Consider the following 72,089-nt stretch of genomic DNA (forward strand, 5'->3'; position numbering starts at 1 on the left):
CGAACTGAACGTGAGAGCGCTGACTCAAATATACTGAATTCCACACAAACCATTCAGAAGGCTTTTAAAATTGATTCCGAAAGAATAAACTTGCGGTGACACCTTATGTTCTATGAAATGTTATTTGGTAGAAAAAATAGGAACCATGTTTTCTAACGTTTGGTGCAGAACAAGAAAAAAAACGTGGTTGACTTCTGACGTCACCGACAGCGAAATTTTCCCCGACTTGCTTAACTTTAATTTTTTGTAGCGAAAGCTACACTACGCTACCTCGGGCGCTCATCGCGGGGTGACCAGTTTTGATCTTGAGGGCTTGAGATCAAACCACACCCCCTTCCTCAGGCCCCGGCTTAGAGCACCGGCCCGATGGCGGGGAGTGGTAGGCGTATTCTGGGATGAAACCAGCGCGACCTTAAACAAAGACAAAGGACGTGGAACACAAGGACAGCCGCTGATCGAAAAACTAATGTTAAATATCAAGAAGAGTGAATATAAACACTAAACACTAACGAAACAAAAGCACTGCACATGTGCAAAACAAGTTTCCAGAAGCGACGGCAATAGGACAACTAGATAGACACTGGCTACGGTCAAGGCCCACGCAGATATGCCATCTCTTTGGGATGAAGAGTCACGCTTGCTTGGCTCACACAATTGTCTCCTCTTTCTCCTATGTTGAAGGCTTCCATAAGTTGGCGGGGCATTGGTTCACGCCGCCTAAATGAAATGTCAGTGGCAGGAAAACTAGGTTTACACCCGCTGTACTTATTACAATGTGAAGAAAGATGGGAGTGGGGGGCCATTTAAGGAAAGTTCATGCTATCTTAAACGCGCACTTATACAACTTCCGTTCCACTCCCTTTGACTTTGTTTAAGTTCGCGCTGGTTTTATCTACGGATATGTCTTTTCAACTAGCCCAGCTTGCAACTCTTCTGCCGAGAGATAGGCGAGGAGGCAACGGACACATGGGCGAAACTCGTGTCGCCACCTGGCGGAGGAATGTGAGCAGGGCGCCGCCGCAGCGATAAGCGCTTGCTACAAAAGAAAGCCAGGAGGCCACTTGCGGGGCAGAGCCGTGTGCGGTGCAGGAAGGCGAACATCCAGTGGTGGTCGCTCGTACAGCGGCGAGGTTTAAACGCTATCAGGCGAAAAAAGATAATGAATAAGCAGTGTAATTATTGAAACATGTCTGTAAATTACTGCGAAACCACACCTCGACAATGGGCCTAGCCAGGGCAGTGAACCTTTTGCCATCGACTACGGTTAACCAAACCTAAACGCCAGCAAATTTTTATGTCACAGCCCATTGCTTGGTTTGTCCTCTATCGATAATGCTTACTATTGCGAACAAAGTCCCGACGAAGATGTGAATTCCTGCTTGGAATTGGTACAATCCGTCGTAGCTGCCGTGTCTATCACGGAAGAAGCCTGAAAAATGAAAAGGACAGTGAAAATTCTACCTTAGTCATATTAAGGTGCTTTTGGAACATTAACATCCTACATAAATTGCGAGCCCTTTACCTAATTTATACAAATGTGTTCGTCGAGTTGTCCGACGAAATGTTAGGGTTTCTACCCTTTTCCATTCCCAGCTTTTTGCTGGAATGGCCGATGGTTCAGGAACTTAGTAAAACCATTTCAGATATTTCCCATGTAGGAAGGAGACAACTTCATAATGAATAACTTGAAACACTTTCTAGAACTCCAAATAGTTTCTTCTGTAACTTGTTCTTAAAATTTACAGCTGATTTATCGCTCATTGTTTCCTTGTTTCTATAACCTTGTAGAACAATGTGTGGAACATGACAGTGCCACACGTTAGACGTTCTCCGTAATGCTAGCTTAGCGAAACTAACTTTCATTACCAAAGGACGGATTTGACTATTAGCCCCAAAAATATTGAAACAGCTACGCGCACATTATCACAGGACAACCAAAGTAGTGTAAACTCCTGCACACAGAGGATTCCGGGGCAACAAACCGGCCAACAATGTTGCTTGCGCGATCATCACTCGAACAGCAATAAACGCCCTTTAGAGGCAGCAGATCGGCAGCAGATCGGTCACACCCTCAACGTATACAAAGAGATAACAAGCATTTGTTACAAACTTAGAAGGTGGGTACTTCCGGCAGACCAGGGCGCGCTCAACGCTGCACAGGCCTAGCTATGGAGACAACTGAAAACCAATAGCCACACGAACCCCGTCGCCTCTAGTCACCTACATCCAGAAATCTCACCAGATAATGCAAACACTGCTGCGACGACGACGCTTACTTAACGCACATAATTTGGACAGGCCAGAAAAAAACCACAAAACAAGACATTCTACCCTCCCCCAGACATCAAACACATAGGACCCGGCGAGGCCCTTCTGCACAGCTCGATCCCCTACTGCAGCTGCGCACTGTTGAGGTGGCTAAAAAAGCTGCCAGAAATCAGCCTCCTGGCTCAATAACGCGGCAGTGGGATCTCAACCTCTCCACTTCTAGGCGAATAAAGTTATATATTTCGTCGGTCTCTCTCTCTCTCCCGAGTAATCACTTCCGGAAAACTGTGAGGAGTCGAATAGCTGCATTTGTTTTTTTCCGTCATACTTTCAGCATACAGATGCTTTAAACTAACATTGAAATCTTATATTTCAAGAAAACATAAAACAACGTTGCTAGTTGCTCACCCAACATCGGCAGCGAATATCACTCACCTGTAATAGCCGGATTACAAAGGAGAAGCGGCAGCAGTGATACTCCAGCAAGTCCCCAACAGGCCCCGATACTCTCCACTCCGAAGTAGTCCGCGATGATGACAGGCTTCATGCTCATCAGGCACCCTATCATCATCGTGATAAACGCGCACACAACGATGTATGATGCGAAAGACGTAGTGACCGGCAGGATCAGCATGCCGATGGCGACGAGTACAAAGCTGGCTGCTGCAAGCGTCGGTCTGCGGATGCAGCCGCAGTCACCAATCATGGGCAACACAATGCGTCCAACTAACTCCGCTGGCGCGCAGTAGGTTACGGACAGGTCAGCGCTGCTTCTCGGAGAACCTTTGTCGAGTGCGTAGTCCACAATAGTTGCGGGGAACACAGCTATGGTGTAGTCAAGCGCCACAATTCCAAGAATGAGAACATAGAGTCTGGGGTTACGTAGCAGCCGTCTTATAATCTGAAGCGTTGAACAACCAACCTGCTCTTCTAGAGAACCACATTTCTTATGTACAGAAATAGAAGCGGTGCCATTGTGGGGGGTATGATTCCAAGGCGCTCCTGGCACTTGATTAGGTTTGGTATCTGCCAAAGCCTTCTCGTGCACAACAGCACTTTCAAGACGTGATGTAGGATGGTAACGATGTATTAAATTTTCTGGTTGATTATATCCCAAACAGCTTGCATCGAGAACTTGGCCGATGGCATTCCCTTTCTCGGCGCTCTTGCTGCAAGCGGGAATGTTTTGGAGAGCTCCCTTCTTGCTCGGCGTATCGTGATTCGTCGTGTGACTGTCCCCTTGAGAAATCATTAGTACATGGTCACGCCCAAATTTGTTAGGGGTCTGTGGCAAATTCAAAGCACTACCATTGGTGCACATTGCATCACAAATGCCTAAAATAGACGCAGCAGCACTTTTAGCCACGTCTGTTTTTGCAGAACCCACGTCGTTCTTCGTCTTGGTCTTCAATTTTAGCCACGGCGGTTCTTTAAGACGCAGTGTCAGGGCTGTTACGTTCATGGTGAGACCTGCGTAGACGAGAAGTGCACCTCTGAAGCCAAATGCATCTTTGAGCATGGTCAGTACCTTCGGATAAACTAAAGAGCAGATGGTGTAGCCGGAGAACTTGATACCACTCGCAATCCCGCGGTATTTGTCAAAGTACATCATAACCACGATGGTGAGAGTCACGCAAACGATGCCGACGCCAACACCTGCAAACAAAAGCAAAATAAAGTGACCACTGTTTAGTTCTCTTTCTTTTGTGATGAACACATCTATTAAATTGAACCAAAAATATTTCCATCCTTGTTCTTGGGGGAAACAATTCTCGGGGGAAACAATACAATTCTCTTTTCATACTAGAGAGTTTTTGCATATGAAATATTCTAGCACGAAAGCCGTCGTGTTATACTGAAAAATGCATTCCAGTTATTTTAGTTATGTTTGGTTATGTTCCGCTTTTGTTGATAACGCAAATATTCATCATGGTACGATAAATAGAGACATCTTGTCAGCCGGTGACACTACCATTTCGCTGCTAGGAAAGTCCTAGGGACTCATATTATCCCATCGACATTTAGAATGACTTACGAAAATTGTGACTCACGAGATTTGTAAGTCATGAAGAGATGAGTAGTTACACAGAAATAACAGTTCGCTGACAACGGTGGACATCTGTGCGGGCATTATTAAAACCAGATAGACGTTGACCAGATTACTGCAGTAATGGGTACTTCTCTTCTGCAAACACCTATTTCCAAGCATTGCCAGTTGAATACTTGGGATGTTTTTTTTTTCCTTTTCAACAAATAGTACTCTTATTAACAATATTGGCCTGTCTTCACCAGCAGCACAGTGACACGTTAACGTTTGAAATGCGAATTTGGGAGTTGATGAAACGGCACTTTTTCGAAAAGGACCAGTGTTCGGTACATATTTAGAATACTCTCCTTCTCAAAGGTGTTGTACATCCAAAATTACAGTACAAGAAAAGTTTACGGACATGTACAGTCGCTGCCGCTACAGTTAGAGCGAAAATAAAGTTCACATTCGATGCTCATTAGACGTGAAATGAAAATGCACATTTAGTAAAACTAAAATGGACAAGCTGGCCTCACCGACTGACGGATGAACCATCTTGGTATCGCCACGGCCGCACCAACAGTACTAGGAAATTCAAAATTTGAGAGCTCCTAATGTTCGATGCGTCGAGAATAAATATCGCAGGATTTCTCGATATTTGACGCGAATGAGGTGCGAAAGCGCAATTTCATGCCTTAAGAGAGACTCTGATGGAAGAGTGAATTGTATAGGTTGAGGAACTACCGTATTTACTCCATTCTAAGCACCGTCTCCTAATTTCGGGGGGAAAATTTGAAAAAAAGGGCCCATCTCCCACCGAGGGGGACTTGAGTAAATGCGTCGCATAGGGGGTGGGTGTATTGCGTTAACGTTTAGTGTTTGGGGAGTTGGTGGTAGTGAATGCGTTGTATCAGCAGCTTCTTAACGTAGTTTGAATGAGTCAAGGATATAAGGCGCGTTCGTAGCCTTTCATTCTATGTCGGTTTTCTGGCGCAGTGGGAAGAGCACCATGTACCTCGCGTTCCGCCCACAGGTAGTGAATGCGTTGTATCAGCAGCTTCTTGACGTAGTTTGAATGAGTCAAGGATATAAGGCGCGTTCGTAGCCTTAGATTCTGTGTCGGCTTTGTGGCGCAGTTGGAAGAGCACCATGTACCTTGCGTTCCGCCCGCAGGGTCGTGGGATCGAAACCAGGCGCCGGTAAGTATTATTTTTTTATATAGTGTAGGGGGAGGGGTGCGGACCTGTTGTTGAGAGCGAGGAGGGTAGCGTGATGCGGGAGAGGAGTGGGGGAGAGGACGCACTTGGAACGACTGTTGCGGACGCCGAGGCACGCCAACGCCGGGTGACATCGTGAGTTAAAGAAATGCTCTGCATTTAAAAAATATTTTCCATGCGAGTGTAGGCAACCCTTTTTGCTGAGCAACCATCGCAATGGGGATTTCAGACGTTTGGAGGCTGGCCCGAGTTGAAGTTGCGGCCAAGTCATTTATGAAGTTTTCAATTACAAACCACTTTCGCGCCACAGAACACAACTTGCTGGGTGATAGTGAGAGAGAGAGAGAGAGAAAAACTTTAATGAAATCAAGGAAATGCTTCAGAGTGGCGACATCATTCCAAGATGCCTTCAGCTCGGGCCGCGTCGACAGCCGTTTCGATCAAGCGTAGCTGATCTTCGAGGCCGCAGCTGGACAAGGTTCTCCCCCCAAAGCTCCGTGGAAAGGTGTATCTTAGGGGGGTCTAAGGTAGACTTGTCGTTGCCACCGACTACGTGTCTGAGAGTCCCAGGCTCTCCACATTAGCGACAAAGTGGAGAAAAGTGTGTTCGGTCAAAGAGGTGAAGTCTGGTTGGATGTGGGAAGGTGTTGACCTGCGGGGCACGCAATAATCTTTCCCGAACCCTCGGTCGCGAGCGGTGGCCCAAGCGGCGCAACGGACTCGAATGGTAGTGAAGGTGACTGAGTATCATATGCAAGTGGTAGCTTCACTGTCTGTAGCTATTTTTCTGTGGAATATTCGGCAAATAAAACATTATTCCTCTCGCGCGTCGTCGAGATCTTGCCGCGACAAAAAGTAGCGGGAGGAGGGGAGGGTAACTCAGGTTTTAACACAGAAGTGTTTTATGCCGGGGTACACAAACCTTATGACGTCATATCCATCACAAAAATGACATCACCAGAAAATGTTTCATTGGTGCGGCGCTAGGTTTCGAGCCCACGATCAGTCTGGCCTCAACGGGAGGTGTGAAACTCTCTGCCAAATAAGCCATGAAGTCTTTTTTTTTATTACCGTTCTTCAAAAACACACGTCAAGTCAAGGATAGATTGAAAACCGTCTGCCATGCTTTGGCTGACAGAAAAACTGAAAAACATCAAAAGTACACAAATATTCCAAAACTGGTAGCCTTTCGTTGCTTTGGCCGACAGAAAAACTGAAAAACATCAAAAGTACACAACTATTCCAAAACTAGTAGCCTTTCATGGTCAGAATATTGTAACTTGCGGATCTTACACAGCATGGTTATACTTTGTGCACAGTACTTACCCACAATAGAGCGCTTCAGGATCAGCATGGCGTACTGCCATCGTCGACCTCCAAATGGCATGCATGAAGGCGTAGGGCCATGTTAAGATTCTACGGCAGACTCGCCATCCTGCGTACACACGGCGCAGAATCCGCACTGAGCCATAAAGTAATGCCTGGGTAGCTCGTACGAACGCGCATTAAGTCCTTTCCTCTAACTCCTCAATTCAGGTGGTGCTGCCGTCTAGGAGAGGTGAAGCGAAGTAGAGCGTCATGACGCTACTGAGCGCCGATAGTTGGCGCCTCAATAAGGCAGCGTATAGCAGCGGAAGCTGCTATATTCGTCTGCTGCCTATGTTTATCCGTCATCCGCCTATGTGGAACGCCGCTCAGCTTGTGGAACGCCGCCGCCGCATTCCACAAGCTGTGGTCGTCGCAATGCAAACGTCTGGCGTACGCGCCACGGAGCAGGACCAATGCGGTCGGACCTTTGCCGAAGCGACCTGCCATCAGGACGTCCCTCGCCAAGCCCACCCCCAAGACTGCTGCCGACCCGCGAATAATGCTCCTTTCGCTGTAGCGCACCGTGACTTCCCCAAACTATTCGCTGACAACCCGTTCGGTTTTGTTCGCACGGTTTGCGAGCGCCTGGGGTTTCAATCAAATTTACGCAATTATCCGGCGCGTGTAATCCAGTGTGTAATGTTGATGCGTCTAACGGTACGCTACCGACGAAATATATGTAGCGGTGTGAAAGTTCATGCACGTGAAACATTCAAATGCTCCTGTGAAGGCACATTTCACTTTGGTGTTTTAAGGATTCCTATGTAAGAAGGATCAACCATAATTTATTCGAATCTAAGCATCACCTGACTTTGGGCATCGCGATCGTGAAAAAAGGGGGTGCTTAGAATCGAGAAAATACAATAGTTCGATGCAGTAGATGAGCGGCCCCTTGGGTACCATGTATTTGAAAATGAGACAGGAAAAGCGCCCAACCGTTCAAAAAAATTTGGAGCTTTAGCTGTTGCTGTTCGGATGAAGTCAATAACGATATATTTAGTTCTGAGCGGTACAGAACTGCAATTTGCTGCAAGCAATGACCGCCACCTACGTAGTAATACACGGTTTACGAACTGCTGAAGAGGGCACGATTTTTGACTTCCGTGGAATTAAGGTAAAAAATTTGATTCAACCCGCAACGGTATTGGTTCGAGTCACATTATTATGCATGATTTGAAGTCGGGTTATTTTAATCAAGATGTTCTAAATCAACTTTGCATACTGCTGTATCATGCCCAAAGAAAACAGGGATGAAAACAAACAGACATGGCGGAGAGCCTCTGCAATAACGGGGGACACCAAAAATGCGCCTTTATTAGATGTCATGGGGTGTCATACCAGTGGAAATAGGGTTGGTTGTACATATAGTTGCATATTAATAAATACTAGAGGGAGAGCTGGCGCCGCAGCCGCGGGCCTTCGTTGGTGCCGCCTTAGCAGCAATCGACGTTCCTCGTCTACTTTGCTTGGCTTTGCACACAGCTTCTTTTTGTTCTTGACGTCAAAAGGGACAAAGTATGATGGCATTTTTTTCTTGTTCATCTTACATTAAGCTTCTAAATAATCTCTTGAGAAATAAATCTTTTTAAACCCAATTTTTATGGTAATTAACCACGGTTAAATAATCTTTTAAAATAATTTTGTTGCTTTTTTGCAGCTACAGACAACTTTTCATCCTCTTCATGTGCCATGCCAAGGACAACTGGAACGTGCCTCCCCGATACATGACGGAACGCTCGCTGAAGAGCGGCTCAGCTAGACGCTGGCGCCAGATTTGCCTGTAGTAAATTAGTATGAAACTTTATGGGTTGCACAAAATTTGGAAGGTAAGGTTGTCAGTCTCCATTCGGACAATCACTATGAAGAAATACACCGCGTCATACCCTTCTCACAAATGTAAGGCAGTCACAAGTGAAAGTCTCTAATCCAAGACGTAATTCTTAGGTCCCTTTCCGAGAGTTCTCTTTGTTTCACTTTAAGGAACTGCCATGGGAAGGTGGTTGGAACAAAACAGTTTTCGCGGATCTCATAGGCGACTCTGTCGCTTAGCTGGGTAGTTGTGAGTAGAAGAACTAAACACGCTACGCTTAAGAGTAACGAAACTGACGCCCGGCGGCAGCCATTTTGGTGCATGACGCGAAGATGCCCAGCTTGATGCGCCCTATTCCGGCTGCCGTTGACGGGTGGAATTGGTCTATGACAGCGCGCCAGTGCGATGGGGCAAGGCTCGGTTACGCTAGCGTAGCCTAATTAATGGGTCTAGGTTGCACTGGAGCCACTAATTAAGCTACAATTTGTAAGGTTACGCTCGGCCACGATAGTTCTTTCTCAGCGGGAAGCGATGCAGGCGTTTTCCACCTTCGCGCCGGTTGAAACAGCCCAGTAGAGAGCAGCACGGCATCGCTACTCTGTCAGGGAGCTTAAAAACTCACTCTGAACGTGTCATACAGCCGCACTGCGCTCTGAAAATTACGATTTATCGAAGAGCGCGCGTGCGGAAACACCAGGCACCACAATGTCAGCGCCCATGGCTCTTCCTGGGTAAACAGATGTCACGTGACGCGGTTCTACCAATGGTCGCTTTCGGCGGCATACAACAATGAAAGAAAGGAGTGCAGGTACGCTTAAACCTGATCTAGTGCTTCTAGTTGTTACTACTTCGCTCCACTACAGTGTCGGTTCTATGTTGGCAAGGACACATAGCGACTGCGGAGTCCTCTTTCGTTCACATTTGTAGGGAACTGGCACCAGCTTCGACGCGTTCTATGTCCGCCCGTCCTCCAAGCTGAGCGAGCTTGGACATAGTTGCTTGAGGATTCACAGAGGCTTTGACGAGGGTAGCCCTGTATTTCCCGTACCCGGTGGGTTAGGAATTCGCACGTATTCTCCCTCACGGAACTTGGCATGCTTCACAGCTCGTCTCTCGTCAGTATGCGGGTTCATGGATACCTCTTTTTGCCGAACTCTCTCGCGGAGTTGCCGCATAGCCAAGGTAGACTGTTTGGGGAACTCCTTCAACGGTATCCCCACGATCTCGAGGCGTGTCCTCGGGCGTGTCCTAGGGAAAGTACATTGTCTGCAACAGCAACATCTTCAGAGTTGGGGAACTTGGTCCTGTAACATACGGGGGCACCATCCAATGATGCTGGAGGTTGTGCTCAATTTCGGAAGGGCTACCAGGCCAAAGAGCGCCATGACAAGCGCAGTTATTTGGGCTAGTGGTTATTGTTTAAAAGTTGGTGTATACGGTCACAGATTAGATTTAAAACTGCACATAAAATAGTTTCGATGCATGAATACGTGAGGCTTTAAAATAGAGTGCCGCCAGGAGGACATTTTTACCGAGCAAAAAAGGCGAGGCTCCTGAGCACCACAGAAAGAGCTCTCAGCACTGCCCGTATCACGTGAGTGTAGGCTGCGGTTACATACGGTATGAGGCTTTCATTTAAAAAAAATCAACTTCAGCAAGATAATTTTGAAAACTCAACGTCAGCAAGATAACGTTACACTCTTTTGAAACTGACTATTGCGACATTTCACAAAAATATTGCTGGGTGTTGTAGCATGTGTTGTGTGTATAGGTAGGCGAGATATCGGCGTCTTTCTGTTTCGAATTATGTGCGTTCAATTTGCACATAGAGTACAGAAATAAATCGCCCATATCTCGCAGAAGTTGGTCGCGGCGCGCCATTTAAGAGATATAATGTGTGCCATGAGTGTACCCTTTTCTTAATCGACAAAGTGCAACTTCCATGAACTGAGTGAGTTAAACACTGTATTAAGGATGAGAGGCTATGAGGCCCTGTGGGCAAGTGAGGATGTGGGAGCAGGAGGAGAAAGGGAAACGTCACAATTAATTCAGTGTACACAGTTGTAGTTTTGGGGTCCTATTCACAAGATGCACCGTTCATTCAGTTAGTGGTACCGAAATTCAGAGTTCGCACTGTTGACATTGGTCGTGGATGGGTATGGCCAATCCGGGACAGTCTGTCAGACCGCTACACCAACGTGTAGAGACCGTTTTCAAGGCCGTACTGGGTTATTATTTCTAGAGTAGCGGAGTTGTTATGTATACGACTAACGTGCTCCAGTTGAGTCACGGGTGCAGGACCTACAGGTAGAAGCTGACCGCGGTTACGGGCGAGTATAGGACAGATCCAAATTAAGTAAAAGAGATTTGGTATGGCATCATCACTATTACAGTGCCCCGCACGGGGCAACTTAATTTATCTTGGTGAAGGTATTGGCGACACAGCGGACCCCGAGCCCCCAAACATAAGCTGGAACCAACCGTGGCGATGTGTTGCAAGGTGAAGGGTAGGAATAAAAAACGCTAGCCGTCGGAACCCAGGTCAAGCTCCGGCCGATGGGATCTCTGCCTGTCTACCAGGCAGGAAGCTCCGGGACCTCTCTCGGTATCAGGGCAACCCGAGCGAAGGAAGTACCCCTCTCCCCTGCTTATATACTACGCTATATGGTGTTTTCCAAACCCCCCAACCAAATGATCGGGCCCTGAAAAGGGCTCGCACCGAAGTAACTTTCAAATCTCTTCCGAACATTGACCTCCGAAGCAATGACAACTTCTCTCGCTTCCTCATTATGCAATCTCCTCACAAAGGAACCCCTGTAAGTGGAAAATCAGTCTTCCTTGTTGCAACGTTCATTGAAAGTGTTGCTGGAAAAAACTACAAGGCGAAAAAAGTTACTTTGCAGATGTACTCATTGAAGTCAGTCACAACGAGCAGGCAAATAAGCTTCTTCAGCAAACTAACATCCATGGTCTACAAATTGCAATCACACCTTAGAGAACCCTAAACTCTTCTCAAGGCGTCATCTCTGTTTTCGATCTCATCCATGACACAGAAACCGGCATCCCGGAAGGACTGAGTGACGAAAAATCACTGCAGTCCGGCGCATCACAGTAGGATGAGAGAATAAGAAAATCAAAACAAAACACATAATCCTGACTTCTGACAGAACCCCACTACCAGAATCCGTAACGGCAGGTTTCCTCCGATGTCCCACACGCCCATACGGGCCAAACCCACGTGGCTGCTTCAAATTCCAGTGGTATGGGCACGGTACGAACTCTTGTCGGGGTAGACCAAAATGTGCAAATTGTGCTCAATTTGACTATCTTACAGACAACTGTAACGCTAACATCACTTGCCCTAACTGCTATAGACCTGACGTGCCATATTCCCGATCCAGTGAACCATTGAATCAAGAAAAACAAATCATCACTTCGAAAGTCAATGAGAACCTCAAAATTCTAGAGGCCTGGAAGAGGTTTGCACTCTTCAGCTCCGGAAGGTACGCTGACGCTACTCGCCGGGGGGGGGGGGGGGGGTGGAGCGGCGCCTGGTTTCGGCGGTAACGCATTACAGCTCAGGTGACTTGCTCCCGTCCCCGCCCCCCGCTAGGCTGCCGTTCGCAGCCGCACCTGTCACTGCGGCAGTTGCCGGACCGGCAGTGGTTGAGGCGGCCACCCACACGGATTGGAGCGGAGTCACTCTTGTTCCTGGCTCACAGGCCTCGAACACGTTCGAGAGCCTTAAGGAAAGGGACACGAAGGGAACCGCGCCCTCTCCAATCCTCGCTCCACCACCTGTCCGACCCGTGGCGCCCACGACGCCCTCGGCAGTGGTGGCTGAAAAGAAGAGCGCCCGAAAGGGTGCTACATCCAGGGCGAGGGAGCCCAGTCTGTCGGGCACACCCAGGACATCTGTAGATGAGATGGACGTCGGGCCGTACCGGCCTGCATCGCAGCGCAAGGAACGGCTTCCGATGTCCAAGCCAACAGACAGGCCCAAAAAGCCCTTTCCAAGACTACAAGCCCCGAGAGAAAAAACATGAATACACATTCACACAGAAATTCCAGTAGCTCTTAAATGGTTATAATGGGAAGACAAAATATCATCTAATGGAACTGCAGAAGCCACATTCACTTCACTGCATTGTAATCATCCCCATCTGGCGTAGCAAGCACTGCCGCTAGCAGAGCTGACCTCTCCAGCCCACATTAAAGAGCTCTCTCTCTCTCTCTCTCTCTCTCTCTCTCTCCTTTAAAGTCTTGATGATGTGTACGAGTTAGTGCACGCGAGCCAAACAAGTGTCATGTGCTTACAAGAAACAAATTTAAACAGAAAACATAGCAACTTGCTCAACAATTATCTGGTTTTCAGAAAGGACAGGGATGGGTACCCAACTTCTTCTGGTGGCGTGGCCATAATCGCCCAAGAATCCTCAGCATGCCATCCAGTCACTCTTAGCACTTTCCGTGAGGCTGTTGCTATCCGAGCGATAATATTTAACAGGCTGGTAACAATATTCTCCATAGACATCCCTCCTGATTATCAGCTAACAAGGTCTGATTTTGAAACACCGGTAAATGAGTTACCTGAATCATACATATTGTTAGCTGACCTAAATGCACACAACTCACTCTGGGGCTCTTCTCGCACAGATACGCGAGGTCGCCTCATTGAAAGGCTCTTAACATCATCAGGAGCATCCCTATTTTACAAGAAACAGCCAAAATACCATAACAGCAAACAAAGCTTACTCACACCTAGACTTAGCTATTGGCTCAGCAGTTATCTTCCCGTCCCTGAAATGGGACGTGGACACCAACCCGTACGGTAGTGACCACTTCCCTACCTGACTATTTTATATAGGCCGAAACAGTTCCCCTTCCCACAAAAAGTTCAATAAAGCAAGAGCTAATTTGAACGCGTTCACAGAAACATCTAAACTACACCACACACCCGTAACACACTTACACGAGGAGGAGGCATCCCAACTGGTCGCGGTACACAGTCTTGACGCCGCCGAAAAGTCTATTCCGCAGGTTTCCGGTGCCCTGCGCAACCAAAGGGGGCCCTGGTGGAACCAGGACTGTAGGCACGTGCGAGAGGCACAGAACAAGGCGTGGGGTGTCCTTCGTTGATACTCTACTTCAGATAACCTTATATCTTTCAAACGAGCGAAGGCCCGGGGGAAGCGCGCGCGCCGTGACGCGAAGAGGGAAAATTGGCGTGCCTTCCTCACATCCATAAACTCGTACGCTGACACACACAAAGTCTGGACACGAATACGTAAAACCAAAGAGCAACAGACACACAGCCTGCCCCTGGTTAGCACAACAGGGGACACACTCGAAGACCAGGCTAACACACTGGCACAATGCTTCCGACACGTGTCCAGTTGCGCACATTACACAAACACTTTCCTGAAACATAAAACCGCCGCCAAAAAGAAGCCATTACGTGATAGCAACAGGTCAGCCACTTCTTATAACTCTGAGTTGTCGCTTCATGAGCTGAGGCTGCTCTGAGCTCATGTAAGCCTTCAGCTCCAGGCGCAGACTAGATACGTTAATTTCCCCGGCAAAGCCGGAGTGTGTGGGCCACAGGGGTCTAAAAACCTGACGCGTGTCACTAGCACAACACGATGGGCCGTAGCCCAGCCGGTGTTTGGCTGTACGACGTGTTGTTCCCATGCCAGCGTGCCATAAATTAGCTAAGCTGGGTGGAACGAAAGAAGAATAGAACGAACTACTTAGAAAACATGGAATCCCAGTGGCCGGCCTCGTACAAACAAGTGTGGCTTCTCCACAACCGAATAACACACAAAAAAAAGACTTAAAAAAGAGAGAAAAACACCAAAAACAAAGGAACATCATAAGACAAAAGTCAACTCAGGTGCCCCCCCCCCCCCCAGGACTCGTCGTGAAAAACGTTGCATGGTGATCAAGCTCCCACGCACGACACATGCCGACAACCAACTGATATCTCTCGGGGAAGAACCAGCTCCTAACCAGCCTGCATTGTCTCCCGACACAACATGGACCGCGCTCCGAAGGCCATCCCATGAAATGAGACGACACGACCAGGAAACAGGACATGAGCAGGACATGAACAGGACATGAACAGGACATGACCAGGACATGAGCTGAGGCTGCTCTGAGCTCATGTAAGCCTTCCGCTCCTTGCGCAGACTACATAACATATACAATGATACAACACCTGCACACAGACGCTCTTGTAACAATCCTTCACCTTTACAACAAGATATGGCTCTCGTGGCACATTCCGAGGTCCTGGAGGGAGGCTAATTGATTGCTTTTCTGAAAGAGGGGAAGGATCCATCCTCTCCCGCCAATTATCGCCCTATCGCCCAGACAAGCTGCCTGTGCAAGCTCCTGGAGAAGATGATTAACAGAAGAATTGTGTGCTTTCTGGTGTACAATAAACTTCTCGAGAGCTGCCAGGCAGGCTTCAGGGCGGAGCGATCTACAAATGATCAACTCGTTGCCTTAGAATTCTACATCAGAGATGCCTTTATTCATAAACAGCATTGTATGACAGTACTTTTCGATATTGAAAAAGCGTATGATACTGCATAGCGCTATGGAATTCTTAGCGACCTTTAGTCTTTTGGTTTGTCATGCAACATGTTAATGATGCTTCCAGGCTACATGCCAGAAAGAACTTTCCGCGAGAGAGTTGGCAATACACACTCCTGAGTTCACGTCCAGGAAGACAGTGTGCCTCAAGGGGGTGTTTTGAACTGCACGCTGTTCATCATAAAAATGACCTCAATTTAGAAAGGATTACCACGAACCATTTCTTACTCTTTATGTAAACGACGTTCAAATATCCTTCAAATTCTGTAATCTGTCCGTTTGCGAGAGGCAAGCCCAGCTTAGAGTCAACAAACTCGCTCACTGGGCAGACTGGAATGGATTTAGGCTTAATGCAAACAAGTGTACTTCTGTTGTATTTCCAAGGAGGCGCGGAATCCATGCTGATCCTGACATTAAGCTTAAAGGTGTCTAGTCCCTCCCAAAACAGAACACAAATATTTAGGAGTAGTACTTCATGAAAAACTGACATTATTACCCCATATAAAACACCTGAAACAAAAATGCCAGAAAACCATGAATATCCTGAAGGTCCTCTCAAATTTGTTCTACGGAGCTGACAAACAAATGTTCCTCCGCGTTTTTACCAGCCTTGTTAGCTCACGGTTGGATTACGGGAGTGTCGTATATGGGTCCGCCAGTAAAACTGCTCTGAAAATGTTGGAACCAGTCCTGCACTTGGTGCTCCGTCTTGCATGTGGAGCGTTACGGACGAGTCCCATTGAAAGCCTATGTGCGGAGTGTGATAGGTAGCGCCTTGAACACCAGCGTTCTTACACTTCATTGCTGTATGCTATTCAGGCGACTTCTATAAAATATCACCCATGCAGTTTGATCATAACGTCTCATCCGATCCGTTGTTCGCAGCACGGCCATCGATACCCGCTCCTTTTTCTATCCGAGTGAGAGCCCTCGCTGAGGAACTACTGATTTCATGTGAGGAGAGAATGAAGTCTTCTATTGCTGACCTCGTTTCGCCGGAGAGGTCACCAATTTTGTGTGATATTTCTGTTAAACATATCGACAAACTAAATGCGCCCAGAGAACTTATACCACAGCACTTCCTACAGTTACAACACAAATACCAGCACACCGCCTTCTACACCGATGCTTCGAAGGTTTGTTCAACCGTCACATGTGCTGCTCATGGCCCCAACTTTTTCAGTACAAAGACATTACACAAAAATAGCAGCATTTTTACGGCAGAAGCACATGGTAACTTATTAGCAGTACAACGCATTACACAAACCGGAACAGAACACTCCATTATCTTTGCAGACTCACAAAGAGTGGTCACAGCCTTACATTGCTCAAACCTACAAAAAACATTGTCCTCAAGCATCTAATGAAAGCTCTTACATTTGCTGATCACTCAAAACTAAAAATATCGTTTGCTGGGTTCTGGGTCACAGTGCCATTCTGGGGAACGAAATTGCTGGCCAGAGTGCCGCTATGGCTGCTCTCCGCAGTAGCACAGATGCACCGTGTGTTCTCTACCTCGACCGGAACCCACTGGTGCAGACAGATTTGCGCAAATCTTGGCAGGAAACATGGGACACACAAACAGAGAACAAACTCTACACTATAAAGCCACACTTAGGTAGATACATAACAGACAAACAAGACAGACATACGGAAGTAGCCCTAGCCAGGCTACGGATAGGGCACAATTATGTAACACATTCACATTTGCTCACTGTGTCTACGAAACCACCGTGCAGCAGGTGTGGAGAGGGTCTATTCGTAGTTCACATACTAATCACATGCAAGGCACTCCACACAACACGACGCAAACACTTTCCAGGAATCTACAGACAACAAATGCCACTCCACCAATCACACTTCTTAGGCGATCAACCAGGGTTTTCTGTCAAACGTGTTTTTAAGTATTTATCATACGTTAAATTTCGGAATCTCATAGCATAATCACAACCTGGCCCTCTACACCAGCCATCTCCATTGTCTATATTTGAATAGCAACAGAGGTAAAAAAGAATTTTAGTATTCACTTTTAATCCATGGTAGCTAACCACCTGTTTTTGTCGCTCTTTGCCCTAGCTGGCCTTGCGCCATTAAAATTCAAGCATCATCATCATCGCTGTTACAGTGGGGGCATCAGTGCAATTGAGCGCCTGCTAGGGCTGACCACATCTGTGTAACGTGTGGTGTATGTATACGATGCGTTTGCATTCACTTCATTTGCGAATACTTTGCCCGGACGTGAGAAGGGCTTGAGAGGTGCAAGGATGCCAACCGGAATTTCATCTTGCAAACGCTTACTGCTTTCTATTTTGAGGAGACGTAGCTGGAGTTGCCAATCCGCCACGGACGAGACAATAGAACACCTCTTGTGTCACTGTGTCCGGTTTGCAACGCAGAGACTGCACCTGTCAACCGCTTTCCGGAAACTCGACAACCAGCCATTAACTGCACAAACTGTTCTGTGTCACAGACGTAGCCCATCACAGTCCGAAAAGGCCACGAAAGCACTACTTCTGTTCTTAAAGGACACAGGCCTGTCTGAACGATTGTAGAGACACTGTGCACCATTGTTCATTTATTATTTGGTTAGCTTACCGTTTCAGTTTAGGCTTTATTAGCGCCTATTGTTTTGATTTTGTAGCTGTTTTCTTGCTCCTCAAGCTCTATTTCTGTCTTTTCAATACTCTTTTTTTCTCTTTATATCCCTCCTTCCCCACTTCCCATGTGAAGGGTAGCCAACCGGACTGTAACCTGATTAACCTCCCTGCCTTTCATGCACTGTATTATCCTTCCTTCCTTCCTTGGAGAGGGGGGACGGGCATGGCGGGCACCGTGGGAGGTGAGTGTAGCCGCTCACTGGCAGAGTGGTGAGCCATGCGGTTGCCTTGTGCGCCGGAAGTATGTCCCTGAGTCCAAACAATGCGAATTATGAATCCTTTCTTTTGTAGGTGTCGTATCGTGATCAGGGTATTTGTCGTCGTAGTGTTCGGGGAAAACGAACGGCTCAATTCTCGAACAGCAACATAAGAATCAGTGTTAATGCGAATTTTCTTCGCGGCGAGGTGGACGCAAGGGTCATAAATTTGCCGGGTGGCTGCCGAATGCCCAGGAGTTCTACCTTCTTGTACAGGGCCGTATGTGTTGGAAATTTGCCGGGATCCATTCAATCCTGGCAAGTCAGTAGATTATCAGACTATGGCCGCCGTCATCCCTTTCAAAGACGCGTCGGTGTAAATGTCAATTTGGTCGCCTACCTTGCGGTTTGCGAGCGTCCGAACGTATTGTTCGCGTACGCTGTGTTGTTTTTCCATATCTGGTTGAAATATACGAAGCTTGTTTTCTGTTAACGTATCACAATGTTTTTACCAGATTTCACGAATTTTTTTAGTGGTTTGAGGTCCGTATAAGGCACATAAAGAATATCCACCTTATTACTAAGAGCTGAAGCAGCTGCGCCTCTGTCAGCAGCCTCATTCACTCAAGCGATTCCACAATGGGCAGGTACCGAGAAGATTGTTTGGCGAGCTTCATAGCGTCTGCTCGCATGAAGGTATTCAAAAGCAATGGTGATTTTCGTGAAGATTTTCTCAATACATGCGGGATTTGCCCTGTTGTCTAACAGCTCAAACTTTCGTCACCTGCCTTAAGACTCGCTAATTTAGTGTGACACCGTAGACGAGATAGCCACGTTTGAAGGTCTTCTAGTCTAAAATGGCAACCGCTGCGTGGGCTCCTGAATGCCAAAATGGGATTGAAATATAGCCTAAAATGTCATTTTGTATCTTCCGTTTTCTGTGTAGCGGTTGTAAGGGTTTGCTGGTGTCGTTTATTTGCTTATGCAGATCATATCAAGGCAGACCAGGGCAGATTTTTTTGGTCGCTTTTTTGGCAACAGTTCTCAGACTTTGCGGAGCCTTATATCTTTCCAGAAAGTAATTCTGCCATAACAAAGGGCATGAACACAAAGGACACAGAGGGAAAGGCTTTGAAAACTGCTAGCACTAGTGACCAAAAGAATTTATGACATCAGCCTCGAAAGTGAATAACACATGCGGGATATTTCAGGCGAAACGTAAGAAAGTGACAGAGAGTACCAGCATTCTTCTAATTCTATCCTTGGTGAGTGCTCACAAAAACAAATTCTAAAACGTGCTCAAACCCCGCGTCGAAAAGAGCCACGATAGAAGTATAAGGAACAATATCAAGAAAAGCTCACTGTCCCACGCTGAGTGCTCAGATGGTGCCAAAACTATCTTTGGGTGTTTAAAAACACACAGATCTGCTCAACGCCCGACGTTCCATGTTTAATTCAGGAAAAAGAAAAGTAACAGAATATGCCTTCCGAAACAGCATCTTGCAAGGTGCCCGGAGGTCGATGTGGTTAACACCGCCATAGTGCCACTGTTACTTGGTGCCTCGGCTACTACGGTTGTTCCTGTATTAGGCTGTCTTCTACTTTTCCTTACGTCATGATTCTCTAGGATCAATTGTGCCTGATCGCGCTGAAGCTGGCAGAAAATGAACTCGTAGCAGGCATGTTATACCACATTTGTTTTTTTTCAATAAGTACAAACGATCAGTCAGAGCAGGTTCCTTCACGAGGGTGATAGATGACACGCTTCCCGTCCTGTGAGCAACGACGTTGGCATTGACCTGGTCTATCATTTTTTTGTGTCACAGAATGCGGCCTTGCTTCGGAATGGCAATTTATAGAGGGACTCAAAAAGCATCCAATGTAGGCGATCCCACCACAGGTTTGTCGCGGTCATTGTCGGCGATTCCACCCCATGTTTGTGGCGGTCCGCGTTTTATCGGGCATCTGCGCTACATTTCAGCTGTAGCACTACAGTGTTTGAAAGCCCACAGCTGTTTTGTACCTTGTCCGGAAATAAAAAGAAACGTCAAAAATCCAACTGCTTCAAATAATTTTAGTTCGTCGGCGACAAAGGTGCGTCATACAGAACTGTTTTTTTTTGTGAAGGTCGAAACCAGAGCGACCATATCCCGAATATTCCTTTGACTGATGCAGCTGCCAATGCCATAAGCATAACCTCGATACATGACCTAGTTGCTACATGGTAAAATAGTGAAGTCGGTGTTTCTTCTTCGGAAATTGTATTGAGTTTGATATTCATTGACACGAGTCGTAGAGCGTAAAATTGCAGTTTTGCGGTGTTCATGAAATAATCTGCCTAGTTTTCGGCCAGCGTTTGTTTAGGTATCTCAATGTTATCGATGTTATTAAATAGCCGTCCGCTAATTATACCTGATCACAAATGTAGCTTTTGTTTCAAAACCCGATTCTAAATTTGACATAAGGCTTTGGTTAGACCCGAAGGACTCTATTCATTCGGTCACTCAGCATCGTAGCCAATTATACACAGTAACGCGGAACAGCGGCTGTATGTATCGTGAAAAGCTTTTGGCCTATATTTTACTCTGCCCTACCCAAACAATGTTCACTTGAGCGAGTGAGTGAGTGAGTGAGTGAGCGAGTGAGCGAGTAAGTGAGTGAGTGAGCGAGTGAGTGAGTGAGTGAGTGAGTGAGTGAGTGAGTGAGTGAGTGAGTGAGTGAGTGAGTGAGTGAGTGAGTGAGTGAGTGAGTGAGTGAGTGAGTGAGTGAGTGAGTGAGTGAGTGAGTGAGTGACGCAGTTAACTATTTCCACGAGCATGAAGGGTTGATAGTCCAGCGCTCTACCGTTGGGGGCATCCTGTACTCCTGGAAGCGCTCGTCCGCGCAGGTCGTCCAGGCTGCGCTGGATGAAAGGTCAGTTCTGGCCAGCTGGCCCGCCTACTACTCGCAGGATGAATGCACATCAGGGATAAGAGGTCTTGTTTGCTGCCACTCCCATACCATATGGTACATGGTGCCAGGTTTGGGACAGAAATAACAGGCAGCGTACTAGGTGGGGTAATTGCTATGGGGAGGGTGCATTGGGGGATGGTAGTTCGTCTGAAACCGGCGAAAGGTAGTCTCCTCGGCTGTGTACAGATAGGCTGTGCTGGCCGAAATTGTCGCCGCCTTAAAAAAGTAACAAAGAACTGGAAAAGAAGCCGATTCCAATAGCTACCTGTGCACTGTACTTGCGCTAAAGCTGTACTTGTTAAAGAGGAACGTCTCCTATGAACACGTGTAGAAATACTTCGCCTAGCCGCCTTAACAGCGGACAACCTTCGTTCGTGTCACTCGATGGTGGCAGCGTTTAGCCACTTTTAACAAGCCGTGTGTTGGGAATTTTGTCATGTCCGACCGGCCACCGCATTTTACTGTTGCTTCAACAGTTTTAGCTTTATTAAACCCTTCGCCAACTTGTATAAATGAGCGTACATGCGGTAACGTTCAAGATTTGTGACGAGGTCTGTATGAAGCGGGGCGGAAAAAATTGGCACAGCGTGGAGAATGCGATCGAGTAGTTGCACCATGCTCACCGTGTACCGCGCCCAGGGTTGCCGTCATCCACGCCATGCTGGGGGCAAAGACAGCGCCAAGGATTCCCGCCCATAAAAATATGCTTCCAGCAAGTCCAATTTGGAAGACTGAGAAATGCTGCTGACCCATTACCACTAGAAAACCTGTGGTGGGGAAGCAAAAAGCGGAGTACCGTTTTTGTGAGCCCGTCATGAATGGCCAAATCAGGCTTGTGGCACTTCATGAAATTGCTTTGTTAACTAAATATTTGTGTCAGAACCTCACTACTCATATGAACGCCTCTCGCTGGAGAATCCGATAAAGCGACGAGCACTAGTGCTTAAGAACACACTACTCCAATTGTACCGAAGAAGATAACGTTAAAATTCAGCAAAGAGGCGTAGCCGCGAAGCGGTACCACGTGACAATAGCCAAACAACAAAGTGAAAGAATATAATAGAGAAGAAATAAATTAAAAAGGGGTAAAAATAGGAATACAGAAAGGCAGTTTCAAACAAACAAAAAAAAGCAAAACTGGCAGGTAAAAGACACGAAACAGAATTTAAGGGAATTGTAAAATAACAAGGCTGGAGATAAGGTTAACAGCAGATAATGTGAAATCGACATGAACTTAACAGAAGTTAATGAGACGTTACTACAGGGAGTGACACTACATGCAATCATATTGTCACCACCAGCGTAAGCCCCAATTGTCACGTCCCGCCATACATTTGCTAATCAAAATACAACAAAGCAAAGTGATCCTCCATACGCGTGCCGAAATGGGAAACATGAGGGGAGTTACGTTTTTCATTAGTTTCACAATTTTGTTAGGTCAGAACGTTTGAGTGTTGGTGACAATGCAACAAGCAAAGCAAGAATGAAGATAAAAATGATTTTATTCGCAGAAATGAAACTCGCTGCACGAATACGAAAAAGAAGCATTCTGTATCTTATTTTGTTTTTTCAGGTGACCTATGGGACCATGTGTCGTCCGCCAAGCAATACAAGTTCCAAACGTGCTGGTGTTTGTTGCCTGAAATAACTGCATTCAGCAAAAGCAAATTGAAGTTCAGGGTTCGAATTCTGCTCACCGGATGAATGCGAGACAATAGACAAAACGCTGGTTGGCCAAGACGCCGACTCCCGGTCAACTTGAAACTCCTCCAAGAAGGAAACGTAGAAGAATCCGGAGGTGGTTATCATGACCACCGTGAAAAATGCCGCCAAACTGCCGGCGGCGGCAACGCTCCAGCCACGGTCCATGCTTGTTCTTCACGGCTGAGGGCAGTAAAGTTGGTGAACGTATACTGCGCAACCTCTCAAGCAAATACTCACTATTAAACAGTGTGAAGGTCTTAACACTCAATCAGGAACTTCGGAAATCTTGACCAGTCAAAAGAGCGATGCGCAGGTTCTCTTCCATGTTTTAAACAGAAATATTTTGCAGTAGAATCCCTGACGTCGTGTTCAAAAACTAAAGAATTTTTTCATAGACATGTTGTTCTACCGAACTGCTCTGATAAGATCTCTGCGCACACTGGAGCATGCGCGGAACTGGGCTAAAATTTTGTCATAACGGTTACTTAAAAACTGCAAAAACCTTATCTGCTCTGGATGAGGGAATATATGCGTCGATTACGAAGAAAGAGTGCAATAGTTTACCTTCATTCTATAAACCACGTAACGAAATGCATTTAGATCGAACGTAGATGCGTTTACATAGTTTGCAAAAAAAATGTAACAAGGGTTCGTTCTTCGTTTGAGATTGGGGTGTGTGAAGGTTTGACGACCGATTGGACGAAGGTTAAATGCCCTTTCAGCTTTCGCGTTTCTCTGATCTTTCTTTAAGAAGGGACGGTAATTTTTTACTTTCATGGGTATCCTTTGAAGGAGCTGAATAAAAGGAACAAAAACCTATGCAAAGGGCTCGAAGGCTTTTACGATCCGTAGTTTTTTATCGAAAACAATGGTTTCAGGTTAAAGTGAATTGACGTTTCGTTCACTCGTTATTCTTGTTAGTTTTTATAGCGTGTAGTCTGGTTCTGTGAAATATTTAATGTCACATATATGAAAGGAAGCCGGTGTAATGCCGAAATTGCACGAGAACAAAGAGTGTTCTATTCATTGTAACGGTCTCAGTGGGAAATAAAACTGCACGCTGTGTGAACTGAATACGAGCTAACTATTCCATTTATTAACTCATCCTGGGAAATCAGGCATAGCCTTTACCGGGGGCACCATAAATTTGGACATTAATTCTTGCCGCCACTTGTGTCACTTTTTCGATCAACAAAGTACAACCGCTTCATATCAGCATACTTAGTAAAATACAAAATCTACCAAGATAACGGACGACGTTTAGTGTGAAAGTACGTTGAAGCATTTCAGGACTCCAGGGAAGCGTCTACAATATTCCGTTCCTCAGGCCACACCCCAGTCATGCAACTGGCGGGATCGCTGAGCAATCTCTTGCAATATACGACCTGACATGGCGTTTTGAGATAATCTATTCCTCAGTTACATAGAGAACTCTCCACACGTGTTCTTACCCGACTGCGGAAATTCCACCCAAGACGAAACAGCTTAGGCAATTGTGCTCGGCTCCATCATCGCATGGCCAGGCGTGCCATTGTGCCGCTGTCCTAAAGTGTTTGCTTTGCAAACAGAATCATCCACAGTAGAATATAACCAAAGCATTTCTCTGTGCAATTCAGTGCAGTTCACCAGTTCCTTTTCAATGGGAAAGAAGGCAATTGCTTAAGTACGGTTTTCTTATGTTCCTAGGGTCTCAAGCTCACTCAGACACGATTTTAATGGGAAGGAACAGTTTAAAATACGCACATTACCAGTTCTTCGAGAAAGACACAGACAAAAATGGCAGCATCTCCACTCCGTGGATGATCGTGAGTGTGCGGAGTACGGGGACTCGAAATGACATCCACGTTGCGACCCGAGTGACTTCCCATTAGTGCCCCGACCGTCATTCGATTTGATCCGTGAGTTGCAGCTTGATTATTCCATAAATGAAACTGCAACTCACGGCTTGATTTTTGCTTGATGGTGGTGTGCGCACGTACGGATGAACGAGGACGGACATTTGGGAGGTCCTAAGGTACACCGTACCATTACAGGCGAGGAATAAGCCGTTTGAGTCACGGTCGCAGCCCAATGAGTAAGATGACTGACACTAACTCTGTCTGGCCTACCCGACACAGGCTCGAATCCTGCCGGTGCCTGTGGGATTTTTGGCTTTTGTAAATGCTATGCGTGCGGACGCGTACGGACATTGTGCGGTTTTAAGGTACTCCGCACCTAACATTGATTTTGGTTCTTCAACATACCTTCGGTCCAACCACGAAGCCAACGATAAGTACTGTTTCACTAAATACGCCTCCGTATGCTCACCCGCTTCAAAGCACCCAATGTGCGTAACGGGCAAGAAAGCCACCTTACCGGTTAACATGCAAGGCGAATGTTCGACGACATTTGGGCGACAAAATCCTTCTTCGTTCTCCTGCCGCACAACGACAAAACAACTAGGTGGTACTACAAGGGCGACGTCTGCCGCACGGCGGTTTCTTTGTTGTCGGTAAGCGCATGGAGTGAACGTTTTACAGCTGTAATCCCAAAATAAACCGCTGTTCCGTTTGAATTCAGCGCACCTGCGTGCCCGCTTTCCGCCTGCACATTCGACCTGCATACAATCTGTTCGTTTGCCTGGTGACATAGACGGGATATGTATTCTGAAAAGAAAAGAAAAGCGTATTTGGGAAATGCAACTCTTCCGGCCATCACGAACCAGATTCCCCGTGTACTTTTTCGTTGTGTCAGCATTTATAAAAAGCTGAAAAAGTTGTTTTCCCGGGGATACTCAGTTTTCGAGATGTGAATGTTCCACGCACGTGAAGTACTAAGGTTGTCTCCCATATTTTCCGGCGTTTTAGTCGCCGTGTTTAGTTTATTTCGTTGGCGTGTTTTATACGACGGTGCCACTTACGCGTATATTTTTATTTGCAATGTAGAAACGTTAACCTGACATTTTATTCATCTCCACGTTTACAGCAATAGAAGGCACCACAGAGCTGTTCATTGTAACAATGAGTGCCTTCACTCCTCTACAATTAATGATCAGCCGGCACCAGAAATGCTGTCCCGGCGGCGAGAACAAACACATTTTTTGAAAACCTCCATAATGATTTTAAAAATTTCACCATATTCCCGTATAGGAACCCTGAATGGTATGCGAAGCAGCCATGTGTTCGGCTCAATTTCCCATTAGTTTTCAGTTCGATCGCGGCATTGCGGAAGGATAATGAGGAGAGTGGAGAGCGCGCGCGCGCGTCATTTATACCACGGAGCTACAGTCGCGCCCCCTGCGGGGTATGCAGCGGCTACCTTCGCGTCTCTAACCCTAGACTGCTTCGCATTACCCCGCGCGGAGCCGCAGGTGTTGCATCCGCTGCGCAATCCCGTAGAGAAGAGGAGATTCGGAGAGGACAGGAGGGTCGGAGAGGAGAGGAGGAATGCCTCGCCTACTACTCAGGGTTCCCATTCGGGAAGACGACAACAATGGTCGAACGCGAAGATATCTCGTTATGGACTCTTTGGTTGGTGAATCCCTAGAGGCATTCTGCCACAATCATCATCACCGGTGCCTGTCCATGCTTGCGCAGTGGGAGTGTAGTACTCAGGTTCCCCTGCAGGAAGATGACGACGGTGGTTGAACGCGAAGGTGATGGATTCTTTGGTTGGCCAATCCCTAGTGGCATGCTGCCACAATCAGCATCAGCGGTGCCTGGCCAGGTACGCGCAGTGGGGGTGTGGACGCCGCACAACGGCGCCCACACAACGGCGGAGGGAACAGGCTCGACCATAAGCTGCTTCGCATCTGAAAACCACAATTTAGTTGAACAGGATGGTGTTTGTACGTGATTGGAAATGCTCCCATAGCGCCTCTCGACGCGCATTGACTTCACCAGGATTGAATGCGCCTGCGGGAACAGGATTAAGTACTAAGCACGAGTGCGTATATCCCAGCATACTGTGGTAAAGGAAAGTTTGACATCCACCTAAACGCAGCCATACGGCTACAAAGGAAAGCTATACAGCTTTCTCGGAAACTTCGCAGTTGAAGAAAAATTCGCCCTGGTCCAGGATTCGAACCCGGGACCACTGCTTAACCGGAGCAGTCGCTCTACCAACTGAGCTAACCAGGAGGCTAGTCGTTAGTAGCGCGAAAGCGAATTGATCAACAACTCGAAGTGAAGGACAGGTGTTAATCGACCAGATTTAGGGGAAATCCCCCAGGGGCGTTTAGGTGGATGTCAAACTTTCCTTTACAGAAACTTACTCCACCTTGGGGATTTCCCCTAAATCAGGTCGATTAACACCTGTCCTTCACTTCGAGTTGTTGATCAATTCGCTTTCGCGCTACTAACGACTAGCCTCCTGGTTAGGTCAGTTGGTAGAGCGACTGCTCCGGTTAAGCAGTGGTCCCGGGTTCGAATCCTGGACCAGGACGAATTTTTCTTCAACTGCGAAGTTTCCGAGAAAGCTGTATAGCTTTCCTTTGTAGTCGTATGGCTGCGTTTAGGTGGATGTCAAACTTTCTTTTACAGAAACTTAGTCCACCTTGGGGATTTCCCCTAAACCTGGTTGATTAATACCTGTCCTTCACTTCGAGTTGTTGATCAATTCGCTTTCGCGCTACTAACGAAAGCTGTACTGCAAATACGTCTTGCACATTTTCTCCCAGATATTGTGGTGTCTTCGCTGTCTGTGGACGCAGCCCGAAGCCCGCGAGGTTTCCTCAAAGAAGTGGTTGACACAATTCGCTTCTTACAGGCTCGGTTTAGCCTTGAGTACATATTTACTGCTACGCGCGAGTCTATTTCTGATGCCCTGGTTTCTGGGCTTTTTCCCACACCTCTATATCGTGTTCTGTACCTACAGTGTCCGTACCAGGATGTCCTCAATAGAGTGTGTAAAATGTGTGTTCCGCCAGGTGTTAAAACATTTTTCTTCAAATTACACACTGGCACGCTCCCTGTTAAAACTTGGATGAAATATCGGGGTCTGTTTATAGCTTGGTCGACAGACTGTCGGCTCTGTACTCGACCAGAGACAATTGATCACTGCTTTGTAGACTGCAGAGATGCTGTCTTTTTCTGGGACATTCTACAGCGAACGCTCAAAAAAGACATGGATATTACGCCTTTCTCTATCCGATTTTTGCCATTCGACTATCCTGGTGAGCCACCTTATGACATGTTCGTGTTGATTGGTTTGTACAGTCTGTGGCGATGCCGCTTATGTGATAGGCATGCTGAGCCACCAAGATCAACTAAGTCTTATTTCCGAGAAACTGTGGCATTTGTACATAGTGTGTATAGTTCGCTTGGTCAACCACCGGACTGGTTCCCTCTTTTGAACGCTTGTGTGTGTTTGCCTGAATTTTGATGTATATTTGCTTCTCATAACTTCAGGGTATAATTTTGTTTGCTTGTATTCGTCGTCCGAGCGAATTTTCCCATGTAATAAAGAAAAAAAAAACGACTAGCCTCCTGGTTAGCTCAGTTGGTAGAGCGACTGCTCCGGTTAAGCACTGGTCCCGGGTTCGAATCCTGGACCAGGACGGTTTTTTTTCTTCAACTGCAAAGTTTGCGAGAAAGCTGTATAGCTTTCCTTTGTAGCCGTATGGCTGCGTTTAGGTGGATGTCAAATTTTCCTTTACAGAAACTTACTCCACCTAGGGAATTTCCCCTAAATCCGGTGGATTAGCATACTGTGGTGTTGTAGATATGCTTGTTTGCATGGCTTAATGGTACATAGCTCGTTGTAGGCGGCGGCCAACAGATTATTCCGTCGGGTCGAATGCATGCAAGCCGTCTTCTGCCTCCCTATCTGCCGGTTACACGTGCCCTTGTCACATAACCAGTAGCGGAGTTATTGGTTTACGCGAAAGCGGAAAAGTCGGTGCCGTATTTTGTTTACCAGCGGCCCAGCATAGCAGCGCAGTTTGTATCATATATCTCTTACCCTGGCACGTGCACGAAGCCATCAGGTGCGTCACCGAAAAATGAGAGGATAATTCTGTTCATGCGAGTGACGGGATCGAGTTAAACGTTTTACTAGCCAGAATTCCATGGGCAGAACTCTAGGATTTCTTCATTGCGTCTTTGTATCAAAATGTTAACTTTGAACGAACTCTCGTTCTCTGACAGAAGATACGGATGTGGCTCAAGTTGATTTCTTTGCTAGGATAGGAGTTTGCAGAGGTTACAGAGGTACAGGCCGCCTACGTTAAGTACGCGAAATGGACATTTAAAATGAGCGCAACACAAAATTTCTGCCTCAGATATAGTTAAGCGAGAGAAAACATGCATGACATAGCTGAAACACCCTGTACAAACGTGTGATCCCGTGTAATAAAGCGACATTGCTCTATGACGGCCTTGCTCGCTTACCAACGGTGGCACCGCGCGGTAGCATGAGGAGAAAACACTCTATGGAGGATCGGCCAGCCACGGAAACATCGACGCCCGCACGTCCCTCACGCTGGTCGGAAGCATTCGCCCATTGGATTACCGGGATTTTGACGCCGTTTTCACGTGATAACAAGCGCCACATTCACCGAATGCATGTTATGCTCTAAAGTATCTCCTGTTTGATACGCTGCGTGCAAGAGATTTCAACGCGCTGCACGAAAACGAGGACACGAAAACCGAACACAGTGGGCATGGTGTGTACTGTGATGATTATTCCTTCTTGCTTGGGTGAATCCAGAGCTCGAGAAGCTTGAGGTTACCCGACTTAAAAATGATTTGTTGAGTGAAGCCGATGCCTCAGGTGCACACGGAGAGTCTCCTGTTTTCTAATCACGTCAAAAGGCAAACAACGTGCCTCTGCACGGGTTCCGACGCTCGAAGATCCCTTCGGAGGCCCAAGATAGATGCGTAAATTATTGTTCCTTGCTGCGTCAAGACTCCTCTTGCTTGTGTATCATATTCGTTGTAGGATAGGGAGGCTGTACCTCAGCACACCATCCACATCGCCGTTGTGCAGCATGTCCGTTGTATGGCAATTGCTGCCCCAGCACAAACCCGCGAGACATTTCAAAACCTGAGTGGCCGAAGAAATGTGGACCCGTAACCGTTTAACCTCGGGTGACCAGGTCAAGTTGCCATCTATTGAAATTCCAAGAAATGTCTGAACTCAAGCATACGAGAGTCCGCGGCCGCCTAGAATCAGGGGATAACAATCCATCTTTTTTCGCGGGAAGGTTATGGCTACACTCTTATCGGGGGACAGTTGAAGGTCACGGCTGCGAGGTAGGTGGAGATGTTATGGAGGGCTTTCTGTGGGCGCTGCTGTGTAGAACGTCGAGAACGTCAGGCACACCAGATACAGATGTCACGTGCATATAACGTGAGTTTCACTGTACGGGGCAAGACTCGCTTGAGTGAAATGAGGCCTAGGTTGAATAGTAGTTGACTTAGTGCAGCACCTTGTGCAACACCCTTTTCTACAGCGTAGTAAGATGTTGGGCCGCTTGGAGTAGACATAAAAAGCTGCCGTCCATCCAGGTAGTCACTTGTCCATGCGTATATTCTGCCCCCGAGACCATGGTCTACAAGAGCGGCAAGTATTGTTGCATGAAGGACCGAGTCGAAGGCAGCTTTGATGTCCAGGAAAATGGCTTCCGAACGAGCCGAAACAAATAATGCCTCGAAATTTCCCTCCTTGAAACGTTACGCCCTTACAAACTCCATATCGCATCCCCAGAATTGGCCCCAAGAAGACAATGCCTCATACTGAAATACTACATATCGTGCTAGAATACATGCATAAAATGCATTCGACTAGAACTCACATATTTGCGGATGGATCGTCATCCCTGCAAAGCTCTTCATCGGGGATGTACGTGTCACTTACGGGTGAAAAGTTTTCATTTCGTCTGGAGCGACCAACATCATCTACAGCGGCTGAGCTCTATGCCCTTGAAGAAGCAATTGTTTACGTCCTACGCCACCAGCCGCATCAGTGGAGCATATTTACAGACTCCAAGACAGCTCTGGAAGCTTTGTCAAGGAGGAGCAGGTCTTCCTCCCACTGTACCGCAGTCTCCGATGTCTCCTACCTTCACCAACTCGCATGCATTGCTGGACACAATATAAAAAGGCAATGGATACCTGGCCACTGTGGTATTATTGGAAATTAAAAAGCCGATCAAGCGGCCTGTATGCGCCTTAACCACCCGAAGTACCGCAAAGTGTACTTTACAAAAACAGAGGCTTCTACCATGGCCCATCAATTTGCAGTAAGTGAAAGCAACCGGCTATGGGGCAACGAAATGAATAACACCTATTTTTGCACGCGATTGGCCCTGAATTGACCTCAAGACTTCCAAGACAGCTCCCTCGTAGGCTGGAGACATTATATCATTGCCTACGACTGAACTCAGCCTACACCAACAGTTAACGTTTTCGCCTCGGACTGACGACCATCCCGTACTGCGATAACTGTTCATCCATAGAAACCGTTGAACATATTTTATTAGAATGTGTGGCCTACCAAGATCCCGTTTTTTTTAAGATATTGAACGCCTAGAACAAGGGCCGGTAACTTTGAAGACCATCCTAGAACCATGGAGTTGCCCTTCAAAGCAGCGTCAGGCTATAAAACGTTTGTTTTCTTATTTGGAGGACATCGGCCATATTTCGAAGTTGTGAATTCTGTGACACAATATACAAAATAGTCCGTCAAGCCGGTCAAGCCACGCCAGTGTTTTTTGTTTGTTTGTTTTGGTTGTCGTTTTTTCTGCCCACCTTTTTCCAATCTCTGTTTTCCCTACATGACCAAACCCTAGCAGAGAAGCATGTAGGCGATTGCAAACGCCGGGAAAACTCTCTGCTTTTTTCAATGAAGAGCCTTATCTCTCTCTTTAGTTCCTCGACTCTGCTGTTACAGGGCGGACGATTTAGTTTCCGTAACCATTACTTGACGTTTCTCTAGATATAAGAAGTTCCAGATCGCAAAATGTCCGCCACCTTAATCGTGCAAGCAATTATAACAACGTTGCTTTAATTTTAACTTCCTCGTGTTCACGTTCTTAGATGGCAAAGCAACGGTGTGAGAGTGCAGGCTTTGCACATTTCAGCAGTAACATGTTTTTTCAGTAGTAAGATGCTAAACCATAATCTTTTTTCAAAGCCTTCCGCTGTTGATGATCGTTTCTCTGCTTTGCGCAGCGTGAGTCATGCGAACGCATTTCCAAATAATATGGGCTCATATTAACAAAGATGTTTGCACGTTTGACACAGTGAGCAACGTCATCCAGTCATTCCCTGAAACGTACAGCCTCTTTCAAAGGTTTCTATGCAATGTCAAACGTTTGTGGCCCACAAAGGATTCATAGCAACGGTTTACCATTAAATTTTCCGGTGTCGTTTTACGACAGCAGATTACTTTCCCAGATTTGCGGTACAAAACAATTCAGCCTCACCCTAGAAGTAAGCCTGTGTTTTGATTTCTTTGTAGCCTATAGCCTTCTGGCATGGCCTAGAAAAAAATGCTTTACGTGGTTGTTTGTGCTGCTGGCCGTTTCTTGGCCATCGTCGTGGATCTGAATTTTTTAGTAGTTTCTGGGATCGGTACTCGCGGAAGTGAGATACTGGCCAGTCAGCGGCTTCGACTTGGGCTCCAGTGGATTTCTCCGTCCTCGAGGGTACTCCAGCACTTCCGCCGCAGCTACTGTGCAAATAGGTTTACTCCTATTATAAACAGTGCCTCGTCAGTTGGGGGAGGCGAGCTACTGTACTTTTAGGTACGAACAAGCGCAAGCCCAACTCAGTCTTTTTGTCTTCTGACGACACACACCCTCGACTTCTGGCAGAGATTGGTACGGGTAATATTCGACTAGCTTCAGCAATTCTACACCGGCGAACATTTGCAGGAGCACGGTTTACCACGTCAGAAAAAAAAATGTTGCCCCAGCTGTACGAATTGTAGAAAAGTCCGACGACATGTGCAGCCACGTTTTCTTTGAGAATGGTTTACAGCGGTGCGGGGGCTGACCATAAAAAGGGAGAGAATTATACGGCGGTAATACTGTAAGCTACTTCCAGGAGACAAACGAAACAGCATGCAAGGCTGTTCCAAACAGAACCTGCTCCGTAGTTCTCCCATGTGGTGCACGCAAGTCTCTTCCGTTATTCAAATCGTTGCCGGATTCATATCAAGTGGAGCTGTTATTTATGGCAGGCTGCTTTTTCCGCTGTATCGTTAGAGCAATCCCCGATTTCCTGAGTTTGCGCATCTCTGATGAGGCCACAATTAATGCCCAGGGCCGTTTCGCCGCGTGGCGATAGCGCGGAACGTACGCACTGACAACAGATTGCATTTAAGGAGGGCCCATCAACCTTAGCACACTTATGAGAATTACACGCGACCATTCTTAATTACAATTTAATCAAGGGGTTGATAAGCCGACGGTGTCGCGATGTTCTCTTTTCTTGTCCCATAATTTAGCGCTCAATTGAATTCCGCTGAATATGACCAACTACCCCAAATAACCGCCTTAGATGCGTGTTACGCGTCTGCAATATATAATTTCTCGTTGCGACGTTCAGGATTCACGCCAGGTTTTGCCCGCGAAAAAGCATGGGCGCATAAAGCAGTTCAGGCAGCAACCAGCCGTTTCAGGTGCTACCATGCTGCTTCAAGAGCCAGGTGGCCCAGGCGCTACTGTCACGCATGCCCCTTCTCAAGATCCACACAGCTGGTCCAGACATCGATCCCGTTGCATTCCCCATTCATTGCGGGGTTTAATTACAATGCTATTCCAATCCTTCATGTGGTAATGCAATTTAGTTCTCAATGTTCTGTGGGATAGGTACAAAGGTGGAATTGTTGCAAAGGCATTACAACTCTGAATTGGACATTCCGCGGCAGACTGCCTAAATCTTCACTTAGACACCCTGTGGCACTATAGGTTTGGTAGAAGAGTACTCGCCACTTGAAAAAAAGTGGAGAATGTGCAGGAAACAACACTGGGAGCATTACAAGCATACAAGTACTCAAGTTCCAAATGACAGCACGCAGCATTTTCCAATTTCTATAAGACTCAGCTCGCAGACTGCGCAGTGCAAGCGGAGCTATAATATATAGTATGTGTCCGCCAAATCAGTACGCAAATACCTAAGATATCAGACAGAAAAAGTGAACGGTGGAAGGAAATGTGTCCCAGTACAGACCCAAAAGTTGACCAAGGTAGCCGACAGGAAAACAGGGTCAGGAAAATGCAACATACTCCAGAAAAAGGGACAGACAAAGAATTTTTATAAGCGAAAGCCATTGCGAAGGATCCTGCAGATACGAGGGAAAAAGCAAACGCGGTCTGCTAAAAGGACAGACACCAGTAACTAACCGTGTATGTTTTTTTTTCTCTCCTATATCCGGCGTCTTTTTACTGGTACTCACTTTTCAAAGACCATGAACCACCTGGCCCAGCAATCTAACTTACTTACAAATTTTTGAGCTGAATGAAGAATGTTTACATAATTATCATTATCATAATTGTCATCATCATCATCGCCATCCCTCTCTTCTTTGGTTTAGTTGCTACTAGAGTGAACTGTTGCTGCTGTAAATTTATTTGCAATCACTGACTGACTCAGTCAACTTCTTCTTGGGAAATCCCATTGAGTGGTTGTGCGCTTTTGTGTGGGCCATCACCATGCCTTCATCATCATCATCATAAATGTACCCGCTCTCTGGCGCGTCGGCGAGCCTTTTTTTCCTGCGAATGTAACGGCTATCAGAATTGGTAGCAGTCAACAGTAGGACGAGAAGCTTAGGACGAAACAGCGCATGGTCGCTCAATAGTATCAAAACGAATACCCGACACAAGAGGGGAAAGTATAAGGAGCCTAACGTCACCACAAATCATCTGAAAGAATCGCCCATGCAACGCAGCGGGATGGGCAACGTAACGAGTCTTGCAGAAGTGTCGACCAGGCTTAGTTAGGTTCCAAGGATGGCATGAACTTTGTCCCCGTGGTTTTGTTACTGTGACAGGTTACTGCTACTTGGTGCAGACTTGTTATGTTTCCCTTCCCACAGAATTACTCATTCGCTACGCTGCTTCACTGCTGTTTTTAACTTGCTAACAATCCACAAAGATGTATATTCCCTGCCACGTTGCTTTATTTCCCCAGAGTGCAAGGCAGCACAGCATGATACAAACCCAGGGTTCTATTGCCACCTGCTGTGATCAATTGTTATTATAAAGCTGTTCTACCATTCGTTGGGGAAGGTGGGTTCCTCGGTCGGGACCCCCCGAATTACTCCGCGCTTATCTGAAAGCGACGCTCTTTCACACCATACCTGTCAACAGTGCATTAAAACTCCCCCGTTGTTTTTCAAGATCAGCGTCATCTTCACCAGCTCTCAAAAAGCCGAGGAAGAAGACGACGATGTGCTCTGCGCGGTTCTCAATGCGGAGTCGTCAACGGGCACCAAAAGACGACGGGTACGTACGATTTCTTTAAGTCGGTGTTCATGTCTTTCCGTTTCGGTTGTCCGGAACAATCAGAGCCACGTTCTTGCGATCTTTCAAGTGTAAACATTTCTTGCTGCCTCAACCCTGGCGATGGTCTCTTGGGTGCAACACTGATTTCGCCTTAGGCACAAAAATGGAAAGCGGGAAGCTGCTTCGGCTGCAGTCAATGGTGAAGCTCGTAGCTTAAAGGGAAGGTGAAGCGGTTTTAGAATTAAAAGAAAAGTTGACTAGCAGCAAGTACACATTGAATAGTTCATGTGTACGAAATATTTTCGCAATACATGCAATAGAAGCGGCGCAATGAGCAAACAAAACTGGCCCGATGCCCCGCCCCCATCTCGCCGCGCTATGCCGGAAGACCGAAGAGCGCGGGCGAAAACCGGCTGAAAAACGTCATACCTGGACTTCCGGCCGGATCGGCCGCCTCGGCCATGCTCTTTTCGCCGTGTTTCCTTGTGAATGATACTTGTTGTTGTTGTGGTTGATAGCACTCATTTGTACAATTTTCGTGTTCAAAAAGTATGCACGAACGCCAAACGAGGCATACGTTATCATGCCGTATTCCTAAGCAGAATAATGCCACGCCGGGATGCTTGATAACATACGGAAGCGACAGCCTAGGTGGCTGTGCTTGATGACAGAGAATATACTACACTACGTTAAATACTTTGTAAACCGCTCATATGCGGTTTTTTTTTTTTTTTTTTGATGCGACGGACGTGAATGTTCACATTAGATTCTGCATTTAGGAAGCATAGGAAATACTGCTGTACTTTGGCCGGGGATGTTTCGTTCTATTCCAGAAACCAAGTCACATTTGTTCAGGAAATACTTGCTTCGTTAAACGCATCGGTTTCTTTCCCTATGGGCTCAGGACAGTGTTCAAAAAAACATTTTTTTTGGCGAAACTAAAACAAGGGGCCAATCCTGATAGAAGTTCTCTCCCGGCTAAGAGGTAAACAGTATTCCTACAAAGTAAAATAACCAAGACAACCAGATTACTTATTTTGCAAGTATACATGTCACGATAAGGTGATGTTTGTCTGGAATTAAAAAAAAAAACACCACTCCGAACCACCACCGTGCCATTATTTGTGTTGACTGCGGGGGCCTAATTTTTGCCCAAGATTCCGCGTGGCTGCATATTATAACCTGGCAAGCACTTGTCGTCACTGAACCTCAAGTGTGCTCCAGTTATAGTCGGTGATATATATAATGATGATACTAAAAAAATTAGGAGCGAAGAGTAAATATACGGCCTCTGTCCGACTAGCGCGGTAAATGCTTAAATCTAGAAATGCTGAAACAGGCCAACGATTCATTATCACAAACGTTTGGTGATTGTTACCTAAAGTAAAGTAACTACAATTAACGTAACTGTCTTGTCCGACTAGTCTGTTAATTATAACGAGGTGGCCGTAATATTGTAGCAGAATGCGCAACGCACAAGCGAAAATCAAGCCCTACTACAGCCAATAATGCTGAGCAGGCACTAGTATGCTGCAGTGTTTTCAGAATAAATGCATGTGAAGCAGTAAGACGCCACTCATCGAAGTGCAGCTAGCAATCGCGGAGGCGCCGTAGAGCCGCTGCCGAAATGGCGCGCGCGTGTGGGTCTGTGTACGGGGATGAGTAACGGGGCTGGGGTGGGCGACAATGAACAAAGGAAATGCGGAAGCAGAGTTTGCTTGTTGGTTTATGCGTGTACCGGCAAGATGTGTCTCGCATATACGTTTACAGCGCACGAACGCTATTTTTTCGCGCAGTGCACGTACTACGTGCTTTTCGCTGGTAGATTGTTTATAAAACGCCCATTAATATTCGGCATAAATGGTTTTGTGTATAATAAGAAACAGTTAAGGCAGTACCTAATATTAACATAAGGTATAAAATCCCCCTATGCTGGTTGCCTAATTCAAAAATATTTTGATGGAACCCACTAGTCGACGTCACAGTCACTGCTTTGGGGTTCTCTGTCGTGTAAAGCAAATTTAAGCTCCAAGATAATTGAACCAACAGCACGGGAAATTATAAAACAAACTTCCAGTCATGTGCGAAAATTAAACTGCAAGCTAAATTGCCGCAAAGGCAACCGTGCGATCGTTCGCAATGCTTCCGACAACCCGCGCGGCCGAAGGGTGTCCTCCTTTGACGTCATGACGGGCGCAACCAATCAGGGGCGTCAAAAGACGAAAAGCGCGCGTCTTTCAAACGGGGCCGCGCTTTTTGCAAGATAAATGCCAGTTCGACTCATGTACGATAAATTTCAATGTGATATTCGGAATCAGCGCGGAAGAAACTATATAACTGTTAATCTAACTCAAATTTTTTGGAAAGCGCTTCAGCTTCCCTTTAAGGTTCGTGCTGAATTTTGCGGCGGCTACTCATTACGGCAGTTTCAAGATTTTCCTATTCTAACAGCTTACCTGACAGACGACCTGGTTTCCCTCAATATCAGACCTCTATCCGATTACCGACACCTGAAAACTTGGTAGGCCTCCCTGGAATGCGTGCCGTGCTCGTTCTCGTCAGGCTCGGTAACATCTTACCAGGCGTTGCTTCCTTCTGACGATCGCTAAATGTTGCCGTTTGTACAAGCGAGAAACCAATTTGCAGAAACACTATCCCTGTGTGCAAGTGTTGACAGAATGAGTATATGTAACAAAATTCGTCGGATAATAATTGGCGTATCTTCAAGAACCCACATGTCTCGTCCCTATCCCTCCACAGTGTGATGGCCGGCCCCAGTCGTTCGCCTTGGTCCGTTCGCGGACGTTCACAACTCGATGCTTTTCTCGCGTCCTTCGTACACCCTTCCGACCATGCTAAGGGCCTTAACCATCTCAGTGATCAAGTTTGCCCGCTTTAGCAGCGCCATTCGCTGCTTCTGGCTTGGTTGTTTGGTCAGTGGAATCGGCATGTCGTCGCTGTCACTCCCATACATTCTTTATTTGCTACGCTGCATTGGTTGCACACCCATTATGCAAGCCTTCCAAGCGTTGTATGGAGTTACAAGATTCTTCACAGCGGCATGCTACCAGGCCGTCGGCAGAGGAGGGTGCTAGCCACGCTTCGACTCCATGCCTCCCTGGGGACGACAAAAGCTTTACGAAGGCAGCTCTTTCCCCGCGCCCTTTTTGTGTACTCATATATCCTGCTCTTTTGTCACTGGTTCTGTTGGCGGTTCAAGCGATAACTTTTTAGACATGCTCATTCTTTTGGTCATAACATAGCGAGTCGCCCAGATGGCGGGAGTAAAGATTGTTGATGTTCGTTTACCCGAAGTCCCGTGCCGATCAGGAACCCAATCACCCGAGCTCCGGTTGATTTAGCAGGTGGCTAGTAGGGCGATGGTGTTGAAGTTCTCGGAGATGGCAGTAAAATTGACGAACTCGAGGTGTTGGTATCTAATGAAGGGAAACCAAAAGTTTATATGCAACTTTTTGCAAAAGAGTAGGTGGATGCATGAGGTACAAAACGAAAAACTTCAAACTGCAGTTAGAAGCAAACTCTGTGGGTACATGTCACGCAAGTTTCTCTACTCCGTCTAACTCTCCTATGCTCGGAGCGCACACAAAACACTCAAGAAACCATGACCGGGACTCTGTTCCTGCCACAGGACCGGTATAGGTGCCCGGTATACAACTGTACCCTAAACTTCCGACGCGATCCTCCAGTCAGTCTACCTCTCGCTCAGGGGGCTCACAACTCGCAACCTAGCTTCAGCGGTCGAGAGTCCTTGTCTTGCCGGGAACTGCATGGCTGAGAGCTCAGACAAGAGCGCTCTTTTGCGTCGAAGTTCGGCATTATAACACTTCGGTATGACTCTCTCTGGGGCACGCCACTCCAGTTTTCATACACGCATGAGGGAGGGCCCCACTTCACGTAGACAGCTATCACTCAGCAATTTGCCAAATAATCAATTAGGTGTCATCCCGTAAAGGTGAAAACCCTGTGCACAGCCCAGCAAGCACGTGGCGGCGAGTACACATGCGCGTACAAAGGGTCGGGGCAAAAAGCGGCGGCTTCCCAAAAGCACCCGTTCCTACGGTGGCGCAAACAAAAAGATTTCCCGGAAAAGCCGCCGCTGCACAGCGGTCAGACGACAATACGTACCCTTTTGTTATCTGCTATGTCAACAATCCCCAGAACTTGGCGGGGCCATCTGTATTCCTGAAGGCTACTATTCCCGCAGCAATCCCTCCATCCAGACAAGCCTGTCTAACGAACGCGCCGCAGCGAACTGCCGATAGCCGCAGGATAGTGTTGGCAGTGCAGTGCCTCTAGACCGAGCGGCGGGGATCTATCCGTTCCCACACAAGGCCGGTGCGCGTGGCCACTGACCTCGTGAGTGGACCTTACAGCAGGGTAACCGAAATTTTCAAAATAAGCATAATTTTGGAGAAATAACACTGCAAACTGCGGTGCTGCTCTATCCTGAGAAATGTTAGGCTATCGATGTGCTTGTTCTGGCGTGAACGGGTGAAGTTAAGCCTGCGTGCAGTGCCTCTCTCCACGGTGTGCACAGCATAAATGGAGGGGTGGAGTAGTAGAGAGATGGTTTTTTACTTCAATTAGTTTGCGCTAAGACAAGGGTCTCCGAGGTGCTTGTTTCCAGCATGGCTCCAAGGGCTGCACTACGCGAGGTAAATTATGCGCAGTTTGAAGCTTTAAGCATTCGTTTCAGGATTGGTGCGTCGTGAAATTATATCTTTAACGTTAATCTAGAATAAATTACCCACAATAAATCACCAAAATTCAACAAGAATTGCTTTATTTCGTGGAAAACTTGCATAAGGCTTTGTGCTGCCATGAACAAGGCGTCACTTCGATCCCAGAGCCAGATTAAGCAGAGATAGTCTCCCCACTTTCAAAGAGGTAACATAGCATTACTGCCTCTCCCGCCACAAGCTACCTCCCGCCAACTCACCCGTCACTGCAGAGGAGGAACCCGTCTGACGTCAACTGCAACCGCAATGTTTACCCTGCATAACCATCCTATATTATATCCCCCCTTCACCCTACCCATCCCCACTCTGGTCTCGCTGCGGTGAAAGGGCGACTGTTCAACACAAAATGTGGGCTTGGGCAAAGGACCCATTCCTTTCCATTAATTCCCCTCACCAGTGAATGGAGGCGCTGGGCCGCTCGGAACCCCCGCTCCAGAAGGAGCTCGTGGCTCGAGCGTGATGATGTCGTCGCAAACCTCAGGATCCCAGCAACCGCTCCCCAGTGTTGTCTGGCAAATGATGTTCTACATATATCTTTCTCTCGGCCGCGATGGCTCTTTTTCTAGTAGAGGGGGAGCACCAAACGCCCGAGGGCACAAGATTTCGGGGTAGGGTAAATTGCCCCTGGTAAACTCACTGAACCCGTTTCCCTCTACTATCGTGCGCTTTATCACCTAGATGTGGCTTCGGCGCGTTAAATCCCAATTAGCGTCACGAAAAATCTTCATTGCAAAACGTTCATTGGCTTCTTTATTCCATTTGGTAAAATGAGTGGGTGTTGAAGTCGTGGTCCATTCGATGAGCAAACAACGCTGATTTATCTTTTTTTGGAAAGCCAGCACCTGCTCTGACAGTGTGGGCGCATCGTGCAACGTATAATAATTACTGGGAATTTAGATTCGGGATGTGTGAAGCTGGTGACTCATGATGGCTGAAAAATTGGTGGTATTAAGCGCACTCAAATTTGCGGTAATAATTTTTGCCATCTCTGAAGATATAGTTGGCTTCTAACGTCAAGACGCTGCAAACGCAGTCGTGAAGTTTATGGTTAAGCGTAGTTGCGCATTTCTTTAACGAAAGGTCATTGATTCAGCGACAGCGTAGATGTTGAAGGTACATCTGCCTCGAGAGTACTTAGCGAAGCAGAAAGCAATGCGGGAACTTCGCGCACGTAGCATTAGTCACATTCGACATTTGAAAAAGGACGTAGGGGAATTAAAAAAATATCATAACTTGTTTAGCAAAGTGCTAATTTGTAGCGAGATATTGTCAGCCTAGTCGCATGCCTACCTGTCCTGCCATCAGGCACCGGTCCCACGTAGCAACCATAAGACAAAGAAAACAGAATAATATACATTGCTTAAAGTTTGTGAAAGTAATGCTACCATGCTTACAGGTTTAGAGAAACTCGACACTGCCCGAATGAGATGTACACATTTTCATAATAGTGATATTAATAATTGCTTGTGTAAGTGAGTGATTGAGTGAGCGAGTTAGTGGGCGATTCAGTGAATGAGTTGGTGAGGTAGTGAGTAAAAGAGTGAGTAAGTGAGCGTGTGTGTGATCCAGCAAGCGACTGAGCCAGCGAACTAGTGAGCTTAAAGAGGCGTTGTCTTCCCGCTTTGGAACTATGTTTTTTACGGTCGATGCATGATTTCCCTGCCGCGCCACCATTCCCGTCTCCTCATTTGGTGGTTTTAGGTCATTTCTGTGCGTCCACTGTAGGCGATGTTCTCTTACCGAGGACTTCTTAACAGCCATGCCGCATTATTTTCTGAAATACTCAAATTCCCTTCAAGCATATAAAATAACATGTTAATCTGCTGATTTGAAAACACAGCCGGCAAATCATCAGCCATGATAGTTGGCTGTTCTGCAACTAATGTAGACACGCGGGATAGTCGATGCGAAAGAGCGGCCAAACTTCGCAGACGTAATCCAGCCATGAGGGATTCTCACCATACAGGCAGTGCGAAGTTATTCTTTTTTTCCAACAGTATTCTAGATTTAAACAGTTCATATATGACGAAAACAATTTTTTTGAGTAAATTACATTTGACGCAACAAATCTGACCGCGTGTGTATAGGACACTTACACACATCAATGTACCTTTCGTGATCCGGCACTCGTTCTTATAAAAAACCATAAGGGTTCTCGCTCGGCATTCCCGTTACCGGTACACATGGTGTAAACCTTTAAAATAAAAAAAATTCTCTAATGGTTTTATTCACGGATAAATCTAAATACGATGACACATTTTACTTATCCAAAGTAGTTTTCGTGTCGTTTTTCTCAATGATATTTCGGTAGGCTTGTGTAGGGCTCTGTTCAGTAATTGGAAGCCTGTAAGTAACAGCGAGATTTGACTTGCTTGTCAGCCTCTGTTCCAATTACGTGATGTTGTTTGCAGGCCAGTTTACGTGCTCGAGCTGAGCCACTTGTGCGATGCACGCCAAGCGCCGCTCGAGTCTGACGTGCAGTTCGCCGGCTGGCGGAGAAAGATTGCCAGGAGAGGCGCCGTCATATTCCTGACACTGGTGGCGCTGCTAACAGTTGTCCCCTTGGGCTTCGCCGTCAGGACGAAGGCCGTGAGTCGATGTTCGCGCCACCGGCATTCTCTTCCCGCTTCCCGCATTGACCCCGAACCGAGTTCCCAATACCACCACGTGAGCATACAAAAGTAAACGAGCGAGCTTGCAATACCTTTCAGCGAAGCTGTTAGGCCGGTTCCTACATTCTCTCACGGTAGTGTGGACGCTTTACTCGGCGCCGTGGGCGTAGCGAATGGAATATTTCATAGAAATAAAAGAAGGTCCTTAAGCCTCCGCATTTCGATAATAGACGGCTTATACTGCCCCTCAAAAACATTGTATTCAAAGAAATAGGTGAGCGTTTAGAAGCGAGCAAATGTTAGGTAAATAAATGCAAGCTTGGTCTTTCTGAGCTGTCCTTCCCACTTCATCTTTGGAGGGAGTGTGGATACAGCCCTAATTTGCCCTCTTTGTATTTCAGTCTCCTCTCCTGAGTTGTGTGCAGTATGTACTGTTAACCATGCGCAGCGTCTCTTTTCTCCCCACTGACATTTCGCAATGCCGTGCGCTTTTCGGCAGCCACCTGTGCTCCGCAGTGGAGCCTGCGTTGTGACTCGCGTAGCTGCGCTGTAAGAAAACGTCATTGTCTTTCCCCACCCATACTGTGCGCCCTTAGACTGTGAGTAAGGGATCGCGGCAGTGTCCTTGTAATTCGACATAGCAAAACGTCGATATAGGAAAACCTCAACATAGGAAGTCCCACCAGAGCACCAGCTTCACTGGACGTCGGTCTGTACAGGGTGAAAGGGCTGTGTGTTTTTAAAGCAAAGCTTTCTTACAAAACATCTACCAACCAACGATTCCTTCATGCATGTGTGAATGAAACTACGAACGCGGATAGGTAGGGAAAGGGCGCATTTTCCTCCCGGAGCACAGCGTAGATGGGGGAGGGGGGAGCGATAGGGCGCTATTATCCAGCGTTCCCCCCGCGCAGCTGCCTGCTTGCACCGGCGGGCGCGTCGGAGCGACGGCTTTGTCCTCAGCTTTAGCGATGGATGTTTTTAGGCTGTTCTGGTGTGCTCCGTGTCCATTGCGTGCTTCCTTCACATGGCTTGATTAACTTGTTCGGTAGCACCTCGTCGGTAAACTGGACCAGAGGCAATTCTGTGGTCGTATGGAAAAGATACGCTAAGCATTGTTTTTAAGGGCGGGAAAACAAAACGTACAGACCACATACAGACATCTACTCGCGAAAGAAACGCTACCTTTTGCGAACTGCTTACCACTAATGGGACTCTGTTTTCTAATTTGGTGAATACCAATTCGGTTTCGTTTTAACAAGTATTACAAAAGGCGAAAGAAGCAACTGTATCCGATAAATAGCGATTATAACAGTTCTCTTAGCCTTCTCGCAATCCTCAGACTTATTAAACTAACTAGTTTAAATCTGTATAAATGGGAATCACTAAGCCAACATGCGGAATTCTTTCGGTGTCTGCGCTTGTGTCGCGCGGTGGTGTAGCATCAAGCCAGTATATCAGGATGGCTAGGTTCCGCTGTCTTACCCTTGGAAAGACGCTCCTCTCTGCTTTCTTTCTCTCAACTCACGGCCGGGCTACAGCGGCGTCGTCCGCCCACTCTAGCCCTGCCGTGGCCGATCGAAGCCGCTGCGTTCGGGACGTTGCCACAGCGAATTCCACCTAAAGGCTGGCAGAATCTCTGATTTCGCCCTTGGTAGAGCCACGTGTGTGATTGCAAGTGACGTTGCATGGGCAATTGTTGTGGGTGTCATTTAAAGCTTTTCTTTTCAACCATTTTCACAGCGTGGATTGGAGTCAATTTTTTTAAACCTCGTTCATCTAAAACATGCAAGTAGAATACTGGATCGGCTACGGGCATGTACACCTTCTGGGCTTCACACTGCATACATAGTGCTTCAAACTGTTTTATATTTACTTGTTACTCAGTAAACACTGGCTCTGTACGCCAATTTTAAATATCCTCCTCTTAACCAAGACACTGCGCATAGAATGCGCCTGACACACAGCACATTTTTTTGTTTGGCGAACCTTGGCCTAGTATTCCTGCTGGCATTAAACTAAAAACATCATCATCGTTGCCATCAGCATCTTTATCTCACTCCACATTTGAACGTGGAACGGCGATGCAGTCGATACAGGGATATTTAGACGTTGATAACATCGCTCTCTTAAAAATTTCTCCCACCTCCCCTCGCGGGAACCCCTGTGTAGATGCGACGCATAGAGGGTTCCGTTGTTGTTTCCGTTAGGTTGATTCTCCCATCGCGTGAAACGTGCCGTGAACCTCCTGCCACGGCTATGACGCAACGTGGCGCGGCTATGACGCAACACAATCCGACACAATCCACTTTAATCCAATCCAAGCCAATTTAAATCCAATCCAATCGAATCCAAGCCATGCCAAACCAATCCCATCGAATCCAATCCAATGCCCCTCGCGAGAGAGTGGTCGCTATCGGAGAGGAGAGGGGGTGAGCGGCGGATCGCGCAGCTCGCGCGGCGAGGAGAATGGGGTAGGGGTGTGGATGGACAACTACAACGCCGTATGGAGGGACAAGGCGAGTGAATGAGATGCAGTCGCATCTAAAATACACGCACACATACCACACGCCCAAAGCAATGTGAAAATTACCTGCTATCATCTTTATTCAACCGTTGGTTTCGATCACCGCGTTGAAAAAGCACATCCTGAAACAGCACCATCTTGGGGACGTTTCAAAAATCATTATAATTATGAAACCGCTTACGTTCGAAAGAATTTCTTTTCAATGTGGTTCATTGTTGACACAACGCTGTTGCTCTCAGCGGCATAATCTGCGTCTGCGGTGCTCGACAGCTTGACATTGCTTTGTAGTTCGATTCCCCGTCTATCAGACAATTTTAAAGCGTACAGTATCAATACTTCGTGATCAAATGGCAACAAAGCACTTACTCAAGCCGTTGTAGCGTTGATCTGACGTTTTTGTTTAATTGGATCAATCATTTGTGACTCCGCAAACGCCACCTTTTTTGTTCAAACTGCTTCGGGGAAGACACATTGCTCGCATATGGTGGTCCCGTTTCAGTAACAGTGATGAGAGATGTTGTGGACGCTAACAAGCAGCACAATAAAACTTCAACAAACCGTTTAGGAGAAATATGCAGCTTTAAGCCAATTGCAAAAGTAACAATTTTCTGTGGCGGCACCCTTCACAGCGACAGCAAGCGTGGAGGAAAGAAAGCTGTGTGGTCACGTTAGCAGCAAAAGCTGTGCACCTAACGCGGAGTTTACAGACATCAGTCGCATTGTCGCAGCTGTACCGAAGAAACACCAAAGGAACAGCGACGTTATAGATGGCTGCGTATGTGAAAGCATGTAGCCAAAGTTGTAGCTTGTGCCAGTGGATGCGACGTCCGGAATACAAAAAGAAATTATTGTGTATCTGCTCACTTCAGTGCAGAAATCGTCAAAAAATAGTGTTTTGCCGCTTCCTCCACGTAAACGCCTCTCTTCCCTTCCCTGCCGGCACTTTACGCTCCCCCCCCCCTTTTCGATGCTCCCACGATATACACGTAGAAGGTTTGCCCAAGTCAATTTCAATTTTGTCGCGTTCCACTGCTCGCGCCATTTACGGGAACCTATTGTTACCGCTGAACGTGGAACGCTGCGGCGAGATCTAGGCCAGCACGCGCTGTTTTTGCATTTTTGGTACAAAATATTGTTTTAAATGCATACTTCTGATATGCTACACCGTGTACGAAATTTCGGCGCACGTTAAAGATCCCCAGGTGGTCAAAATTAATCCGGAGCCCTCCACTACGGCGCGCCTCATTGCTTGCGTTGCGTCAGCGCGTTGTTCTTCAGCGCCATCTGCCATCCCGTCGTCCTGTGAAATAGACGAAATGCGGACTACGCGCCTTGACAGTCCTTTCATCTGCACATGATTCCAGACCCCCTCAACAAGTTGAGAGGTGCTGCAAGGCTAAAACAAAGTATATTGACTCCTATACGGTACCTATGCCATTATATTTGATTTGGCGCCGCCTCTGTACTTTGTTTTTATTTCTACCCTCAGTTCCTCATCTCAAAAGACATGTCATGGCCTTTTGTGCAAGATCACGTAGACTTTACCCGAACGAGCCCTCTCTGTCATTCTGGCAAAACGATCTGCTCCCTCATTCTTGTGAAGGCGGCTTTTTGGGCACTGCATGTTTCCGAATGGCCGGGATAGACCTTTCACAATGGTCTGACATGATTGTCGAAATAGGCTATTGAAGGGGTGCGTAGCAAGAGGAGTGTTACATGTCCCTTGGGATCCAGTCAGAGGCAATAAGGCACACCATGATACAAGCTTCCTCCTCATATTGGTTGGCTTGTTTATTCTCGTCGGGACTTCTCCCATGACATCGGATTGAAACAATCTAAAATTCTAATGCACCGGTGAGTTTTACTCTACAAACTAATGAAGCAATTAAGGAACGTATAAAGAAGTGCCTTAGAGCGTCATTCAGGAGAGGCGCTCGGCAGTAGACACGAATTGATAATGACGATGTTGGTGCTGATGCTGCAGCTGATGATGATGAGCTTTCTATATAATATGAACGCGTTTGTTGTCAACTTGCAGGACACCAACCGAACTGCGGAGCTCAACGCGTCTTCGGAAGGGTCGCCGTTTGCTGAAGCCAGCAATGACATCCTAGCCCCGCCGGGTCCTGTGAACGTCACCTCCTATTTGACATCACCGCATCCACCACTGTTTTTCAACGAATCGGAGTTGGTTCTTAATTTCACGCATCAAACGGCCTCCCATGACCTGTCGTCGTCAAGCACAGAGAGCTAGGACTACAAGAAGGGCCGGTGATGGCTGAAATTCTTCCTTAGCAGATTGTGCGACAACGCGATTGGATAGTACTGCGTGTGCGGGCTCCTCGATATTATTGCTGAAATGGAGTTTGCCTTTTCCTGGTCTACAATAAACAAGGTAAATTATGTTTCCTGTTATGGTGCTCAATTTCATGCTGCTACGATGTCTATGGTACGTGTTAAAAAGCCTGTTCGAAGGAGTTTTAACGACATCATGGTGTGCCCATAGTGCAATCCGTTTCCGTCTTGTGTGGGAGGGGGAGAGAGGGGGATTACTGGTGCCATGCGCCTACAAATCGCCTTCGCGCGTAAACGCAATACCTATTTCTAGAAAAAACAGCGGAATGCAGGAATGCACGAAGACAACATGTATGTGTCACTGCTCATACGTGTTGTCTTCGGATAAGTAAAAAGTACTCATCTGATGAGATCTGGGTACGGAACGAGTATGAAATGCCACTGTCGCAAGTTTGACCTAGTCGCAGAAAGAGCGCCTGCATGCGGGTCTTGGTAGCGGAAAGACATAAGCGGAAACACAACAGACAGAATGTAAAAACGCACTATTTGCATATTCACATGACAGCGCGAAATCGCACAGTTGCGTTGGTAATGGGGTTGGTAGATACTGACGTGAAATAAAAGTTGCTCTGGAACAGGAAAGTGCGCCCATAGATGAAGTAGTTATACGTAGCCGTAAAAATAGCGCTTTCTTTGAAACGAACAAAAATTCAGGTGTTCCGCCTTGCAGTTCCTCTAAATTTGTGTGCCAAACGAAATTCGATAGGAACAACGAACCACTGGTTGTGAGGTTACGCGCATGTCCGCATTTCCGTTATCCACACACAAGGATGTTTTCCGGAAGCAGCCCATAAACATGTAAACGTGGACGTAAACAACGGGGAAAACACGGTTCATCAACCGAAACGGCAGCCTCAGTTCTTAATTTAAGACACTACGTCCAAGCCCATCGTCGCCATCCTCCACAGACCATACGCAGCGGTACCAGACAGCACGGACGTTCAGATTGCGCCTTCCGTCTAAGCTAATCCATTCACGCTGACTAGAGAAACCGTGCGACGCAATGGTCACTTTGGTGCGTGAAACGATAATTTACACTACTTCAGCTTCTGCACGACACTTTGAGCTCTGCTTAATTATAGACCGTCTACTTGGTCGCAGTTATTTTGCCTGCTCAGCTCCGCATTCGCTATCTTCCAACGGAAGAAAACAGTGTACAACCTTTCTTATTGTTTATTTTTTACTTCTATCCTCAAGGAGTTCTCTGATTTCTTTCCGCTTTCCATAATATGTTAGAACAGAAAATAAAAATAAGTGGAGTCCTGCCAGGTACACGGCAGACCAGACAACACTGTGTGATGCTGCAGCCCAGCATTAAAACTAAAACCGATTTAACGCTCACCGCTGCCCTACCGCATACTCCTTCATTTGTAATACAGTGGAACCCGTCCACACGTTTTTCAGCGGACCGGGAAAACAAAACGTAACATCCAGGAATAGGCAGCAGTGAGTAAACCTTCGAAAATGAACGAAAACACTGTAGCTTTGACTTTCAACCATGTATTTCGCAACTTTGGATATCGAACCTTAAAAAGCTGGGGAATGTAAGATTAACGCTTTTTTGTGATCGCTGGAAAACACCACGCGCCGAAATGCAAGATTCCTAATGATGTCGACTCTTCCGCGCTGGATGCTTGTCTACTGCGTTTAGTACGTCAAGCTTTTCCTGATGGGAAAGCGCCTCCCGCTTCAGCGACCCCATCAGGGCACTTCAAAGTTCGCGGTTGGAAGTTCGACGGTGTTCACAAAGATTGAAACGCACGATGACGACGAGAGTGCGTGCCATTCTTGCGGTGGTGCTTTTATGGGCAGCACGCAATAGCGCGATGATTATGGTGATAGCACAGAGCAGCATGGGGCCATCTAGTGGTGACGAATCGCAGCGGCTTCATGCAGTGAGTTTCGTAGCCAAGCCTGGCCAAGGTTTGTCAAACGTCAAAATGGCGGTCCGCGCATGTTGCACGGGCGGGTTCGGAGTGTCAGATTGCGACGAATGATCCCGGAACGTACTTTGAGCCACGACGTAACCGTGAGGATTTAATACATGGGACTCTATGTGAGGTGCACCAGGACTAGCAAAAACAACGTGGCAGCCGGAAAAAGGCCGCACTGAGGAACGTAGGAGTGGAGTTCTACTGTAGTACGTTTTGTTTTCTACTCCTACATTAATTTCTGCAAAATACGAGTGATCTTCATTTCTTTGATTGATTTTTGTCAAGTTCGGCGTGACTTTGTAAAATTTATAACACCTGAAAGTTTTAGTAGAGCTGCTCTCTGCAATTTTTGTTGAGCTTTCTTTTATAGGACAAAGGTAAATTTTATTGAACCCCAGTTTATGGAACCATCTAATGCCGATTTATCGCAATCGGGATTTTCTTAATTTGATAGACTTTTTCAATTGCTAAATATGTTTATTTGCCTATCTCCCAACTTCCTGTCACTAATTTAAGTTTGATCATGTGTCAATCATGCCTTACATACCATAATCACAAAATATGCATATAAATGTTTCCCTTAAGTTTTTCCTGTCACTCCTTGAACGTTTTACCAGAGTCCTAATCAGGTCGATTTGTTAGAATTTTTTCCCTGATTGTCCAACTTGCCGCTTTCGAACTTGATATTTTAATTTGTTAAGCTATTGCCAAATTTGTCTCCACATTACCAACAGTTACCGCAGACATATTTCGTTATCCTCTATTGGAATTTATTCGAGGCGGCCTCTGTAGAAAAATTTAGATATATCTGACTTGACTTGCGCAACGTTTGTTGCGAAATATACCTTGTCCACCATTATTCATGGTCACGTGATTGAAGGTCTTGTTCTTTCCCAACTTTTCTAATCGGGCGATTTTCCCGCAAATACCTCTCCACAATCAGGTCGAATTGTTCGTGAATTGTTCGTTTTCGCAATCTGGTGGAATTATTCGCGTCTCAACACATCATGTCCCAGAAATATACTGCCATGTCTTTTTAACTTATCAGTACTACGAGTTGGCGCTGGGGTGCCAGACCGAAATTCTGTGGGCACAAACATGGATCTTTTCTGTAGCAGCACTCCCTTCTGTCTGGGCGTTCTATACCACGACCTCACTGCGCGGCCCGTGCTAGTCTCTTAGCGCAGCTCTTTACACAGCCACGGTGTTTGTTCGGTACATCTGCAACCATCCTCATAATCCTCTGAAGCGTGGAACATATCTGATTAAAAAGAAGTAGGGTACAGAAAGGTAACATCTGGGAACCTAAAGCAGATCCAACCTAACAAGGACGAAAGAAATTAAGGGGATACCGCCCATTCACCACATCGCTTATCGTCATAAACCGATTGGTAAATAGTAGCTTTCTGCCAAAAAAAGCGTTATAATGGTTAAGGTTGCAACATAGGGAAGGGGCTCGGCAGTGGGGGACAGTAAAATTTTTGTTCTTTTAAGGCGAATGCTTCAACGTCCGACTCGGCGAAAACGCGCGGTTTGTGCTGTTGTCCGGTGAAGAACACCAGCGTCGCTGGAAAGAGTAAACAAAAAATAAGTGTTATTTGCCGGTGTTTGGCTATTTGTCTGCACAGTCACCCCGGGGCTCCATGAAATGAGCCATTCTCGCACCTTGTTCGCGTAGAAGAAAAGTTGCGTTCTCGTTGTTTTCTTCGTCAGACGCACACACAATGATAAAAACCCATTCAAAACTTCTACACCTAGACAGAGAGAGAGAGACAGAAGAAACATTTAATAGAGCAGACGGTGGTGGTTGAGCCGTCACTCGGTGGGGTGGGTTCACCTCAGTCCAGGTACCTTTGGGCCTTGGCTGCAGCCCTGGCACGGGTGACCGGAGGGATCTGGTCACGTGACGGGAGCTGGTCAGCAGGCCCTCCCACTGCTCTAGGGAAGGTCTGGGATTGGGGGTAAGCGGTGTGGTGTTTTTGCAGGCCCACACAATGTGGTAGATAGTGTTAAGAGAGGGGGCAGAATTGGCAGGTGAGGGTGTATTGGGTAGGGGAGATAGCGTGGAGGATGGGTGCGTTGTAATATGTGTTTGTTTGTAATCGACGCCAGATGACTGCTTCCTCCTTGGTTAGTTGAGGGTGAGGTTGAGGCAAAGTGAGGCGAAGGTTGCGATAATGGTGCAGGATGTCGTGGTAGCGTGATGGAACAGCGGGAGTTGGAGGAGGCTGGACAGTAGGTTCTGTGCCTGAGAGAAATGCCCGGTGTGGAAGGGCGTGGGCAGCGGCGTGAGCCGCTTCATTTCCCTCGAGGGACGATTGGCCAGGGGTCCAGACGATGTACAACTCGGGGAGGGGATTGATTGATGCGACTATGCGTAATGCAGGAAGTGAGATGCGTCCACGTTGAATGTTACGGCGGCTTGCTGGGAATCTGTTATTATTGTAAGGTATTCGGATCCAGTTGCAGCGGCGATGGCTATGGCAATTTCTTCGGCAGTGGTGGATGATGTCGAGAGAGCTGTGAGGGAGGTGAGAAGTGTGCCTTCTGAGTTTACAACCGCCAGAGCATGAGCCTGGCGTGTGGGGTAGAGGGCGGCATCGGTGTAGCGAGTATCGGGGTGAAAGTGGAATTGTGATCGCAGATGCTTAACCCGGGAGAGCCTTCCACCTTGGTTGAATTCTGGGTGCGTATTGTTAGGAATTTTGGATACAGTAATGTAGGACCGGATTGAAGATGGAATGCGCTGAAGGGCTTGTGAAGCAGGTGGGGTCGGGTATCCGAGAACCTGGAGGACGTGTCGGCCGGTAGTGGTAAGGAGGAGTCTGGTGAGTTGGCTGTTGCGTTGAGCTTCCAGGAGTTCTTCGAGGGTGTTGTGGATTCCGAGTTGGAAGAAACGACAGGCAGAAGTTTGAGCGGGGAGGCCCAGTTCAATTTTGGAAGCTTTTCGAATTAGTATAACGACTTTCTCCCGTTCTTTGGGTTTGAGGGCGATGTATGGGGTGGAATATGTGATGCGACTAATTAAAAGTGCTTGAATTAGTCGTATTGTATCGTCTTCTTTGAGGCCCTGACGTTGGTTTGTGATGCGTTTGATGAGATGGGTAAGTTGAGTGACAGTGGCTTGAAGGTGGGGAAGAACTGCAGCGCCAGAGCCATCTTGATGGAATTGGACTCCTAGTATACGAAGGGTGAGTACTTTACGAATGGGTGTGGAACCGATTGTTGGAGCAGGATCGGGTGTGGGAACTGGACATCCCCCATGAGTTCGGGAGCGGAGGATGAGGAGTGCTGATTTGCTGGGGGCACACGTGAGGCCTCGAGGGCGGAGATAAGCGAGAATGGTGTCGATGGCTTGTTGTAGGGTATCTTGTTGTGTGCCAGGAGATCCGGTGGTCGTCCAAAGAGTTAAATCATCAGCGTATAGGGCATGGTGGAGACCAGGAAAGGTTTGAAGGAGAGGTGGGAGCTTGAGGAGAGCGATGTTGAAGAGGAGGGGTGATAAAACTGATCCTTGTGGGGTTCTCTTGGGAGGAGTACGAAATGTTCCAGATCGAAGTGGCCCCATGCCAAGGGTGGCAGTTCGGTGGGTTAGAAAGGCCCGCACGTAGTTGTATGTACACGCACCGCACTGGGTTTCTCGAAGTCCTTCTAAGATGGCCTGATGTGTGACGTTGTCAAAAGCGCCCTTTACGTCGAGGGCTAAGATAGCACTGGGATGAATTTTGCTGAGGTGATCGATCACTTGCTCTTTGATCTGTAGGAGAACATCTTGAGTTGAGAGGTGTGAGCGAAAGCCGAACATGGTGTGAGGGAATAGGTCGTTGTCTTCAAGGTGAGTAGTGAGGCGGGTGTGAACCATGTGTTCGAAGAGTTTACCGAGACAGGAGGTGAGGGAGATGGGGCGAAGGTTGGAGAGCTGGATTGGCTTGTTGGGCTTAGGAATTAGTGATATATCTGTGTGCCGCTATTGCGGAGGGAGGGTACCGTTTGTCCAATGGTTGTTGAAGAAATCTAGTAAAGCAGTTAGAGGGGCATTGCCCAAGTTACGGATAGTTTTGTTAGTTACACGGCCGTGGCCAGGAGTGGTATTTTTAGTCAGATAAGAGGTAGCTTGGTCGAGTTCTTGCAGCGTAAAGGGAGCGTAAAGGGCAGGATTCGGAGCACTGGTGTAATCAGCGTGGCAGAAAGGAGAGGTATTGCTGTCGGTACCAAAAAGGGTGGTCTTGAGCTCTTTTAGTAGCGATAGTTGTGAAGAAGACGGCGGACGTGATTGTGGGTGGCAGCTTTGGCAGGTTTCGAGCCAAGAAGACTACGGAGGAGGTGCCACGTGCGTTTACTGCTGAGTGTTCCTTGGAGCTGGTCGCAGAAGGTAGCCCGGTTTTGTTTGTGAAGGGTGTGAGCGTAGATAGCAGCTTCTTGGGTCAGGGCAGCAATTCGACGTTTCAGGAATCTATTATATTTCTGCCTCCGCCATAGACGAACGAGGCCGCGGTGAGCCTCCCATAGATGGAGAAGATGGGAGTCAACAGAGGGATTCTCCACCGTCAGAGGAATTGTCTTAGAATGCTTCTTGACAGCCGTGATTAATTGTGAAGTCCATTCTTCTAGGTTGGTGATAGTGTCTGGGAAGGGTTCAGGATCTTTACGAAAGGATTTCCAGTCGGTGAGTGTGGCTTGACCGATGCGAGGTTTGAGTGTGAGACGGGGTATAGTGATGCGGATAATGTGATGATCTCTGCCCAGTGTGTCTTCAAGACACTGGCATTCCAGGTAGGAAATATTATGTGAAAAGGTGAGGTCGGGGTTCGTATCTCGTGATACACTGTTGCCCAGCCGCGTAGGGGTGGTAAGGTCGTTGCAGAGAGTGAGAACGTGCTGCTGTGTGGCGTTGAGTAAGGTTGCCCCCTTTTTTGGTTGCGTGTTGATAGCCCCATGCTGGGTGCGGAGCGTTGAAATCACCTAAAACAATGAGAGGAGCGGTGCGAGAGGTGCGAATTGCGTTGTGGATGAGGTGGTCGATGGTGGTGAGGGAGTGCGTTGGAGGGCTGTAGATGTTGAGAATGAACAGGCTTGTGCTCTTCGGGTGGGAGGGAAGATTTTCCAGAAAGTTATGAGCGATGGGCGATGCAATGTCGTGTAGTTGGGCGGCGAGAGTCTTGGATACGAGCGTGGCGGTGCAGTGACTCGGATGTTGAGTGTATGCTTCGTAGCCTCTGAGTTTTGGTGAAGGGGTGTCCGATTCTTGTAGGACGAAAATGTCAGGTTGGTGTTGCTGAGTATAATGGCCGAGTTGAAAGCGTTTGCTGAGGAAAGAGCGGCAATTCCATTGGAATATTGTAACAGTGGAGGCGTTAGTCATCTGGAAGGGGGTTATAGAGGCAAGTTGCTCGTCGCTGCTCTGATCGATTTTAGGCTTTTTGGGGTTGTTCGAGTTCAAGGCAATCGAGTCGGAGGTGAAGTGATTGAAGCATCTGGGCGATAGAGGAGTGAGATTGCTCTAGGGCTGTGATTCGGGCTGTGATGGTTTCTCCGAGCTGGACGATTGATTTGGTAGTTGTGGCTAGTGCTTGGTTTACTTCTACAAGAGCTACTTGTATCTTCCTATCTATGAGCGCCGAAATCTCTTCAGCAGTGATGATGGGTGGAGGAGGAGAAGCTGACGGGGATGAGGGCGCAGATTGTTCAACCTGAACATGATCTTTGTGCTGGCAAACGCGATCGCTACTGCGAGTGCGTGATTCTTGTTCAAGGGCTTCTATGCGTCGTAGGATCATCGCGTTTTGATTGCGTAGTTCTGTGAGGAGGCCATCGATTGCGGACGAAGATGAGGTGGCACGTGTGGTGTGTGTGTGTGGATGGTAGTGTGGGTACGAGTGCTTGATGGCGTGGGTGGAAGGGGAGGAAAATGTTGAGCAGTGGGAGCGCTACGAACGGCCTGTGACCAGCTGACCGGTTTGGTAGTTCGAGCGTGATTTGTTGTGTCCGGAAGCTTGCTATTGTAGGTCGAGACTGGTGGGTGCATAGGATGTTTCCGCTTGACCACGGGCGGCATTGGAATCAGGCGTTGGGGGCAGTCCTTGGAAGCGGTGATGTGGGGAAGGTCACACAGCTTGCAATTTGGTGAGCATCAATGGTCATCGGTGGGATTAGGAGTGCCGCAGCCGGGACAGACTTCTTGGTCGGGGTGTGCGCAGACGTCCTGCCGATGGCCGACTTCTCCGCACAGTCGGCAGAACTGAACAGTTCTTCGAAACGGGCGGCAGCGGTAGATGAGACTGCCGACTTTTACATAAAATGGGACGTGCGGGCCTGGAAATGTGAGGAGGGCTGACGCGGTTCGACCCAGCATGCGTGAGTGAAGAAGGCGAGGTTCATTAGCTATGAGGAGGTCCGGGAGGTTCTCGTTCGGGGTGCCGGGGTCAAGACCGTGAATGACTCCACGGCAGGTGTCAGGTGGAGGCTTCAGGCACGGGAGAAGTTCGTACAGGACAGAGTTGAGTTGAACAGAGTATATGCGGCTGAGGGTTATGGCGTGAGTTTCACTCGGCGAGACTTAAAATGTTCTGGAGGAGGTTTGTGCAAGGCCGTAGGGGCTCACTAAGGTGGGCTTTTCCGAAATTGTACTTCGAAGCAAATTATCTCGCTCACCAGATCACAAATCCAAGGGTTGTTTGCTTATGTGTCCCTTATCCCTTACGAATTCGTTTTACGGTTTTCTCCTAAAACTAATCGTCCGTTTCTGCATTTCAGAAAAAAATGAATGTTTTGAAAGAATCTCCAATGAATGTTTCACTATTGATAATTGATTTTTCTAATATTTCGTACTAATACCAATACACGAAAACAATTTTAGGAATTGCGCCCTGCGACACCAATAAAAAAACGAAAAAATTTTAACTACCATACCTTACCAGACAAAAAGGCCTAACAGGGGATATTTACTTCAAGCCAAACTCTTCATTAAAATGGCTCCAGCCTTCATGGAAACATTCTGATTATAGGGTAGGCGCTGAAAAGTTATGAAAGTTGTATAAGTTACTCCCGGGAAAGGGTGTACAGTGCTGAAATAGTTTTTCAATTTTTTTTTTGTCGCAGGCCATTCCAAATATTCAACTGGTTTTGTTGGCATTGGCGGTAGCGCGACCACGGGCGCGCCACGAAGGGCGCCACCGTGACATCGGCTTAGGGATTCTCTAATTTGTCATCTGCTTCTTCGGACTCACTCTCAGTTCTGTTTCTTAGAGCTCGGTTGACGTCTGATGCTTGTCCGCACCACCGCGTTTTGCATGTGCGTAACGTTTTGTCATAATAATTGACTTAAAATCGCATACACTAGCTCAAGGCGTGAGTTAAAGTATAATTTTGGATACCGCTATGGAAGACACATTGCCCATTTCTTGCGGAGCCGGTCCTGTGCGGAGCGCGACAAATCGGAGCTTGGCGTCAGCTTCTCTGTTTAGCAATCTTTCGAACAAAGGGAGCATCCAGCTGCTAATAACCGACAACCGCTAAAATACAAAACCAAAACCAATTCCAGGCCTCCGGGGGTGTCTCTCTGCTAGAAGGCCTTACGATTTCTGGTAATCATATGTAAGTTAAAACAGTTTTTCAATCTTGCCTAACGCTCGAAAGTATTGTATTACATCACTTTACGTTGTAATGGCATGAAAATATGCCGACATGCACTATGGGCTGCAAAATGTAGAATGAGTTCCAAATAACCCACTGTGTGCATAGGTGCGTGCTGGGTTTTATACAAGGTTTCTAACCAGTATTGAGGTTTATTCAGCAAAACGAGTCACGTCTACAGTAAATATACGGTAACACTATGTTTGCTAAGACGTGGAGGGATATTGCGGTACATTTCCCACAGCCATATCTTCCAAATCTTCAGATATGCGTTATAGGAAATCTGCACTCAAGAAGGGGAGGAGCAAGAGAAGAAAATTTTATTTTAATCAACAGTAAAATCGAGCTGATTTGTGGACCACGTCCTCAGTCCAGAACAATTGAGTAAGAGTAATTTTCTTCAATTCATAGAACGTCATACCGAGTAGACCAGCATTTGTTCGATACGCCTGGAAGGGTTAAAAAACAATAAAGAGCTACTTGGACATATTCATCGGTTCAGTTCTTGTATTATATGCACATATACTATTTATTGCGTTCGTTAGCGAGTATATCAAGCCTTCAACACAGTAATCATGTCATAATTGCTCGAGTTGAGAGTCAGTTCGGGATGATAAAAATGGTTGCGATATAAATTCGGAGCACAAAACCGCCTTCGAGTACTCTGGACAACGCTACCTGGGCGCGATCGCGCTGGCGTAGGACAAACCTTCTCATTGTATTTCCATGTGAATAAACAGCGCACGCTGCGGATATGCGCCTTCTTGCACGCAGACACGACGAAAACTAATTTGTGAAGCAGGGAATGTTTGCCACACAGTCTGAAGAAATTGTCCACATATACGGTCTGAGCCTCACAAACATTCCCATGTCTCCTAATTAGACGTTCCTGACAGTGAAGAACAATAAGGTGTTGTGCACAGAAAGACACATTCATCTGATGCAAGTCAACAATGAAAGAAATAGAAGACCGCCTCTTTATTTCCTGCTGTGCGATGCGTGTGTAGGGCTGCGCTGCTTGGTACGTAGCATTAGACGGTGGAGTCTTCATAAGAGCATAACAAAAATACTGTAGGGAAGCCCACGCATTTTGAATACTCATCGAAGGGTCTGAGCAATGAACCTCGTGAATAGGCTAGAAAGGACGAGTTACACACAATCTTCTGACCGATGCTCTCAAGAAAGTTGTTCTGCCTTTCATCATGTGCTGCAGATTTGCGCGGGATACAGCTTGAAATTATTCATAGGTGTCAGAAGCTGGGAAAATGAACTGAATTTCTGGAAATACGCTTCTTAGGGCACTACAGCATCAAAGCGGGCGATTTCCACTACAGGCACTGCTGCCTCTCACAAGCGGGATGTAGCAGACGATAGCGGCGCGATTCCCTAAGCCGACGTCAGAGCCAGGGGGCGCCACTGAAACATCTCACCGCCAATAGGAAACTCATGCAGGTATCTCAACACTGCTTTAGACAATTTTTCCATCACACTCACCTAAATGGTACAATTAGGATTCTGGAGAACTTGCGTGTTTCAACAAATTACACAGTACGAAAGAGCCCGTTGGACTATTCAATTTTTGTTGCCTGCATATTCTGCCCATACAGTTCTCCAAAAAATATTTCAGGATTTTCTCTGAACATGCCTTTAAAGAAACGAGCGGATTTTTTAACTTACATTTCTCAGGACGTGACCTGGACTTAGGTCGGTGACTGGGCAATAAATGTTTTCTCTCTCTCTCTCTGTGGACGTGGATTTTAGCTCAATTTTTCCACGTTCACATAACTCTCGCCATCTGTTGGGAGTTTATAGAACTACGCGCCTCTCGTAGCAGCCCACGGTATTTATGAGAAAACTATAACTAATGGTTCATACCTACTGAGGTAACCCATCCCATGGGTAAGTAGTCGTTTGAGCACACCATCCTGGTACAATTTGTTGGGGTGAGTTCCAATAAAACCTGAGTTCCAGCCCCTTCACATTACCACAGCCTCCGGAAGGAGCCCACGTATTAACAGCACGCGGGAGTTCCTAATTCTGTACAACGTCGCGGCAAACTACCTAATATTCACAAGAAATACCTGAACAGGTGTTATGCCAATTAATGTCATTAGTATACCGGCCAGCCGGATAATACAGCGAGTCAAGGATAAACCAGTAAGATGTGTACAATTTAATGCATTTACGTTGCAGCTTTAGCGTAAATAATTGGCGCAGCTTGTACTAGGTAAGGCTGGAGAAACAGCAGAGCTAGAGGCCGCTGCTCCTACGTCTAAGATCCGGCTGTGGCACTTCAAATGGATTTATGAATTTGCCACTGAAAGTTCTCCATGACTGGCAGGCCCCAATCTGTTTGTGTGAACGCTTTCACATCTCTCCCATAGTGGACAGCGTTGGCATGTGCTAGAACCCGCGGCAATCGGCTTCGCCAACTCGGTGCGTGTGAAGAGCAGGGCACGAACTCTGGACGAGTGTTCAACGATGTCGAGCCGGCGCTCCTCACAAGGCGCTTGTTCACGTGCGCTCGGCTGGTCTCAGTTTTGTAGCAACGTGCGACGTGGAACTAAAAGCTTACGCAGCTCTGCGGTTAAAATATGGCATCTGGTGCACGCAGGTTAAGGCAATGATTTTTTGAAGCGGAAGTTTTTTTGGTAGTACCGATGATGTCCTGTCAAAAAACATGAATTTCCCCAAGACCGGTTGCTCGACCGAAAATCCTGGACAACATCTACGGACAAATGGCGCGTGCGTAAAGCAGGGCTTCATTTATGTCAAAGCGTTTGCTCAAACATGGAGAAAAGGGAACCCTTCTAGATCAGACAATACACGCATCGATCATGAAGAAAGGGTACTATACTAAGCCTTTATCTCATAAACAGCGCGCCTGTATACATTTAGATCGCTCGTAGATGCGGTTGCTTAGTGCGGGAAACATCGTTACGCGTGTGCGTACTTCGTTTGCGATTTCGGTCTTTAAATGTTTGACGATCGATTGGACGCACTAAAGAGAAGTTTGGACTTTCTTTTAGCGAAGGTTTTGACGTCTTTTGTCACCGTTTTTGATGTTGGAAACGTTCCCACTTTTCTCAGCTTTATTTGGGAAGGAATGGCAAATGTCTACGGGATGTTGCAACAATAAAGTAGCCTTTTTAAACAACCGGTTCCTCCAAACTTGTTCCAAACGTAGCATTCTATGGGCCATTTTTTCAATAATTAAACAAGCAGCAATGCCTACGTTTCTTTTCCAATATACAAAACCAGTTTTTGTCTACGGGTGCGCGCTGACTATTGCAGTAAGAAGTGTTGCAGGAGAATCCTTTAGGATCGAAAGCGCGCGAAACCACTCGAATTCACATCTATCGACTTCAGAGAGGCATCCTTACCCTTTCATCCTTTAGCACAAACGTATACGTCCACTGACGGCGATTCACCGTGCCCCATCACCCAGCCAAAGCGGCGAGTCTACAACAGCAATGGGAACTGGCCGCCCACATCATCAGGGCCCTCAGCGGCTGCCTGGACAGACGCGGCTGATTCGTCTTTTCTATACCATGACCAATATAGTACTTTCTATCTACCTATCTTTTCTCTGTGCGTACATCCACCGACCATACGAGCCTTTGCGAAAATCATTACCAGTACAAAGTCCCTTAACGGAAGCATTGTCTTTAATCCACTAGCTAAACCTACGATTTTCAGAGACTTTCGCATTTGGCGCGTTTACTTATGAACTTTTGTTCTACTGATCAATATATTGCGATTCCATGAACGCAGGATGTGTTTGGCCTTCCAAACATTGGCGTCATTTCAGACCGACTTCTCCCGTTACATGTTCGCCGCAGGGTAATCCCAAAAACTATTTGTTTTGAAATAAAACCTCAAAGTAGCTCGGTTGGTACATAACTTTTAGATTAGAGGGCAGCGCAATCAACGGAACGAAGCGAAGGCGAGACAAACGCAAGAGATGAAACAAAACTGCACGGTACTGTGTACCCTGAGCCATGTCTTTCCGAATACTGTTCCTGTATTGTATGTTTAGTCGAAATCGGCGAAAGCAAAGCCCGATCGAGGTAAATCCTTAACGCCCATACCTTGAGAGCAGGCACAACACACTCTATACTACCACGTAAACATTGATTGTCGCCACTCGGCGAAAACTAGTCCACAGATCATGATGTCCTGCTGTGCCAACTCTCTCCAGATGATCAACGCAAACGTGAGAGTAGCAACGGAATGTTCCTCATTTCAGCACAAGCGATACGTGAAGAATATTTTTCGTGACTCAACCGCAACGATTCGTGATTGACGTCGTGTCGCCCAATGTACGAGCCAATCTGTCGTTCCCTGTCCGTACTTTGTGTATTCGCCCCGTGACGCTTCCCGCCAACACAACGTTGGATCATTCCTGCCACCATAGAGACAACCAACGCCCACTAATACAACTTCTCCCGGTGGACACCATTCAAGAACTTCTCGGGGAAAAGGAGAGCCTCCATGGCGTCACGTCTGCTCGGCTTCCACCCCTTGTGGAACTGAGCGCGTGCTTGGGCTCGCTCACTGGGAAGAGGTTCTTCTGCGGAGGCTCCGAGTGACCCAGGCTTGGCCTGCGCGCTATCACGCGCCGTTTGCAGACACCTGCCCCTTTTGCTCGCTCCTCGCGTCAGCTGCTGGAGCTAAACATCTGTTGTGGGCTTGGCCAGCACTTATAACCGCACGTATGCAACATCGAAGGGACACAAGGCTCCATCCTGGTAAACCCAGATCTTCAGCGGTGAATAGGCGGGCACCAGCAACGGTGTGTCCTCGCATTTTGGGAAACGAATGCAATGGTGTGCATTTGAGAACTTCGCCTTACGCCATGGGGCAGTCTCTCGCAAAAAAAAAATACAACGAGGAAATACTCAGCGATATTTGTCTTCTGGTCATCTGTTCCAAAAGCCTGCTTCGGAGCCGCGAAAGAAACTCAGGTCTGGCACGTACCACCTCGTAGCTCCTTCGTACAAACGGATAATCGCTACTTCGCCCGTGGACGCGGGTCCGTTTCCCGGCCGCGGCGGCCGTTTCGTGATGCCGGCGAAAAACAAAAAAAGGACGGCGTGTTCGAAATATCGGGGCACGTTACAGATCCCAGGTGGTCAAAATTAATCCGGATACCTCCACTACGGCGCGCCTCTTCAAATGCGTAACGTAGGCGCATTAAACCTCTTATTGAACCAGTCAAAAAATGGCTAGTCTGAGAAAAGCGGGTGGAAAAACTGTTGAAATTGAAAATTGCTCGCAAGACTTTGTGACCGCTGATGTAGTTATTGGAAGTAAGCGAGGATAAACACGGTCTGTTATCGTATCAAGGGTATATTGGAACGTGTTGTTCGCAACGTGGGTTGGCTTCATTGCCAGCTGCGTAAGGTTGAAATTCAAGCAGATATAGATGACTTTTTTGCTTCAACATTGCTCTCTCCCAACGACACTTGCACGGGCCAGTCAATATCAGGATACTTCCAATCGCGGAAAATATGAACACGTGTTTTGGGGTGCTGAGCAGTCAGGTTGTCTATGTTGTAAAGTTTCTGCGAAAATTGCAGTCTGTTTTGAAGACGCCGATAGCACACTCCAATCAGCAGAGTTAGTGGCTCAAAACAAACACGAACCCATAACATTTAAAAGCCATACGTTACGTCGACAACTGAGCATGAAAATGACGTGCTAGCAGAGATTAAACGATAATCGTCTTTTTCTTCACGATAGTTCCGAAAATTATTAAAATTCGGGAGATCAGCCAGGATTTGGCACGCTTTGGTGAGAATGATTACGTTTCTACTGGATTAAAAAAACGAAAGATTAAATGGTTGCTCCCGCTTTGAAATCTAACTGAGTGTGTTGGTAAGACTGTCGAAGTGCAAATATTTTGTTGTAAGTTGCTACATATGTTTTTTGACCATGGTCGATGCTGCCTAGATTGCTACGATAATTATTTGACGATATGCGGCACCTCGCCAAAGAGAACCCGCTTTGAGCCCAAGACAACGTTTTGTAACAGAGGGGAAAAGCGGCAGACGTGCTTTTGGTAGAAGCAACAAGATCTTTCCTGAGCGAGAGAAATTTCTACTAACTTCGTAAGTTCAGCCTTGGAGATTTTTCCTGTCTGAAGAGATGGCTGGTTTAGTTTCTCAAGATGTAACTACTATTACAATCGTACAAGGCTGGCCAGGCGTGTGACAGCCGAGTGCTGTGTCGTGTATGCTTCCTTTGGATCTAGAGTAACGTCTAGGTGCTCACTGAAAAGGCTAATAATTATTTCTTCAGATTCGCAGAAAGTTGTAGACTGTTTAACGTTCGGAACAGCATGAGATTATTGGTTGTCGGGTCACCAGCGACTTGCCTTCTTGTAAAGCAGGCCTCCAGCTTTTCGATGTAGCGAGCTGTGGTGGGCCCACGCGTCTGTAGTGCCAATAATATGGTTACAACGGTTCAAATGCTTTCGCAGTGTTCTCTATAACTCTGTTAAACCATTACTTAGAAAGACTACTGTTTTTCTAGTATCCACTGGTAGCGTTTTAAAACTTCATACCTCGTAAGTAACCAGGTACTCTCCTTCAATTACCGGATATACGTTTCCTCCACCTTGTGAAAATAACAGCATTACACCCTAGATCAGCTTCTATGTATCCTGACAGCATCAGCAGCAAAAAAAAAATTAGGTTCTTATGGTTGAACGAGCCGAATCTACAAATGGGCCATGGTGCGCGCCGTAGCGGAGGGCTTTGAATAACTTGTATCACGGAGGATTGTTTCAATTGTGCACAAACCTCGACAAACGGGCGCTTTGGATTTTCTGGTCTTTAGAAAAACGGCAGTCGGGGCTCTGATTGCACCCCCGTCATTGAGCTCAGCGGCACAACACTTTAGCAACTGATCCACCATGGTAGGTCAATAGCACTAAACAGTGTACGGCTTCAACGCGTTCAAAAGCCAAGTATCCGCAACACGGGCGGGTCCGATGCTGTACAACACAGTAATTACGTTATTTCTTAAAAATAAAAACAGACCTTTGCCTGTCAACGTTCGAGGCGAAAAGTTGCAAGTTAAAGAATACTGCTCGGTGGCCCAGCCGCCAAACCCACGTAGCGCCATGCCTGCATGTTGCTAATTTAGACCTGGTGCTGATGTCGATGAAGATAGTTTCCCAACGTCTGCTGAACGCGTCTATCTACGCTCGCGGGCGCCGCATGACATGCCAGAATGTTGATGTTAACCCCGGCGCATTGGTTATGGGCACCCGCGCTGTTATCGAGTGCCGGTGATGTCGTGTGACGAAATCTCGAACGCTGCTGGTATGTCAGTATCAGCAATCAGTGATGATGTCGAGAACGTGCTGCTCGTGAATGATATACGTCGTGTGCATATGCATACCGAACAAGAGCGGATTAAGCTCGTTCCACATGGTTGCGAATTTACCAGCGAATTAGCTGCAGCGGTGCCCCTCGTGCGGCAAAAAAAGCTATATATCTCCGTTGCAGCAGCAGGTTTGCGAACGCCGAGCGACGTTTACAGCGCAATTTCGGCCGTTCCAAACATTTCGGAATTTATCGCAGCAACGGCAGTAGATGGTCTAGCGGACCGAGCCGTGCCGCTGCAGCGAGATAAATCCGCGCCACGTAGAGCGGGATTAACAGTTCCGGTAATTGAGCGGGAGCTTTATACCCACGGTTCAAAACGAAACACTCTGTGACTGTCCGCACTTTTGTCCGCCCCTGGTTTCGCAGTTTTCTCCACGCTCTGTCCGCACCTTTCCCCTTCTTTTTCTGTTTTCCTCTTTTTCCTCATTGTTCCCCTTTCCCCCGTGCAGGATAGCATACTAGGCCGTAGCCTGGTTAACATTCCTGCCTTTCCTTTATTTTTTTCTCTCTCTCTCTCAACAATTCAAAACTAACTGGAAATGAAGATATGGCCCATGCACCGAGCCCCTCCAAACCACTTCGCATCACCCGAGAGAGACTTTAACTCCAATGAAATGATCGCCTCGTCGGCACCAGTTATGACAGTTTAAAATGAAACTTCGTTAAATACCGTAGGTTGAGGAAAACCTAAAAACCCGCGGCGACTGAGCAGCTACTGCCCCGCAATTCATCTTTCAAGTGATACGTCTAACATGCGAGATAGGCTGACGCTTGTGACGGCAGCCGATTATTAAAATAGATTCGTGGCGTTGCAGCTCGAGGTAATTAGGGGTTTAATTCAAGAATCAGTTTATTTTGTTGCCTAGGCCTGTTACAAACGTTACAGGGAAATAGCATGCAGTAAATCAGAATTAGTCTGAGGTGCGCACAGCGGGCGGCTTTACGGGCTGCGGCGATGCTGCTCAATTTTTTGAGTGCCTCTGGAAGGAGCCTGATTCCATCCGAAGCGGAAATGGTTATTGGCAAACCGTGTTCGTCGTTTTTACGCGACACTATGGTGAATTCAAGTTGTCCAATTCTACTCCGTTTAATTGTCCGAAGCAAGGACACGGAGTACCGCTACGTCGTTACGCGCATGAACTGTTACTTGCTGATGGTTTCTGGAAGGATTGATAAAACATTCCAAACGTGTTTTTGTACGGTGGAAGGGTGTTAGTTATAGGCGTTTAAAATTGAAATTTGCTTAAGCGTGTAAATCCATCTATAGTGCGCGACCCGTCGTTTAATCTCCCTTAAGTAAAAATTAAATATTTTCAAAGGTTTATTTTGTGTCAAACTCGTGTTAGTCAAGTGTTTCTTGAGGTGCTGTGCAACAGTCAAATCTTTGTGCACGGTTCACGGGGGCTGAAATTAAAGGAATCGATATAAATGTTCAAGTTTCATAGGTGAAGGTTGAAATCAAAGGACGATAAAAAATACCGAAAACGTGACATTGTCAGGTCGTTTTTAAATTTTAAAAACTCGAGGACCCTTACGCTATGCCAGGAATGCGAAATGGCGTTCTCGTTCACCGTTCTCATTGCTTAATCGTTCGCTTTCCGCGCTCTTGAGTCACACACGGCGGCCGCCAGCGGTGAAACCTGTTTGCTCTGATCTCGCGCCATCTTTTGGGGCAGCGCCTTACATCCCTGGGCCTTCAGTGCGTATCGAAAGGTGGCGCGACGGGATTTTTGGCTCACCCCGATTTTTCGGCCACGGTCAACGCCGCCGACGATGCCGGATTTTCGACGATACGGGGTCTTAAATGGGCCGTAAAGATAGATTTCAGTTTTACGTATTAAGAAAGTGTGTTTGTCCTGATATATTGATATCACTGAAATCGCGAACATGAAACAATCGAGATATTAAGGAAAAAACAAATGAACCGTTCCGACTCTCCATCCACTTCCCGGCAATTTCTGTTTGACTTCAAAGAACCTCCTTCGTGCGATTCGGCCGCCGACCAGAGCCACAGCCGAAACACAAGACTGGGCGATCGTTGTGGGGTCTTCAGATCCATTTGATCGCATCACTTGAATGCTAGGGTGCAGTTAGTACACCAATGGCTGCTTTTAACTGGTCATTATTGCGTCAGTGCTGCCCATATTACGGCACTGTCGCGCGTAATCTAGAAGTTTGTGACCATGGCTGTCGTTTTTTTTCTTTCGGATGAAAACGTCTTTCGTGGCTACAATGGGGCAGGGTGAAATAGCAAGGTCAGTTCACAGCGAAGTTGTATTTCGTCTTCATAGCCTCTTTAACGTAATGCGTGAAAAGAATCTTCTATCGTTATGTCTAGGTGACATCAAAACATAACGATAATTTGGAATGTATATTTCTGACGTCCACGCCTTGTTTTGTTAGCTCTTTTTTATTTGGTTTCGAACGCGTTGACTCTTGCCCGCCATCCCCTACGTTCATTGCAGACTTATTGGCACATTTTGGGCCTTCCTTTGTTTCGTGTTGCATGGGTAGCCTTACTGCGCAAAGCCATATATAAAGCTGAGGCGCCGTACGCGTGTATAATATGATACAAACATAGCCGAATCTACCTCTGCTAAACATTCACAGAAGAATGTCGAAGAAACACGGCTGGAAGCTGAAATACGCTGAACTTTGATCTCAGCATCACGAGAATACAGTTCGAGTGAGGCCAGCAGTCTTTTCTCGCCGTTTTTGCCTCTTTCCGACCATATACGCGACCTCCACGTCTTGCCCAGCTTTGCAGGTAGACGGCCCAGTGTTCAAGAAGAGCAACAATGTCCGGCCGTCAGGGAAAGTCGCAGCCGATGTCGCAACGTGAACGGAAACGGGAAACTCCCACCAAGGATAGGAAAACATCCGGCGTTGGCAAACGTCGTAGCAAGTCACCAAGACTTCCGTTGGTAGACACCACCGCGGCATCGAATCAACTACCAGGACCATCGCACAGGGGATATGAAGAAGCTGCAGGAGGAACAGGTTAGTGCGTGACTCGTACGTGAGTTGGTTTGCTGTTCACAGGAATTTTTCTGTGCGTGCAGCTTGAAAACTTTTATTGTAACGTGACGTGGACACAGTCCTATTTCAATTCAATTCAATTCGATTTATTGTTCTATGTGGCGCTACAAAACATGCCCAAAAACTGTTTGGACCCATAGCCAGCGGCTAGTAAGGGGTCCAATAAAAAAATGCAAGAATTGCAGACACGCATGTCAGTACACATCGTCAATAGTGAATTTAAAAAAAACGGTAAAGACACTCTAAACACTTGTTAAAGCACATGTTTCTTGAATGAATACAATTCTAAAAGCCAGTGAAATAAGCAAGAACACGTTGAATTTTTTCCAGCTATAACAACGGCAATTGCATTTGTCACGCAGGTTACAATTAATACATCATAATAAACCACCAGAACCACTTAAAATGCAGGATGTCATCACATTGTATAAGAAGAATCACGTCATTCGATAATGGGGTATAAGTGTGAGAAAACGTACAGATAATAGCTGCAAGCATGAACTCAAAGTGCGTCATTCATTTTAAGGTAGTGCGTTTTTATTGCAACAGAAAAATTGTTAGCAACTTTTACGTCATGCGGCAGGTTGTTCCAGATCTTTACACCAGTAAATTCCAGCATACGCGCACCGTACACATTTCTTTTTATGGCTAAGTTAAAGTTTCCAAAGCGCTGCTGAGCACGAGGTCGCGGGTTCGATTCCCGGCCGCGGCGGCCGCTTTTCTGATGAAGGCGAAAAGCAAAAACGCCCGTGTGTACGAGATTTCGACGCACGTTAAAGATACCCAGGTGGTCAAAATTAATCCGGAGCCCTCCACTACGGCGCGCCTCATCGCCTGCGTTGCGTCGGCGCGTTAAACCCCACAATCAATCAAATCAAAGTTTCCAAAGGTATGGCCCCGTGTTGCGCGTGTAAGAGTATTAAGTGTAGACACGTCAAACGGAAGGTTGTCTCATTATGTTGTGGATGCATTCAGCAGTTTTTTTCTCGCGAAGTAGATCAAATGGTAAGACGCGTAGTTCAGTAAACAGCGACTTGCTGGGTCGAGAGTAGCCAGAACGCGTAATTATTCTAAGAGCTCGTTTTTGCGCTCGCCTCAGGCGCTCTAGGTAAGTATTGTATGTCCAGCCCCACGACTCGAAGCAATACGTAAGATGAGTGTGCACTAACGGGAAGTATAGGAGTCGCAGAACATCGGTGTCGAAGTATTCACGCAACTGGATCAGAGCAGAGCAGCCAGACGCAATCTTCGCGCAAACCGCGTCGACGTGATGTTCCCAGTGTATATGTTTATCTAAGGTGACACCGAGGTACGTAAAACAGTTGGTTGATTCAAGCTGTGCTTGGCAAATAGCTAATCTGATATCAGCCAAACCGAGCTAGAGATCGGTTTCGCGACTGGAAAAGTACATACTTAGTTTTCTTTGTGTTGACTGTCAATTTGTTCCTCAGATACCAGTCTGAGATTGCTTTCAGCTCAGCGTTTGCGATGCTTTCGAGTTCGGTAGTATGTTTGGCAGTAATTATAATGGCGGTGTCATGAGCGTACATGATAGAGTTGGCTGAGGTTAATATCTGAGGCAAGTCATTCACGTAAAGGGAAAAAAATAGCGGACCAAGAGTAGAGCCCTGCGGTACTCCTGTCCGCAGGTACTGCATAGACGACGTCACATTTTTCATTGAGACAACTTGTTGACGGTTTGTAAGATAGCTAGCAAAAAAATTCAAGCACCCTATCACGAAACCCATATATTTTTAATTTGTTTAGCAAGATGTCGTGGTTCACCGTGTCGGTCGAACGCCTTCTTTATATCTAAAAAGATAACAGCAGCTAGTTTGTTGGTGTCTAGGGCACTATTGATAGACTGGGTGAGCGTAATGACGGCTGAGCTAATGGAATGCTTCGGACGAAATCCATGTTGCTGCGGGCAAATAATATTATATTTATTTAGGAAATTGTGAATGCGTTTAGAGATAATTTTTTCAAATGTGTTATTAATAACGCTTAGAACAGAAATAGGTCTGTAGCTGGATGGGTCAGAAGTATCACCATCCTCAACTACCGGTGTAACTCTGGCTATCTTTAAGGAAGACGGGTATGTGTATTCAAGCAAGGAATGGTTGTACAAACGGCACAAAATTGGTCCTATGATATCACCATTTTCCTTAATTAGTTTTGCAGAAATGCTGTCCAAGCCTACTGCTTTCTTTGTTGACAACTGCGCAATAACCGGCAATACTTCGTTGGCTTCAATTTCGTGAAGGGCGAAAGAGTTAACAACTGGCGGTAGAGGAACACTGTCCAAACTTGCGACTGGAAGCTTCGAAGCTAGTTCAGGACCGACATTGGTGAAAAAAGTATTGAATTTGTTAACGGTGTCTTTAGTAACAATAGGCGGAAGGGTGGAACATTTTTTTTAATTTCTCGTTACCTCGTTGACTACTTCCCACATTTTTTTCGGATTCCCTGAGGCATCTTCAATGCGGCGAGTAAAATATTCTTTTTTTCTGGCCCTCATTAAAGACACTGATTTGTTACGCGCGCATTTGAACTGGTACAGGTAATATTCGTTTCCCTTATGATGTAGCCACTTATGATACCAATAGTCCTTTTTCCTTAATATGCTTAGAATTTCTTCGGTCATCCACGGACAAATTGGTTTATAGCGTTGCGACGATGCTGAATTTCGGCTACTACAGTCTATAAGCTCATTTAGGGTAGTAATGAGGTTCGACAACTCTGTATTTACGTCTTCATGATAGATATCATCCGGTCTGATTAACAACAGCTTGTTACGGAATAATTCATAATTTACATTGGTTCTGCGTGTCGGCATGAGCGTTTTCACCATAGGAAGTGTGTTAACCTGTACGAAGATTGGCAAGTGGTCGGAAATTGGTGTTTGGTAGACCCGTCCGTTTATACCTGTATCAATGTTTGTCAGCCGGCGTTGGCAAACGGCGTAGCAAGTCACCAAGACTTCCGTTGGTAGACACCACCGCGGCATCGAATCAACTACCAGGACCATCGAACAGGGGATATGAAGAAGCTGCAGGAGGAACAGGTTAGTGCGTGACACGTACGTGAGTTGGTTTGCTGTTCACAGGAATTTTTCTGTGCGTGCAGCTTGAAAACTTTTCTTATAACGTGACGTGGACACAGTCCTAGGTTGGACAAAAGCGCATGTGTCCGTATACGTGCGGGTCTCCTGTTCACATGGACATCATTGCATTTGGATGTTTCTAAACCATAGATTCGCGATCTGGCGCACGGTAGATATCGCATATGTGGCGGGCTACACATTAAAGGTCGAAATGCTGCAAAAGTATCATTGCACACTCTCGTCTGTGTTATTATCCTTTCATGATACCCACATCCGCTCTCCTATATCATCCACCTTTCCTGCTTCCCCTCCATCCTCCCACATTCTTAGAGCCCCGTTCCTCCTTCCCAATCCCAGCCAACCTCTTTTTTTCCCCGTATCTCGCTCCCGCATATCTTTTCAGCAGAGCTCATTATCTTTCCTCGAGCTCATACATTCCTCTTCCCCTCGTATTTTCTGTTTAGTCCTTGCACCCGTTCTACTCTTCACTACCTCTTTTCATTTTTAACTCCTCCTTATCCTCACTTCGTAATTTTATGGTTTCTCTCCCCACCTTCCCTTTCTCCACTGTTTCTCTACTCACCGCTTACTTGTCCGCGCATTTCACTGGTGAGTAGGATTACCAGTAGCACGAGGTCCTCGTCGTCTTCGCGAAAAGTGGTGGAAGCATTCTGTCTTCCATCGACTCTTCCTCATAGACTCGAGGCAGCGGTGGCGGGATCTGCAAGTCCCCTAGGGAAGGATTGTCACACTCGTAGCCACGTGTCCAAATATCTATAATGGCTTCGAGAGAATGCGGCGGCCACGGTGACCTCTCACATGCAGGGTGTCTTTCTTTCGCATTAGCGCTGGACACTCTGCGAGCCGGGCAGTGGCTTGCCTCGGCTGTTACTGCGAGGCACGTGCTCACGGGCGCTGGGAATTTTGTCGTCCCACGGGGCTTTTTCAGGTGCTTTTTTTTGCTAAAGAAAAAGGAAGCTCGGCCGTCGCTGCTGGGCACGCGGCCACGGGCTTTCGGCATTTTCTTGTGATTTTTTTTGCAACACCCAACTTACGGCTTGTACAACAGCTCCGCTGATGAAAAAGCAAAAAGCGAGGGAAGTGGTGAAAGCATATAAAATTCGAATTATGTCTGACTCGTGTAGCGCTCCGTCTTTTTCACTTTTAAATGCAGAAATTGCATATCTTGATGAGTGCGGTACATGAGCACGTGCGACTGCGCAGTTGCTTTTAATGGGTTCACGTGTCACGTTTTTATCTTTATTTTATGCCTTCAATGGCTTTATAATTGTCTTTCTTCAAAAATTGCGCCCACCTCCCCGCGAGGGGAACCCTGTGTAGATGCGACGCATCGTGGGGTTCACTTGGTGTTTCCGTTGGATTGATTCTGAAATCGCGTGAAACGTGTCGGGAACGCGTATGATTATGTTTTATTGCCCAATCTTGGTCAATCTCTCTAAATGGTATGCTTGGGGCTTCGCTGTCGCTACGACCTTTACTC

The 72,089-nt window shown here is 46.9% G+C and overlaps 1 protein-coding gene and 1 long non-coding RNA gene across 2 annotated transcripts in view; one reads left to right on the forward strand and one right to left on the reverse strand.

Moving 5' to 3' along the window:
• Nucleotides 1–1,292: 1,292 nt before the first annotated feature.
• LOC144144758 (monocarboxylate transporter 12-like) lies at nt 1,293–25,287 on the reverse strand. Its single transcript, XM_077676269.1, has 5 exons — nt 25,152–25,287; nt 22,790–22,976; nt 21,716–21,859; nt 2,704–3,924; nt 1,293–1,429 (listed from the first exon to the last, which is right to left on the reverse strand). The coding sequence occupies exons 2-5, from the start codon at nt 22,959–22,961 to the stop codon at nt 1,293–1,295; spliced, it is 1,674 nt and encodes a 557-aa protein (XP_077532395.1). The 5' UTR covers nt 22,962–22,976; nt 25,152–25,287.
• A 41,697-nt stretch (nt 25,288–66,984) lies between these two features.
• Nucleotides 66,985–72,089, forward strand: part of LOC144144759 (uncharacterized) — a 7,348-nt gene continuing 2,243 nt past the window's right edge. Inside the window, exons 1-2 of the long non-coding RNA XR_013317331.1 lie at nt 66,985–67,446; nt 70,430–70,549. This is a non-coding gene — a long non-coding RNA (uncharacterized LOC144144759). The remainder of the gene's footprint in view (nt 67,447–70,429; nt 70,550–72,089) is intronic.

This window comes from Haemaphysalis longicornis, unplaced genomic scaffold (genome assembly GCF_048455015.1).
Source record: "Haemaphysalis longicornis isolate Haplotype H1 unplaced genomic scaffold, Haemaphysalis longicornis Haplotype H1 scaffold_7, whole genome shotgun sequence".
NCBI lineage: Eukaryota > Metazoa > Arthropoda > Arachnida > Ixodida > Ixodidae > Haemaphysalis > Haemaphysalis longicornis.

Excerpts from the sequence above, each read along its gene's own strand:
- LOC144144758 (XM_077676269.1), bottom strand. The coding sequence starts at position 22,961 with ATGGACCGTGGCTGGAGCGTTGCCGCCGCCGGCAGTTTGGCGGCATTT. Across the intron at positions 3,925-21,715 it reads AACCCTGGGCGCGGTACACG|GTGTTGGCGTCGGCATCGTT; the intron begins GTGAGCATGGTG and ends TTTTGTTTGCAG. Across the intron at positions 1,430-2,703 it reads TTGTAATCCGGCTATTACAG|GCTTCTTCCGTGATAGACAC; the intron begins GTGAGTGATATT and ends TTCATTTTTCAG.